Here is a 65,082-nt window from a genome sequence, read left to right on the forward strand (position 1 = left end):
TGAACCTTTTAGCTTTTGTTTATTTCAAGATTAAGTTTCAAAGCTACTTGTAGAAATCTTACTCTGAGGTTTATGAGCAGTTAATAATTGGTTTGGTTTTGGGTCTCAGCAACTTTTCAGATCTCTAAACATCTGAAAACACATTTTGGATTTGTCCAAACTATTATTATTATTATTATTATTATTATTATTATTATTATTATTATTATTATTATTATTATTATTATTATTATTAATGTGGCTACTGAGTTGTTGTAAAAATTTATGAATTGCAAAATGATTATGTTCCTGCCCCCTTTTCTCTGAAAACATTTAAATGGATAAAAATATTTTCTGAATGTAAATGTGTAGCTGAAAATTAAATATATTGGAACGGCCCCTAAAAGTTGCTTAATGAAATATACTCATGTCACCTGTCAACACATTCCACTAACCTGGACACTTCACAAAGATGCCATAAAAAAAGTCACAAAACTAACATGTACTCTATGACATAATTTTGTCTCACCGTTCTCTGAGGCTGCCCCACAAGCAGACCCAAATCATTCATAATATACTGTATTTCCATCTGCAGTTCTTTTTTTTGATTCTTGTTTTCATTTATAATTTTTTTTATACAGTTAGAATCAAATTAATTACTGGATAACATGGAAACCCAGCAGGTTGTTTCTGTGGCAGAGCAAAAGTGAAATCTGGTGCCGAGCGGAGAGATCCATAGGGGTTTTGGGTGGTTTAATGAGGGCTGAACTTAAGTGTGTGTATCTCCTTCTGCAGCCTAAGAGCACCCACATCGATCCACCACCATCCCCGGGATCTTGCCGTGAATGATTTGCTGCTTGTCATTGAAGTAAAGCATGTTAATCGGGGACATCTTGGTCGGGGTGCAGCAGGGCCCCGCGGAGCCGCGCGGGTTGGCGTGCTGCACCAGGTGGGTGTGCGGATACTTCTGCATGAACATGTACTCACACTGGCCGGAGCAGTAGTTGGCTTTGTAACGCTTGGGGGCAATGATCCAATCCCAGCCGAACGCCTCGAAGTCCACGGTCAGAGGGTAGCGGCAGCAGCGAGACTCGGTGGAGTGCTCGTCACAGTCCAACCCGAGGTTCCTCCGAGAACGCTTGGTGGTCTCAAGGACCTTCACCTCCAGGAACGGCTGCTGGAATCAGGGGGAGGGAGGCAGGGAGGGCAAAACAGACAGAATAATGGTTATAAGAGAACAACCACACAGTAAAACGCTAAAGAATGTGACACTTTTATACAGTTTGTGATCATCGTCCACTTTAGGGCTGAAGGATGTGGCTGAAACATCAGTCATATCAATAATTATTGGTTAGCTTTTGGCGCTAGAGCCACCTGATTAAACGTCCTGGAGCTCAGCTCGGGTTGTTAGGTGACGGGCAGAGCCCTCTGATTTGCGACGTTTTTGGAACCGGTCATTTTCCAGACACCAAAAAATATAAACTTATTGCCAACAAAAGTTAAATTGTTAAATGACATTTTTAACATTTAACAGTGGTAAAAATGTTAAATTGTTAAATGTTATTATTAACTGCAGTAACATTTATGGTTTTATCCACAGTTTTCTCTCCACACTGTTTCTCAACGAGATACTTAAAACCACCAACAGTTACTGACTGTAATATCCAAAGCATTATATCACCAGAGAAAATACATGGAATTACAATACAATAACTCAATAGACGTATATTTCAAGTAATTTTCATGAAATGTAGAAAAGACAGAAATATATTGTAAAAATATAAGTCCATAGAAAAATATTGTAATATTGCCAGCAGTTAATTACCCTAAAATCAACAATACTAATGGGCCAAAATGACTAATTTTGCTGATATTTATATGTACAATGTAAAACCATAAGCCAGACTGTAAAAGTAATTTTGACAAAGAACCGATTCTGGATTCTTCTTTAATAATTTCTTTTATACACCAAACTGAAATCTCAAAATTAGATCAGGGATCAAACTGGTGATCCTCCTACAGCCACCAATATTCATGAGAGACTTTAATTAAATGATGTATTTGGGATTATTAAATTTTATGCCAACCACACATTAAGAGAACTGCATGTTAGCACCTGCTGCTTGGATGAAGCTGGTAGTTTTGGAAGTATATCAACAGATCATACAGGATCTCATAACAAACAGAACAGCATGTTTTAGACTTTCCTCCGTTAAGTTCAGAACACGATTCAACAATTAGAAAGAGTCGGGGCAAGAATGGCTGCAATGTAAAGGTCAAAACAGTCCAATCCGGACACAAGGTTCATCTCACATTTACCACTAATTAATCTAAAATATTTTGGAAAAACCTTTAGAGTCTCAGTGAAACACTTAAAATCTTGCAGGACAGGAATTTAAAGCAGCACCATCACACCCAGCTCTAAAACGCTTAAAAAAAAAAAAAGGAAAGAAAAATATGTATCAGTTTGGCTTAGTCAAAGTCCAGTCATACATCTAATTGAGAAGCTGTGGCACGCTGGAAATCAAACAAAAGAAAAGAGCCAAAACTCTTTCATTTCAAACATTTGATATCAGTTGATGCTGGCGAGGAGGGAAAGACAGAAATGTTTACTTTCCTAACGTGTGTGAGAACCCAGCACAACCCTCGATTGGACCCGGCAGTGAAACTTCACACCCATAAGTGGCAAAAGCTGCAATAAAGTTCAGTCGCAGGTCAACACTGAATCACAAACAAAAATCGGTCCAATTCCACCTTCCTCATCAACATGCGCTGCAGAAAAACTCCCACCAGTAAAACGATTTCCTACAGAAAATAACTGGATTATCAATCTAAAAACAGCAGATTTACTTTTATACATGGGGATTCCTTCCCACTAAACCTTTTAAAAATGATTTAAAGAAGGTGATAACAAAACTGAAAAATGTGCGTTTATCATTGATAAAATTTCTGAAAAGTGATTCTGATTATGTTAATGAGCTCATGTGTGGATTATTTAGTGCATTATAATCCAATGTAATGTTATTTTAAGGTTGTAATAAGTGATGACTCCATCATTTTGATTGATTTAGATTATATCTTTCACTTTGCTTCTTATTCTCTTGCTTATATTTATTTATTTTTTAAACTTTAAATGTATTTTCTATTCATTGGCAAAATTAATAAAATGTATGATTTAATCTATTCATAATTATTTTTTTTGATAATCTGCTTGAGGGCTGATATAATAGAATAGAATAGAATAGAATAGAATAAAATAAAATAGAATAGATTATACTTTATTGATCCCCAAGGGGAAATTGCTTATTTGTTGAAAGCTACTCCATCTTAGGTGATAAATATAAAGTTTGTGAAAATATATACCTAAGAGTGAAAAATAAAGAGCGAATAGTTCAAAAATAACTAGACATAAAAAAATAAATAAACAAATAACAAGCAACTACATGCAATATATTAATCAATAAAAAACCGAGAAATGAGCACAGAAAAAAATTGGATCAATTAGCAGGCAGAAATGACTTTCTGTGGTACACTTTGGCAAAATGAGTCTCTGACTCGACGGGCACTGACAGAAACTGGCTTTTACCCACACTAATGGCTCACTGTGTATGCTTGAGCTGACCTCTGACCCATAAGGTCATCTGCAGGCTACCATAACCTTGACCTCTGGGAGCAGCGAGCAGATCAAATATTTTACTTCAGCATGTTTGTTTTACAAAGCCTCCTTCTGCCCTCAGTGATTCCAGCTGGGCTGCAGCAGAGCTTTCTGTGATGCATTCAGGGGAGGAAATAAGCTGCTGGGGTGAAACCGCGTCGGCTTGGCTTTTACTGTGGAAAATCACTCAGAAGATCAAGGCGTGTTTGTCTCTTCATTCTTTTCTGGGTTGTTGTGTTTGGTGATATTATCGTACACACCCTCCTGTGTTTTGGATTTAATTATTGTCTTTGGTTAAGAACAATAAAGCACTCTGCTGTGCGCTCAAAGGGCAGCAGTTTATTGGCCAAGACACCAGAGCTGACCTCTAATGTTTTCTGGAGATCTGACCCAAATAACCACTTGGTAAATATTTGGCGTTGCTTAACTAGGGTAAGTGGCCTACATAATTCAACAAAGATGTTGTATTTAACTGTCAGGTTCAGTAACTCGAACTAGATTAATGGCTCACCGATGGCTTTTGCTTAGAGGCCGAAGTTTGAACTCATTTGCGCAGGCCCATTTATCATGCCAGAACCAGAGTTTCACCATTTATAAATCAGTCTACAAAACTAAGATTGTTTTACATTATCCTTTTTCTTCATTATCTGTTTGAGAGGTAAAGCAAAAAGAAGTCTAAATGATAAAAAAGAAAAAGGGATTTAAATAGTTTTTATCCTAAACAAAGAACCTGTGATTTGTCTGGTTTACTAAGAATTTAAGAGAGACTGAAGAAATTAGAGTAATGATCTTTAAACATTTATAAAATAACTTTTATAAAATTTCTTTTTTCCAAGTCCAAGTCAAGTGTCAAATCTTTTAGCCTAATGTTTCTAACAACCAAAATAAGTGTTTTGTCATTTGATTCATGCCACTTTAACCACTTAAATTTATGTCAACACAGAAATATTCATACATTTAGGCTCTTATGAACTACTGTACTTTATTCTGAACAGCAATGTTCACTAAATTAAATTGTAGAAAAGGGTTTACCATCAATGTTTACGACTGGATTGTAGGTTATGTGACTAATGTATGACACACATGAGCCACTGCTACGTGAGACGACTGGTAAATTTACACGCTACAAACAATCATGCTAAGAATCTAAACAAATGGAAGCGATGTTTTCATATTAAATGTTGACAACCAGATATGAACGTCCGATGGTGTCACGACTCGCAGGTCAGTGAAACATTTTAATCTAAATAAAACAGCCGAGAAGCGGGAAGCAGGTCAGTATGCTCGCGTCTCTTTGACAACTTTAACGTGGACGTGTGCAACTTCAGCGTTTCTGCTTCAATAAAACACGGCGGCCCACAAACCTGCTCTGACAGATCATGAGTGTTTAAGTTAGCCAATCATGGGGCCACATCAAACAAACACCGAGCCTGAAGACGTGAAACTGAAACGTAATCTCTGCTCTGTTGGCTTGTGGAGCGGTTGTCAGCCGGTTGCCGTGGAAACGGAGTAAGGTGGTTTTCAGTCGTTCTTCATTTTCTTGTTACTTTTCACCTTCTTGTGGCACAATGAAGCCGCCGAAATTTCTGAAAGTGCAACGATGAAAGACAAAAACTGAACTGATTGCGCCGCAGGTTCGTAGATGAACGTCACGGTGTTTCATCAAAACGAACAAAACATTTCATGACGTTTTGAACAAACCCTACAACAGCAACCATGTAAGTTAAGCTAATTGTCCAGTTAAAAAGTTGAATTCATTTTTTGACAGAACTGACAGAAATTTATCTTCTAGGTACAAAATATTGTACCTAGACTTAAGCCTAGGTACAATAAGTATTTTATTTATATATTTATTTATTTATGTTCTAAGCACTTTTTATAGAAATTAGAGAAAAAATAAGGAGATGGCGATCATTTTACACACAAGCTCATCAAATGTCAATAAATAAACAATTTCCCCTTGGGATCATAAAAGTCTATTCTATTCTATTCTGTTCTGTTCTGTTATATTCTATTCTATTCTATTCTATTCTATTCTATTCTATTCTATTCTATTCTATTCTATTCTGTTCTATTCTGTTCTATTCTATTCTATTCTATTCTATTCTATTCTATTCTGTTCTATTCTATTCTATTCTATTCTATTCTATTCTATTCTATTCTATTCTGTTCTATTCTATTCTATTCTATTCTATTCTGTTCTATTCTGTTCTATTCTATTCTATTCTATTCTATTCTATTCTATTCTATTCTATTCTGTTCTATTCTGTTCTATTCTATTCTATTCTATTCTATTCTATTCTGTTCTATTCTATTCTATTCTATTCTATTCTATTCTATTCTATTCTGTTCTATTCTGTTCTATTCTATTCTATTCTATTCTATTCTATTCTATTCTATTCTATTCTATTCTATTCTATTCTATTCTATTCTATTCTATTCTATTCTATTCTATTCTATTCTATTCTATCGAGACAGGGCTTGCTCTGTTTCTGTTCCAATAAAACACGGTGACCCACAAACAGAGCAGAGATTACGTTTCAGTTTTACGTCTTCAGCCTTTATATTAATAGAGTTTAGAGTGGCCATTAAGTCAGACCTTTAAATGAATAAATCAGTGTTTCAGTGTTTTGTACTGCTGTAGTTAATACCTGTTTTCCTTTTATATGAGAATATTTAGACTGTGGCTTCATTTCACCCAGGCTGCAACTCTCTTGTCTTCAAAGCAAGACGGAAAGTCAAGTCTTGAGTCTTTGAAAAGCAAACTCGAGTCAAATCAAGTGTCTTAAAAACGAGTGAGTGCATGACTTCATGTTGTAGAGTTCCAGCTCAAGTCCAGCCCTGAGCTTTTAAAGCATGAATTAAAGACTCAGAGAATTTGGACTTAATAAAGTCTGGCGTGTTTTGAGTGTGGGTACAAATCATCCCCTGAGTCAGTATAATGCAGCTGCAGATTAATAGTCTTTAAAATCCAAGTGAAGGCTCAATTCTTCCTAATTTGAGTTTAGTCAATGAAATCCTCAGCTCTTGGCAGGAGATAATGCAAAGTGTTACCCAATTAGAAATATAAATATGATTTATAGACAAATAGTTCAAATGCTGAATTTTAGCTTTTGTAAACATTTAGTCAATCCACATCTTTAAGCTATGCACTCATTAACTGTACATTACGAGATGGAGAATTGAGCTTAATTAAACATTAAACGCTCATGTACTACATGACTTCATGTTGTACTGGTGTGAGAGAACTGAATGGTCTCTATTATGATGCTACAAATATGAATGTGGATATAAAACATGTCTGTACATCTTAAATCACACAGGATAATTCACAAGAGAATATTTGCATTTTTGTCAGCGATGCAGTCTCTTGTTTTGTTGCTTTATGGATGGACGTTTTCAGAGTGTGAATGAGTCCAACTCAAGTCTCCGTTGTTTAAAGTTAAAGTCCAAGCACACATCCAGAGCAAGTCTTGTAGATAAAAGTTTACATTTATTTTATGAATTAGACCTCACAGGGATTCAACATCTAAGTTATTTTTGAGCTTGTTTGACATTTTATCATCATAATATCAGAATTATGTCAGACTGTCCATCTGTCCTGTTTATCTCAAGATCAGGCCAGTAATTGTAAAACAATCAAATCGTTTAAGTTGTAAATTTGGATTTTCATCATTAATTGCAGTCTAGCCTCATGTGAAAACATCTGAGCTCATTAAGAATAATGGCAGTAATTTACAAGATGAATGCAAACGAGCCATTAATTAAAGCTTTATCTTAACTTCTGAGCAGGATGGAGGTATAAAAGTGAGCGGTGGCGGCAGTGAAGCCCCTCCCTCCCCGGCCCCGTCAGGCCCTGGGGACAGGTCTGAGGATCCTTACCAGCCCCTCCTCCCCGGGTCGCAGCGAGGTAACTGCCAGGTCATTGCCGCTCTCGTCAAAGGCGTTGATGTCGATTCCCCAGTTGGTGTGGGGCTGCTTGAACCAGTTCTGCAGCACATGCTTGAAGTCAATGCTCTGCCAGTGGCCGGCCCTGGAGTTGAGCTCTATCTTCAGGGAGCGGATGCGGATGTGGCGGCTGCCCTGCTCCGTGACGGGCTTCAGTCTCAGGATCTGCAAGTAGACGGTGGAGGTCTGCTGCAGCGGCCGGAGATACACCCACAGCTGAGCCTTCAGCACCTTGGTGAACATCAGCTTAGGGCTGAACTTGAAGAAGCAGCAGCTGGGCTTCCCGTTCACCTGCACCAGGGGCTCCGCTGCCAAACGAGAGAGAGACCTGTTTTAATTGGCAGACTATGATGAAACACTCAAAGTATAAATTATTGTCAAATGAGGCTTGTGCAAAATCTTATGAAAGCTGATCTGGACGTGTTGTTTGAATGATAGGAAGCATCATCCGTGTAATCTGGCAAAGAAATAGAAAGTCAATCCAAACATGAGGAGAGCATTTATCAGGAAGTCAGCCAAGAGATGGATGGTGACTCTGGAGGAGCTGCAGAGATTCACAGTTCAGCTGGACCACTACTAGCTCTGCATTTCACTAATTTTATCTTTATGGAAAACCAAAAACAGTCATCGTCACCATGTTGGGGACAAAGCAAACATGTGAGGTCAAGTTTAAACTTCTAAGCCTCCATGGATAAAGGCATGTCTGTCGGAAACACTGCTTTTAATTTAACCCCAGTCTCTCAGTGAGACCTCCTCCATGCTTTGAATTTCCTTTTCTTCTGCAAGGACAGGGAAGCTTTTCAAAATTTATGTGAAAATGGATGGAATAAAATGCAGAGAAAATGTTGTTAGAAGCAGCAGAAAACATGGGACTTTAAGGTTTACCTTCCAGTAGGACAGCAGCCAGAGCTGCAAAGTTTTGATCAAACTATGGTCCAGTCAAAGTGCAGACCTATATTACATTCAGAATCTGTAGCAAGACTTAAAACCCGATGTTTTCATATTGTCTCCATTCAGTCTCATTCAGCTTAAACTGTCTTGAAAAGGAGAATGGGTGATAATATTCATCCCTGGATGTGCAAATCAGATTCAGGGATCAGAAAATAAACACTTGACTCACTTTTTTTCTATTTTTTCTTCACAATAGTTCATTGTTTGGCCAAACAGTGCAAACCAGTACATCATTATGAAACCCAACCAGTCCATCACAGGATAACAACCAGGGGGTAAAATACATTCACAAACACACAAAACAAATTAAACTTACAACTAATTCACAACTAACCTGCTTTCATGTTCCTGAACTGTGAAAGAAAACCAGCGAACATAAAGATATACCAGATAAAAACATGGAATCCTCATCTACAAAGCTCTGCAGGAACCGCAAACAACGTTGCACTAGTGTATCTGTTTTTCACTTATAGAAGATAAACACAATGCAACCATGAGATCCTCCTCAATAACTGGAACCAAAGAAAAGACGTGCAAAAAACAACAATGTTGAAATAAACAATCTTTTGCTGAACTGGTATCATTTCACAATGAAATAGTCAAGAAATGCAACACAATATTCATCCAGAAGGGTAAAAATCGCATGTTAAGAAATGATTATTTTTTAACCAACTAATTACAAGTATTTATTATTTTATGTTTGACTTTTTAAGTTGATTAGAACATGTTTGATCTCTATCAGTGTTTCATAACCTTCCTCGAGTAAAAATGTAATGTATTACACTACAGGACACATTTTGCTCAGTCACTCTTAGAAATACGAACAAGAAGATATTAAATTGAAGCAGATTAAAATGCTGAGTTGTAACAGTAAGAATTATTATTTTTTTTTTTTTTACCCAAGCTACAACGATAGAAATAATTAAAGAGTTTAAACAATTGAAGCAGCTATTTAATTCCTGTGCTTCCTGTTGATATTCACAGTGAACAGAAAATATTACATGTGAGCTGAAAAGGTTTGGTGGACAATTTCCTCATCCTATTTTCTGTTTTACGCTTTAACAAATGCAACAAGTGTGAGATTTTAAACACTACGAACAAGGGAAAAATAGAAAGTATGAGTTTTTGCAGGTTGATATTGTAAAACAGTGATGTATATTATTGAGAACATATTTATATGAAGTGCTGCATAGTATTTCGTCTATCTGCTCACAGGTTCTATATCACAAGTACACACTGCCTTGTTCTTTGGTCCGTTCAGTCAGGGAACATTTGTGATTACTTTAAGGTTGGAAAACAACCATTTGCATATTAAAACAAGAATCAGTAATGGTGGCCAGTGGCCAGATGGTAACCTTCGATTCCCCTGGGTCAGCACTAATGAAATGGACTACCCTGAAATTACATCAAGCAGAAATAAAACATCTTAAGTTTTTTTTTTTTATCCATTTTTTTTCCCTTCAGTGCCTGCCTTTTGTTGGGAATTAATTAAGGGTGTGAATTAAGAGTTATGCTGGCGGACACTCGAAGTTCAGATTTATTCCTGTCATGATCCACGGCTGTGATTTGTGTCACATGTCAGATCTGCATATGGTTCATTTACATAGACCTCAATCTGATCTAATGTTATCCATCCGTTGAATTCAGACATTCATTTCCATGTAAAGTGTTCGTTTATTTAGGGAAATGTATTCTGTATCTATCTGGCATAATAATGTGGCAGCACAGTACAATGGGCTACTTCTTCTTCTCAGAGAACATTTGTTTTGGATCAAAACACAAAAAAAAAAAAAAAAAAAAAAACAAGAAGAAGAAAACAAAAGCAAAGCCGAGCCATTTATTTTGTAAAGTAGTTGCTTTTGATAATCCCATTAAAAAGCAAAGTGAAATCTGCGTGGATCTGTCAATCACGGTTTAATCCGAGGTTGCTCAGGCAACCTGCAAATGCTTCCTGGGTCAAAAGGTTATTTGGCACCTCAGTCTAGTTAAGAAATGGGATCAGGGGTCAAAACGGTCAGCCTCTTTACATCTCGGGGCTGCCGTGGGGGGGCAGTTCTAACAGCCAGATTGAGTTTGAAGGTCAAGGTCAACCCTATGGCGATGGTAATATGTCTTTCTTCACATTATGCCTGTTCGCTCAAAACCTTTCAAAAACTACAACATAAAAACAACAAAAAAACACCACAGTGTTATTTCATCCACGTTTTGCTGTTTTGTTTTGATAAGGGTGGAGATTCGCCAGCCAATAGTGAATTGTTTATCAGGACAGAACTCGGCATCCGGCTGTTTTTGGTTGTTGTTGTTGTTTTTTTTAGCTAAACAAGTGCTTGAAATATGGGCATGCAGTCAGGGATATGAATTCACCACTCTGCACTGAATAAGGGCCAAACCCGGGACAGACGTGGCCCTTCAGCCCCTACCTCCAAGCACAGTCATTAGTGAGTGTAAATTATACAGTGTCTCACGCTGGACAAACAATATGTCAATGTTCTCAAATGTTAGCGGGTTGCTGGGGTCGCGGCAATTAACGTGGCCGGTGTTGTGTTTGTTCATCAGGACAAAAACTGGGAATTAATGATTCTGCAGTTTGCTTTTGGTTTTATACTTTTGGGGACTGGGTCGCCTGCAGCTTTTGTCGCTTTCCCTGGGCTCATAGAGAAAAGAAAAAGGCAAACGCCAGAGAGACGGAGCGGTTCAGCTCCTCGTGAAGGAGTAACCCGAGAAAGCAGGGCCTGTTTTGTAGTAATCCAATTCAGGTCCCCGGTTATTAAACACACCTGCTCCACATATGAGCTATGTCATGTTAAACAATGCCTGCATTGATATGGAAAATCAATTTGTGCCTTTATAGATCCTGTAAACGTACAGGCTGGAGGCACAGATGAATGCCTGCAGCTTAATTACACCCCACATCTTGGCGGCGCATGCCACTCGTGGCAAAAGAGCAACGTTAGCTTGTAAAGAGAACCGAGGGAACATTTGATCCTCACGTCTGAACATGCTCTCCTTTTGCCGCAAGAACATACATCCATGGGAAAGCCAACTTTTTATGGCTTAATTTCCTGCTAAATTTGTAAAGTTCCAACTCGGTTATTTAATACTTTTATTTGGGCCATTAAGCAACATGTTCAGCACTGCCTGCTGCATCAACGTAATCTCTCTTCTGACAAGGGATATAAAATGTTAGTATCATAATTTCTGTGGGCAACAGCAACATGGTTTTGTACATATCATCAAAGTTTCGTCCAAAAGTGTCAGAAATGCCAAGACTTGTGTAAAAGGCTGAGATAATTGAGATTGAAGCCAGCACCATAACTATTAACATCATTATTATCATCATTAATTGTATTAATACCAACAAAACCACAATTTAATTAAATTTAATTAAATCATAAAATAAGACTTTTTGTGACAGAAGCAAAGCGACGAGGAGTAGCTTTTTTCTTCTTTTTAACTGATGGCAAGCACTTGCTGTACTTATTTATTTCAAATTAGCACTGAAATAAAATGAAAAGAAAAAACAATAGGGCTGAGAATGATAGTGGTCACTAAAATAAGTCAATTGTACATTTAGCACAGCCTGAAAAGGAGCGAAGGCTGACGGACACACTTACAAATGCATTTAAGCAAAGCTGTTGCTTTCTCAAGGTAGTAGCTGACTATGTTATGTGGAGACACCAAAAAGATAAAGTTTTTGGTGTCTCGTTATCACAACTTTTATATCTCGTTTTGAGAAACTCTCTTGTTTTAATAAGGTATAAAAACACCCTTGTGTTTGATTACTACTGTGATTACTACTGACTTCTCTAAACAACACTCAAACATCCTGCAGATACTGTTATGCTTGTTCAAACAAAAACAAGCAAGATATAAAACTCGTTTTAACTCGTTTTATTTTTATGCTTTTCTAGTACTTATGTTAACAGCAGCTTAACATGTTACTGGCTAAAACCCAAACATTAACATGCAAGCTATGAAAAGTGAACCTTTTCTATACCAAAGCTGTATCAGCTCCAGCACAGATATTATATGCTAACGTTTATCACTGCATATTAGCCAGCAGTGATAGCTAATGACAAGCTGGCAACATTTAAGCCAACAGTTTGCTTCTGTCCCACTTTTAATGCTTACTCTAAATGAGGCTAATGATATAAATGTAATAGTTTGATCTTTATCTAACAGTTTTCATAAACTGCAGTTTGAGCATATGACGCTGCCATGATTTAAACTCATTACTCTAAATACTAAATACAGCTATCAATGTGAACTGTTGAATTTCAACAAAGAAGGTTCTGCAAGCCATTTTGATCAACCTTAAAACATATTTTTTCCATTTCCCCTGCTTTGGTTTGCATTATCAAGGTTTGCAAGGTTTGTAGGTCAAGACGCTTTTAGAATTTGTTCAGGCAAAACTCTGGTCCATTCGGGCCAAACCAGGCATGTCAGGTACGATGCTGGGAGTTCAGAAAATCTGAGAGGATAGAAACAACTTAGAGATCAGACCAGACCTCCCTGAAGTCCACAAAGGTCCGCTTGAAACTCTCCTTACTTTGTATTAGTCGCCAATATCACACCTACATATTGCAATTTTCTTTCTACTTCTATTTTGTATCTGTCAATAAGCTATTTCATGCTCATTTGCTTACACCATACTATGTTTTTTACCTCCATAAAATGCATAAGAATGCTAAAACCTTGCATTTTGTTATCTTAAAACATTACTGGAAGCGTTATTACGACGACTCTACTCCCATTTTTTTGGCTTTGATCCTGATTTGGATCAGTTGACAATATGACAGAATGAGACCCATAAGTGATTTATTGCTGGTAAGTATCTATCAGTCACTTCTTCTTACAGTGAACCATGAAAATAATACAAAAAGATGCGAGTAACCAAAGCAGATTTTGAAACGTATCCCTGCCAGGCAATAAATGACAAACTCTCAGAAGCTACAAAAGGAACCAGAACTACAAATACAAAATGGGGAAGTAGCCATCAGCTGTGCACCAAGCAGATAATTGCTCATGCTGTTATCTTTTGAAAGGTAAAAAGATAAAAAGGACAGGAATGTTTCCAACATTCCTTCCTTGTGCAGTTAAACACAGTTTAACTTTAGTAGCTGAAATCTGTCAGTTTCACTAATTGATTGATTAAAAACCAAGACACTTTTACTACAGCAGCTGGCATTCATGTCTAAATGAAAATATAATTTAAAAACTGTAACACCAACTTCTGTAAATGCAAACTAAATCAGGCAAATCCTTACTCTTAACGACACAACATAAAATCTCAGTCAAGTCTTCCACTGACTGCTTTTCTTTCTTTTTCTGCCCAAGAAGCCGTTTTGTTTGATATTCCTCCTCAAGTGTCTGCAGCCTGCTTCATTGTTGCAGCCACTTTTTTCCCAGTGGTATAATTGCAGCATATGCAGTGCATGAATTTTACTACCAACACACGGCAGGCCTGCAGGTGGGCCTATCAAACATCTGGTTGACTCCCTGGGTACCTGCGTTCCATAGTTAGCCTCCTATACATGCATGCAAGGGGAGGCATATAGAATATAGGGGTTTTATTCACAGCACCATCTGTTCGTTTTCATACAATCGCAGCCCATTTAAATGGTTTTAGCTGTAATGTCACTGAGGCGTAGATGAGAACGGAGCCAGTTAAACTGTTAAAAACAGATGGATGGGGGAAGCTGAGTAAAACAATGAATCTGTCAGTTCTAAAAGTGATAAATTCTTTGTTAATTAACTATTAATTAGTAGTTTCTCACAAGCTTTCTCACTGGCAGGGACAAAGTCTTCTGTTTCTGTCAGTGTTGACCAAGTAAACCAACAAAAACCAAAGAGGATAATAAATTAGTGTCAGTGTGGATGATCAAGTGGTTTCTACCTCAAATATATTCACGTTTTAGGGCTGCATTTACCATGCAACTGAAGTGCAGCGCGATGCAGTTTGAGCAAAGTTTGCATGACACATGGATATGAGGGACACGCAGGGTGAAAACAATCAGCTCAGATGGTGCAGGGAGGGAAACTCTTTTGTTGATGCCCAAATGGATGACGCATAATGGCACAAACCTAGATAGGAGTTTCATTTGCATATATATTTATAATTTCTTTTCTTAATGGGAAATGCAAATGTGCCATTTTGCAGCAAATGTGTGTGTTTGGGACTCTTCGCGTTGAATAAATGTGACTCTAGGGTATCCCCACGCACCTCGGCATATTAATCATCGTGACACGTTCACGACCCTTCTAATAAGACAGGGGCCACGGCAAACCCCCTCAAACATCCCATCCAAACCCGGCCCCGCTCCCTCTTTGTCTCTCAGCCGGTCCCCAGGGAGCGGAGAGGATGGTGGGGGAGGCCGGGCTCGAGCTGAGGACGGAGGGGGCGGAGGGGGCGGAGGGGTTTGTGTTTGTGTGTGTGTGAGAGAGAGCGTGTGTGTGAAGTTAGACCCCTTCATTCAAAGGTCTCCCTTGGGACAACGGCAGGCACAAGACTCCTATTAGGACTGAGCACGGTAGCCCCCCAGGAGCAACAAAAGACACCTCCTAATGTTCCCTGTTCTAGCTCAGTGAACACGCACACATGGAACCAGGCAGTCCCACATAAACACACAACACACACGGCCTCCAAACTGCTTCAGCGGCCAACACACTCCCGGCTCATTGTTTTTAGTGTTACACATGTTTGTATTATGAGCGCGTTCGCCGGGCAGCGGGACGGGAAGAGCAGTGAAGTGCGATAAGGTGGACAGCTGGACAGCACGAGGCATGCCGGGTGTCACCGCTGCTGTTTGTGTGCATCCACACATGCATGCGAAACACAATGTGGGTCTGTCACAGCCAGAACCTCTTACATACTTTGCATATGCTAATAAATGACGAACACGTCCAAATGGTTTTAATTAAGCTGAATTTACCGACAGCATGACTGAGGAGGCCATTGGGTTATAGGAAACAGTATTTATTTTTGTCAAATTAACTTAATTTTTACATTTGCATTCAATTGAACCGATTTAATCAAGAAGTAAGCAAAAGATAAAATAGCTAAAACCAGCACAGTTGCACTTTTGTCAAGCATATATCTGACCCCTTCTGTGATGTTTGTGCTGCAGTAACAAAACGTGAATTTAATTTAGGTTTCAAACAGCTTGAATCTTAAAACTTCTGCATAATGAATCTCAATTCTGAATTTGATACAGTTGATCAAAACCGGTAAAAATGAGCAGACTGTCAACAAAGATCACACGGCGTTCCTCAAGGCTCCATGCTCAGTCCATATTTATTCATAATCTACATCCTCCGCTTGGCTCAGATCACATGTTATCCTGATTAAACACAACCTTAGATTGTTGTGTCATCATATGACCATAATAAATGACTGAGTCAGTGATTGGAATTATATTTATGAGTTTATTTGTCAAAATTTCATCCAATGTCCTGCAGAAAACACAGAAGTCATTTAATTTGTTCCCAGGAATCAGGACTCAACTACCTCAGATTATGGGTGTTAACATTGACTCTGAAATATAAACACAGTCTTAGGTCATTCAAAAAATATTATTAGAATAAACAGTTTTCTGACACACATAAACTGGTAGAGCTTTTATTTTCAAGTTAAATTACTAAAATAGTGAATATAATATAATATAATATAATATAATATAATATAATATAATATAATATAATATAATATAATATAATATGATATAATATAATATAATATAATATAATATAATAAATATAATATAATATAATATAATATAATATAATATAATATAATATAATATAATATAATATAATATAATATAATATAATAGTTCCATACCTTTCTAAAATATGTATAGAAAAGTATTTTCTTGCCATTAAAGGAATCAGGTTCATGGTTGTTGTCCTGTTTTAAGCAGGTTTCCTGTGATATTTTTGATCAATAAGTTGCTAGATTTCAATATTTAAAGGGCTCTTTGCCATCACCCTAATCTTTATATCCAGGCTGCTCCAAAATGTTAAGATTAATTGCAGTCAGAAAGGAACAATGTTGGTTAAAGTGAAAGACAGTTTTAAACCTAGATCTGTCAGGAGAATTGATCATTTCTGATGGCAAATATTCTATTTAATTGGAATGAATTTATGAAAACATCAGAAGTCTTTCTGGATTATTAAACACTGCAAATAACACAGACGCTGTTGACGTCTGTGTCATAAAGTAACTTTACTGACATTAGAAAAAGATCATTTATCCAAAACTGCACCAGACATTCAGAGATAAATGTTGTTTTAAAGTGAGTATTCTTATTTCTACACAATCTTTAATGTTACATTTTTTTTTCCTACTGGATCTGTTCAGTCATTGTTGAATAAATATTCAATAAACAGGAGATATTGTCACTGGAAATACTTTAATGACATGTTCTAATAAATAAATATACATTATCTGCTGCAACTATTGGTTTTAGGTGTTAAAATTTTGATTTTGAAAAGTTCAATTAGTTATTTTTGGAATTATGTAATTTATCTATGTTGTGATTTTATGTCAATCTATAAAATAAAAACATGAATCTTTAAATAATCTCTTAAATTTCTTCTGTTTAGCTTCTACTAGAGTAAAAACATGAATATTAAAAGTACGTTGAAGCAGCTTTACTGTTCCTTGAGTTAAATTTTTGGATTCTCTCCCCTCCTCTGGCTCCGGGACTCGTTGACCTTGTTTTTCTCCGGCTCTTTGGCAGATTTGTGTTTTGAAAGCCGCCATTAAACACAGCCGTTACGTAAGCGGTCCTGTGTGCAGCGGGGGGCCGTTTGACGGCACAGAGTCCGACCTTGTTACTGTACGGCATCATTCTGTTTTTACTGAAACTGAGAATCAACAATGGTGTCCATGGTTTTGACACTTTAATGGTCTGCTTCTGTTAAACACAAACTCTTATTTTAGAGGAACTTTACAAGCGTGTCGCTGGTTACTCAGAGAAACAAACATATAATCTGATTTGATGTTTAGCGAGTTTCTTCTTTAACTTAAACCCGACAGAGGCCCAGAGACTGTGAATTCAAGTAAACTGCTTCCATCTAACACCAATGCTATTTCTGAATATTGCAATAAAAATGTCGATTTCAATTAACCCACATTTTTTTTGACATTTGTTTTGAGTCCTGAGACTGAAACTCCAATCAGTAAAACTAAAATAATCTGCAGAATTTGCCTGCATGGAAACTAAAATATAAGATCTCTCCAAATATTATATCAAAGCTGTCAACATATAGTGGAGCTCTACCAAAAGTCATTTTAGAGTTTATCACCACATGCTCTTGCAATATCAGAGTTTAGAAAATGAGCAACAACATGATTGTGACGTCAGATTACGATGTGTTCACATAGATTAAAATCTCTCTTTTATTCTGTTTTCTGAGTTTCAGAACAAAAAAAAATATTTTCTTCTCTGTTCAAAAATAGGCCTAATTTATCAATACAACATTTTTTTTAGCAAAATATATTTAAGCATTTGTTCTTAAACTAAAGATGGTGATTTAACGTCTTAAAAAGTAACTCTGTGGTTGTTGTTTTGACTCAAATGTTGTTCATCATCAAAATGAACATTTTCTTACCATAAACTGAATGTACTTCAGTTTTAAACACTTGGTTATTACAAGGCACAAAGCAGTAAGATTACATTTATAGATATGCAGATGACATCATCACTTACTGCTATGGACTCTTAAATATATATAAATGAATATGATCCTTATCATTGCCTGTGTGAGGATTTGGGTTTTTCTCTGTGTTGATTTAGGTTTCCATCTCGTTTTCAGTTAATTTAGTCTCCATCTTGTCCTGTCTGCCCCTTGATTGTTTCCAGTTGTGTCTCGTTTCCCAGATTACCCTCTGAGTATTTAATCCCACCTGAGTTCCTGGTTCCTTGTCTAATCTGTCTTGCTGTCAAGTCGTTTGTCAGACGTTCACTGTTACCAGTTGCTACCAGTTTTGAGTCTTAGCTTTCTGTTCATTCTGTGCTGCCTGGACTTTTATTGTGCTTTTGTAATCTACTTCATCATTAAACAACCATCATTCACTCCGACTTGCGTCCTCAGCGTCGACCTCACCACCTCTTCACCGCAGCATAAGTTACAAGAATCTTTCAGATATTTAAAGTAAACATAAAAGCCATATTTTAGTGTTTTATATTTGTCTAAAATGAAAAGAGATAATTTTTCTTACCTATTACCATCTGGATAAACACGCACTGAGACGAGCACTGGTTGAAAACTAAAATATCCAACCGTCTTCTGATCAGTGAACTCACCATGCCAAAGCATTAATGGGTCAGACTGACAAAAACACTCTTTGATGTGGAAGTTGTTATTGTGGGAAGAAGACCCAGGTAATTATTTCAGTATCAGAATAATATAACTCAAGTTGAAACATTTAAATAGGGATCAAGACTTCAGTCAATAACAGGAAACCGAGGGAATTACATCACGGCTGTTCTGCTCTTGGAGAAACAGAACTGGATTAGGAAATGTTTGCAGTCTTTTGGATAACTCAAATTTAAGTCTCTAATAGCTTTATGGGGAATTTTAACAGCGACAGATGTATAATTTGTAAAGTTAATTGAGCCAAGAGCTGACACATTCCTGTTTTGGTCCTAATAAGTAGATAGTTAATGAGATTAAATCCTCTGGTCTGTTTGATACTCGCAGTACAGTTTGATATTAGTTTGTTTTCATTTGTACATATGCTGAAGTTGAACAGACCTGCTGATTTCATTGTATTTGGAGACTTATTGCAATACAAAAGAATTTCCAGGAGATTCTGAGCTAAGAAAACCTGCATTGGGTTGTCATTTCCACATGTTTCCAGATGCTTCCAGCAGTTACTGGGTATCAGAGAAGGAAGACCCTGGACTGGTTCCCAGTCCATCCCAGTAACCAAAGATAACCCACACATGAATGCACAGAACATGCTAACTCCATGCTAAAAGCATCTAGACTAGGAGGTGAACCCACAACCTTCCTGCTTAAACATAACAAGGCAACAAATATATATTATTTCAGTTTATGGAGAAAGTAGAAAAAAGGCCTTTTGTTTTAACTTATAGTTGACATAGAGAAATCTGAACCAGTTAAAACTGATGCTGTCATGATCTGCAGGTGTTTGGAGTTTAGATTAATCTCTTGTTTTGATCTTTTCTTGTTTCTTTATTCAGATCTGCTTTTATTCTTCTGTGTTTCACTTCCTGGTTTATTATTGTCTGAGCATTCCTTGTATTGATGTTTCTTTCCATTTACTCTTTATGTCAGTTTCAGTTTTTTTCATCTCATTCATGGTTTTCTGTATCTCAGGTTCTCTCTTCCTCAGTCTGCCACCATGCTTCACGTCTCCTAATGTCTCCCTGCCTGCTCTGCTTGCCTCTGATTAGTCTCTGGTTTGTATATCTACTCTAAATATCCTATCCTCATTGTTCTCCACTGCTTCCTCCACCAGTTTTCCCTGTGATCTACAATTCCATTACAAATGCATGCAAATCTTTGTCTATATTCAGCTAATATAAAAAAAAAAACAAACAAAACAAAACATAATTTTGCAATTGTAGTGTTCTGATGAAATCAGAAATTAGTTATTAAAAATCATGATAGCGACAGATGCAAACAGTTGCATGATATATATTCGGATTTCAGTCGTGGTGCTAGCGCTCGTCATCCATCAGAGGAGATGTCGGCATCTTAATCAGGCGTTGGAGCGACTAGCCTCTGATACTTGGGAGCGGCTACGTATGCAGCGTTTTGAGAGAATCGGAGTCACTGGTTTTCAGAAGAGCTATGGGTGCAACACATTCGAATGGCAGCTTTTTATGAACTGTGTGATGCCATAGAGCTCTGGTGGAACCAGCAGCAAATTGTCCAAAAACAAAACCAAAAAAAATCATCATCCTGCTGCTACTTCCTGCTGTTTTTAATGGTTTTTGCAGGTAGTTACATCCAGCTGACGACCTCATGACTCATGTTGCAGAAAGTGTTTCTATTGCAGTTTTGCAACATGCATCTGTTTTAATACGTTTAAAAAAACCCCCACCACATTCTAGAACAAAAACTTTATCGACAAACATGAGGGTTTTTTTTTTCAAAATTGAAACTTTATGATTGTAATTCCAATTCTCACCTTCCTGAGATCTTTTTAAGTTTTCTTGTTTATAATTAAACATTCACTCTTCCTGTTTGCATTTTGGCCCATCTTCAAATGTACAAAAATCTCTGATTGTTTTTCTCTGACAGCTAAAGAGAAAAGGAAAAGGATGGATGGGAATTGCTGCAACTAAAATTTAGCTGTTTGGCTTTTATTCATACTATTAGCTTTTGGTATCTCTGCCAATTTTACATTTGTCTTATTATTTTTACTAAATTTTATTTCTATTTTATCATTTACCTACCTGTGATGTGTTTGTTGTGAAGCACTTTGGTCAGCTCAGGCTGTTGTAAATGTGCTAATATCACATATTAGCCAACGTGATATTAGCACATTGGTTAATATCAAATGTGCGATATGAATAAACTTTGACTGGACTTGGCGAATCTCCACGTGGTGCCACAGAAACACAAATTACATTACATTAATTGGCCAAATTTCACAATGCACAGGAGAATAAATTACATAGATCACTGGTGTTTATATATGTAATAAAACTGAAGCAACAGCTTTGAGGCTTCCCAGTGAATAAAAAGCGAACGCTGCTTCTCCCTGGGCACTTCTTTCAAATCTCTGAGGATACAAAAGCAACATTGCTAAAGGCGCCAAAATCTGTCATGGTGCCAAATGTTTCTTTTGAAGAGAAAAATCAATAAATCACATCGTGCCAAACTTCCCTGCATTTTTCTCCTTTCTTCTCTTAGTAAAGAGAAGAAAAATTGCACACTGAACTAGTTAAAGAAAGTCTACTGTTGACGAGGAGAAACACAAACACAGGTGGTAGATGCAGCGAGGAGCTGCTCCCCCCCTGCGCCACAGAGAAGAGGCTAATTAAATTTTCATGTCAATAATCAGGAGCTAATCCACCGTTAATTGTGCTTCTTTCCGACGCAGCGGCTCCCTCGTGGGATCCGACGTTATGCCCACGCAGCGTTTCGTTTGCTTAAACGCCTCTTAGATTTAATGGACTCTTCCATAAACTCATCCTCAGCACCTCCTCACTCACGACCACACAGAAGCCTGAGCTCATCCATCAACAATAATCCCTTCAATGATCTCCATTTTATCTTTTCACCACCCTCCTCCTCCTACTTCTCACCCATGTCCCTACAAAAGGCTTAATTACTGGTGTGAAGTAATTATTTTCTTTATTAGTGAAACGTAACATCTGTTTCAGGTCTTTTTAATTGTACCTATAAAACCCGTCCATTATTTCTGTCCCTTTGGGATAGGCCTGGGCTGCTTGTTGCTCCCTGCGGACTCCCTCCGCTCCTCATTCAATTCTCTGGCTAAAGCCTGGATACGCAGAGCGCCGTCGTGAGCTTTTACGCCAACTTCAGAGGAGCTGGGCTGTTATTTCAGAAGGAGAAAACAGGGTACGTCTCCAAGCTCCCCTGAAGGCTTCAGTGTTTTTGGATTTGTCATTAAACTCTAAAGGAACATATTCCCAAAAGCAGCAGAGAGCCTAAGGGCTGCAGGGAGCGTGGGAATAGAGGAAGGAGTGAGATTCCTGAAGTTCTAGGGAAATTTTGTCCTTTTATTAATAGACTTTGGTCCCTTTGAAATTTTATTAGCCATAAAGTTGACGGTATGTTGTGCAGTTTCTACAGCCCTGCAGAGCCTCTTCGCCTTAAACAAACTGCTTATTTCTCAGAGCATCCGAGCAATTCAGCTCCAAGGTTTCTCCTAGCCCTCCGCGGAGGGCAGCGGCTACACAAGAGCAGGTGTCATCGTCAAACTGAGACCTCCGTGGAATAAATAAATCTATAAAAACCTCACATAGTCACCGACTTCCAGCAAACACTGACCAGCTAGCCGAGCACCGTCCGGCTTCTGGAGCTCTGTCCTTTTAACGCTCTCCCTCTTTATTTTTATGGTTCCTGCACCTTCAGGAAATGACCCTTTTATAGGGTCAACACTATAAAAGACTTGTTTTTTTTGGGAGTGGTTAGTGGACGAGTGTGTGTGTGGGTGTGTGTGTAGTGGGGGTATAAGTGTTGAAGTTACTACCGGTTCGTCTTTGGTGCCAAAGAAAGAGACCTGATGAGGCTAATAGTCTTCTCGTCCAATATATCACGTAGCTGTGAACCCTGTGACCTTTTTTGTCAATAGGACAACTTTTCTCTGGAGTGTGTGTGTGAGACCGGGTGGACGGGGCGCGCACGGCTATCCTTGTGTGTCCAACCAAGAGTGCACATGTGGACATCTGCACTGTCATACCTCGCCGTGTGTGTTGATGTACAAGGCAGTCCGGCCTCGCAGTGCCTCATCTCTGTTGAATGAAAAATGTTGGAAGGTTCTTCTAATAGTTTTTATTGAGGTGCATGAGCAAAATTGATAATAATCAGTTAAAAAGGATTTGTTACTGAGGTGAGAGCGCTGAATACAGGCTTGATGTCTGAACCTCCGTATTTGGTTAAAATCTTGTTTTAAACTGTTACTTACTTACTTTGTTAGTTGATTTGTGCAAATTTATTATACCACGTAACTAAATGATTATTCCTGATCAGTAGAGTTATTAAAACTGTCTACATATATTAAAAGCCCACATTTTGGACAAATTTTTAAAGGTTCAGATGCACAAAACATTGCACAAAATGTTCCCCCTTAAAACCTTCTGTCAACTGAACACTTTTTGTTACACTTCTATATTTCAGATCATCATGTAAATTTCAACATTAAAGTCATCCTGAGGTCATTCAAGCCAACAGTTTCCAATGAATATTTATAAAAGAGACACAGAGTTCACAGAGTTCACCACTGAAATGAAGATTTTGTTTACTTTCACTAGCCTCACCCAGACATGAAGTTCATGAGATGTAGAATCAATAAATTACCCAAATAGTACCTGTCTTACAACATGAAGTAGGCTGCAAGATGTCAGACAGAAACGCATCATGAAATGATGAGCAAAGTCATTGACTTCAATCAGAAAGGCTCAGTGAAGACTCTCCAAAGGCTGCACTGAACTTTATCCACAGTTATAGAAAACGTACAGCCGTGGTGAACCTATAAAAATTACAAGAGGAGAGAATCAGCAACTCATCTGGGAGCTTAGAAAAAGAAACCAGGACAACATCTGAGAGGCTGCAGACCTCAGAGAACTTAATGGCCCGTCTCTTCTCATATTCGCAAACATCTTCAAAGTTTGTTAGGAAAACATTTTGTGGATTGGAGAGACAAATATCTTTTTTTTGTTGTTGTTGAAAGGTGTGCAACCTGTTCGTCTTGTGCAACATTACGACGGCATTTCAGAACGAGAACAGTCAACATGGTGGTGGCAGTGTGATGGTCTGGGCCGATTTGTTGCTGCAGGATTACTAAATAGAGGAACCATAAACTTCAGCAGAAAATCCAGAAGGAGAACATCAGACCATCAGTCTGGCACTTTAAGCTCAATCTTAATGTTAAGTTAAAATAACGACTGTAACTGAATGGCTCAAAAAGCATTAAAGAAACTTAAAGTCCAGATTTAAACCCAGTTAAGATTCTGCGGTCAGACTTTAAAAAGATTGCTAATATCTAATAAAACTACAATGTAGCTGAACTGAAGCAATTCTGCAAAGGAGAACAGAGTGAATTCGTCTCCATTCTTCATAAAAGGCCAGAACCTCAAGTGGGATCACAAGTATTAGTTCACTTCTCCACATGGTGCCAGGTTGGTTTGCAAAGCTTCTTGTTCAGTTAATGAACATAAATAACATTTTTATTGTCTTTGTTTGGTATTGAAATTTTGTTGATGATGTGAAACATGAGAGTAAATGACAAAAAAAAAAAAAGCAAAAACAGAAGAAACGTGCTTTTTAACAGCACCGTAATTAAGTCTGGAACGTTCATATTTATCCAGAAATTTAATTTGCTGGAAAAAGATACAAAATATTCCTATTTTTCTTGACTCCAAGTTGACAACAAGAGACAATAAGCATAAGAATTTTTGTCTCCAGAATGGGAACATTTCAGGTTTATTGCTAATGTTTCCAAGCATTCCCGAGGTGTTTCAGAAAATCTCACCATAAGCGCACAAACAAAGAATGACGCACAAAACTAGGATGAGATAAACAAAGTTTTAAGACCGAGTAGGAATACGGGTTTCTCGAGAAAAACAAACTAAGCTCCAAGCCCGATTGCAAATATTTTAGACTGCATGTCAAATTGTAATAAATAGTGGCACGGTAAATAGCTTAGCGACGAGTGCCTTTTTATGCAGCACGCAAAGAATTTGTGGCAGTAAGCTGTAAAGAGGAAGATAGCGCATAAAATCCTTCACATGGTACATATAGACTCATTTTTCCATGATATTTAATTAGAAACCAGGAAGCAAGGTCCTGTTCAACCCCCACTCCAGCATCCACGTACCTTGAGTGAATACTAAGAAGCAACTCAGGCACAGGTCCAATTCAGAATGTATTGTGTGAACCCCCATGGCCCATCAAAGGCAGTGTGTACAACCATGAAAGGGTGATTGGGCTGGAGGTGCGCAGGGAATAGTGTTTGAAGTTTTCTTTCTATATCAGAGAAAGAGAAAAAGGCATTTATAATCCTGTGGGATTGCTAATCACCATGGGCTAAAAAAAAAAAGAAAAAAGAAAAAGAAAACAGGGATGCACTCGTTCTCTCTTAACTCTTCCACAAGTGCTGGAGGAAAAAGGGCAAAAAAAGAGGAATAAGGAGCTGCGGGGTACGAAGAGGGGAAGGAGGTGGGGGTGGAACGGGAGGGTGGATGCTGGAAGCTGCTGCTGAGGTAAACAGAGGAGGAAAGCAAGTGTTTTAAACATGACCGATTCATCTGGATAATCTCGGTCATTAGCCTCTCCTGCTGGCATCGTTAACGTGCAATTAGGAGGCGTCGCCACGTGCGTCGGCGAGGCACCGAATCCTTTCTAAACACGTCCTGCAAAAGGACGGAAGCAAAAACTTCCAATAAAGTCCAACGACGCCAACGTTCTCCCGTAAACATTTCGAGGTGAACGTAGCGGGAAAAATCCTGATCTGCTTTTCATCGAGCCGGAAAAGGGCACATGGAGAGATTTAGGGTACATGCAAAGCAGCTCGCATCTTGTATCTCTGACGGCTGGAGAGGGATGTCAGCGAGGAAAACTTCGGCACAGCATGATGCTGCCATCGGCACTGATTAGAGCTTGTTTTCCTGAGGAGGTGCTTTGTGTTTTGTGCTTTCCCCTGAACTCTGCAGTCACGTTCACTACATGAGGCTCACATGTCAAATCAGAACCACGTTTTGAAAAATAACAACCTCTGTTGCTTAATGTCTAATGCTCTCTACATTAAACATGATCTCGCCCTAAGTGTTTTTCATCACCTGCAAGTAAGAAAATCATCATCACTAACAGAAAAATACAAAAAAATGTAAATATCTATGTGATGCTTGTCACGTGAGTGACTGAGATAAATAAAAATAAAAGCACAAACAGGACCCCACCCCCTCCCACAGCATGATGCTGCCACCACCAGAAAACACTCTGACCTTTTAATCCTCCACTCAGAAGGACTTCAGAGCATCGAGAATGTGCTGTTCTCCTGACAGATGAGAAAAGACGTTTACATAGCCGCTCACAAAGGCAAGAATTATTATTGGAAGTGCGTGTGCGGAATATATTATGTGTGTAAATGTTGTTGAGCCCCACGATTTGCCAGGAAAAGGTCACACACTCCCCTCGACCCTAAGTGTTTCTCTCTTTGTGTACTTGAGGTTAAGAGAGAGAGAGAGAGAGAAACGGAGAGAGAGAGGGAGAGAGAGAGAGATGGAGAGAGACAGAGATAGAGAGAGAGAGAGAAAGAGAGAGAGAGAGAGAGAGAAACAGAGAGAGAGAAGGAGAGAGAGAGAGATGGAGAGAGAGAGAGATGGAGAGAGAGAGAGAAAGAGAGAGAGAGAGAAACAGAGAGAGAGAAGGAGAGAGAAAGAGATGGAGAGAGAGAGAGATGGAGAGAGAGAGAAAGAGAGAGAGAGAGAGGGAGAGAGAAAGAGAGAGAGAGAGAGAGAGAGAGAGAGAGAGAGAGAGAGAGAGAGAGAGAAAGAGAGAGAGAGAGAGAGATGGAGAGAGAGAGAGAAAGAGAGAGAGAGAGAGAGCGAAAACTGCGCCTATAAACTCCGCATTTAAAAGGCAAGTCCGGCCGATGGGGGGGCCTGCTGCATGACGGGGAACAATGGCAGCTTTTTGGACACACTTTTTCTCACTGCGATGAACAGCAGGGAAACCGGTAGAGGCTCCTATAAAAGACCGATAGAGCACAGCTGTCAGGGCTGAACGGTGATTTTATAAAATGTCTCGGAGGGGCCTGCCTGTGGATTTATGGGAAACTATAAGAGGACGAGCAAATTTCCAGGAGGCAACAACCAGAGGCTCCTTTAATGGGTGACAACTGAAGATTTTTTATTTAAAAGACAACAGGATGCAGAGAGGGCATGTCTTAATGTTTGTCTCTCTGTGCAACACAAACATGGGAACAAGGAAAAAGTTTGACCCCTGAGTGCTAAATATTCTGCCCCATCATCATAACCTCCATCAGCATCAGCATCGTAAAAACTAACGGGCCATTTAGGAGCTGTTTGCTCCTGATTGACATGGGTCCCGATTATTGATTATTCAGATTCGCACCCCATCCTTATTTGACAGCCTCCTCTGAGCAAGTGCGCTCGGCTGGTTCAATCATAAAGCTGCGAGCAGCCAGAGGGAATGTGCAAATCCGACAAAAGAACAGCAGAAGCATCTCCTCTGTCCAGGTTGTCCCAGATCCATTTTACGCGCAAGGACGCACATTTTGGAGACGCACTCGCTGGTTACTTACGCTCCGAGGCCATGGTGATCACGGACTCCGTGGTTGCGTGGTACTCGTCCTCCTCCATGAACTCGTCCTGGGCCGACGCGTCTCCCTGGAAGTCGTGGTGGTCCAGGAGCTGCTGGAGCGGGGGCGCCTTGGGCAGCAGCTGGTTGACCACCTCCCGGCTGATGTTGGGCGCCTGCTTCAGGCGCAGCTTGCTCAGGATCTGGGACTTGATGGTCTCCAGCCGCAGCACCTTGCTTTGCTCCCTCCAAACGCAGGCGGAGCACTCGTGGGAGCCGGCGCCCTCGTCCAGCAGAGACAGCCCCGCGTCCGTGGGCGGCTCGCTGGCAGGAGGCAGCAGCAGATTGGGCTCGTCGCTCCCTGACAGTCCCAGGAAGATGAGCGCCAGTAAGCACGGGAAGAAGTTGTACCTCGGCATGATGATGGAGGAAAGTTTTGTCGCTTCTTTTAGTTGGTTTATTCCTCAGTAAATCCTTTCGGGTCCTCGTCTCAGCCTAAAAAAGCCTCCGAATCATTGACATGCATCTAATCCACAATCAGCCCGAAGTGGGTTGCTTCTCTCTCTCTCTCTCTCTCTCTCTCTCTCTCTCTTTCTCTCTCTCTCTCTCTCTCCCTCTCTCTCTCTCTCTCTCTCTCTCTCTCTCTCTCTCTCTCTCTCTTCTGCAGCAGGAGGTTCTGAAATAAAGTTTTCAACGAAAAGAAAAAAAAAAAAGAAAGGTGCGTTCCAGTGTGTGACCAGCTCTTTTTGATTGAAATGTAAATTATTTGCGTGATGAATGCATAGCCCGGCTCACTCGCAGCGTATGACGGTCGCCGTGGGGTCCCCGGGTGCAATGTGGTCCATGGAGGTGCGTGCGTTGTGCAGAAGTGTCACTGAAAAAAAAATGTGCAAGTGCGGTCAAAAAGGGGCTCTTTATATGTCTCGGCGGCTCGGTGTCGTAATCCGTCTCCATTGGCTAAGATTGCAACAAAAGGCTTTTAGGTCTGTCACCGAGTCAAGAGGGACAGAGCGAAGGGAGGGAGGACGCGCCGTTATGGGAGCGTAAATGTTTTACAGTTCACAAGCAACGCGGCCACATTAGAAATATTGGCCAATTAAGGCGTCGGAACGACGAGCGGCCCGAGCGCCGCGCTTTTCTGCCTCTGAAACGGAGCGCATTGGATATGAGCTGAATGAATGGGCTTATCTCGACTTCACCACATCTCATAAATGACATGAACATTTATGGAGCATTATTAAAAAAACAAAACAAAAAAAACCCCAGAATAATTCTTCTGTTCTTCTGTCTCCAACAAGCATTTTGCACATAATGGTAATAATCATTACCATTAAATCACACACACACACACACCCCCTCCTCCCCCAAACACACATACACACACACACACGCACGCACACACACACACCACACACACACACACACACACACACACACACACACACACACACACACACACACACACACACATATATATATAGACATAGACATAGGCTATAGGAGGAAATGCTTAATATAATAATTTTAAAAAGCATTTAAATGACTAAAAACAACAATAAAACACAGTTTTTCAGCTCCAAATTATAATAGATTGCTATTACACCCAACCCTGTGAAATATGTTTAGTATTATAATTGTATATATCTCGGTGTCTGCGGGTGTTTTGGTAAAAAGTTTTTATTCCAGAAACATTTTAGCTCTTGGAACTGCGTTTCCTGACTCAACACTGACACCTGCTGGTTCAAAATGACAGCCGCAGTTTCTACGGCTTTGTTTTCAAGGCTGTCAGAATCAATATTAAGAGTGTCATCAAAAGGTGAATTTATGTTAGGTTTTTTTTAGTTACAAACGTTATATTCGTGCATGGTATAGAATCATTATTCTCAGAAGGAAATATTCCAAGGATTTTAATTATGATTAAAACACAATTCCCATTTTCAGAAAATGAAAACATCACGTAAACAATAGAAAATGCATATTTGATACAGAAAAATTAAGTTACGGCTTTTAGAGCTATAAAGAGGACTGACTTGATATATTTCACCAGACAGCCACAGAGGATCATTGCTAGAGAAGCTGGATATTCACAGAGAAAGTTGAGTGAAAGGAAAAAGTCTGAGGCACAAGCAACTATGATAACTCTCTGTTTCAGAGAAATGTGATTCACTTCCTTTGCATTTCAGCTGGAAATCAAGAAGACTGAAGGATCACAGTAATTCAAGCTGCGTTTTATTTTCTTGCTACTTTTTCTCGCTGTCAGAAATACCAAAACCTGCTTTAATGATGGTTTTAAAGCTAATCACCCTGCAAATATACCCACCCTAATCAGAAAATCTGCAGAGAATGATCTGAGAAATCTGTGCAACCATTTGCCTTTGGTTACAAAATTTGTTTAGAACCACAAAAGCAATGTGACTCTTTGAAACAAAATGAGTCGTTTTTTAATATGAAAAATTTTTAAGTGTGAAAACAACACATTTTTCTTCCTAGGTTTAGTGTTCCATAATAAAAATATTGAATATTGGAATATTGAATTCCAATGAGCATGACGTTAAACAGAGAATGCAGTTTGCAACCTGCAGACAAAACTTCATTTTAAAGTAATACTTCTTACTCCTTGTGAAAATGCACAAAGAAAACACACAAAAGAAATACTGCACAACTCAACATTTTCAAAGTTATTAAGAACCACATTGGAGAGTCTAATAAGCCACAGGTTGCAGTCCTCAGGTATAGTGGAAGAGAGAGACAATAAACCACAAAATGCAAATGAGCTCAAAGCCAGTGTTAATCTCAGGAGAACCACCAGCAGACCTCCTGCGTAATCGATGAACTGAGTAATTCATCAATTACTAAATTGATACAGTAACTCATTACTTCCTCAGAAAAGTAGCCAACAAATTATTATTAGCTGAATTAGCTGTAAATAAACTAATAAACAAACACAAAGATAAGACCTGAAACACATCGCCCAGTGTTTGTTGCTTGTTGAACAAAATGTCATAAATAAATGAACCTGTTAGCTATTTAATGCATATTTAAGGGGTCAAATTCAACGTTCACGCGGTAAACGTCGGCAATAGTTAATTTCAGCTCGTCACGTGCTCGCTTGAGCTATAAAACACATTTTAACCCCTCAGTCGTGGAGCGTGAGAGGAGGCGTGGCGTTTCGAACTGTTTGGTCCCTGCAGCTTCCTGTAGTCAACAGCCTGGGCGTCGCTGCGCTGCTGCTGCGTAGAAACTGAGCACCTCACAGCAGTCCGGGCCAGTTGGGACCGCGGGCGTCTCTTATATAAAGACAAAACTCGATCTAAAGCGAGAGGGAAATGCACTCTGCCGCGCTGGACAGCAGTGGTTCTCCGAGGAAGCGGACTGTTTCCCGGGGAATGAGCGAGGATGAGTCCCTGCGCTGCATCATAAAGGAGGTGAGGGGGGAAAATCACGGAGACGTCGTTAGCGTTTAACGGCAGAGCCAAAGCCTCTGTTCGGTTAACACAATAAAAATACGACACGCCGAGCATTACGGGCTTGTTAGGCTGGCAAAACAGCAGCTCGCTAAACAAGATACGGTGTTTGGTTTTGGCGTTAGCCGCGCGTCACTTCTCCATTGCTAGCTAATTTAGCCTGCTGTGTTTCGGCTGAATGTGATGCTAACTCCTGTGTTGGTTTCAGACGGAGAACTCCTCCAGGCGGCTGCCCCGCAGCGACAGCAGGACGGGAACCCTGCGGAGGAGGACCGACAGCCAGGTGAGAGGTCAATGCGTTGCCATGATGACTGACCTCCACCCGCCGCTTGTCATCTTTCGTCGTTGCGACACCGGGGTTGAAATCACAGAGCGTCAGCAATGTTTCGACACGTTGTAACCTATTTTGTAAAGCAATGTTTAATCCCTTTCTGCATTGTTGGCATCTTCTAAAAATATCCAAACTGTGTTTCAGGTTCAAAACAGCTTTTGAGTAGTGTTTGTTTAAAAAAAAAATCGGTACAGGATCTATTTATTTAAGTTATTAACTGTCTAGAAATAATTCAAAACGTCATTAACACTGTATAGTGTGAAGCATGTGTGCCAAACTCAAGGTTGGGGGGCCGAATCCGGCCCACTGTCGCTTTTTATGTGGCCCTACAGACACAAACAGAGCCCTCAAGAAAACAATTGTGAGCCTGCAATATTAATATTATCATTTAACCAGTGAAATCAAATGCGTTTTTATCTGTGTTCAGTCAAATTACAATTATACGAAAGGACGTTCAATATTTTGATCTTTAATGAGTCCCAAAATAAAAATGCAGTGGATGCCTTTGGTCTAAAGCAATGGTTCTCAATCCTGTGTGGCAGCAGGGAAACACCAACATGCACAGGACAGTGGGCCTTGAGTTGCAAGCTTGAGATGCACTTTGATCTAAATCCTTGAGTTCAGGCATTTTAGTCATTTCACTGAGGATTTAGGTGCTCAGTGAAGTCCAGTCTGCAAATTTCCTTGCTATGTAACATTGTCACGAATTAAATAAATGGCTTATTACAGGAATTGAGTGACATCCTGATGAGGGAAATCAGCCATTTGATGACTGCTTGTGTTGGAGAAAGGATGCATCTAAAATTTGCAGGGTAGTTCCTCCTGGGGATTGAACTTTGCCATCCCTGTTCTGCAGTAAAGTGTTAGTGGGATACAGCAAAGTGGAAGTGACTGAGAACAGCAGCAACTAAGCCACAAGTGGTTAGCCACATAAAGTCATGTAGCAGGGACAGCTGATGGTGAGGAACAAATTTTGCAGAGCTCATCAACTTTCTGTACAGGCAGATCTCCAAGCTTCATGTGGCTGCCAAACTTTATTCCACCAAGTATGTTGCAAAATGTCCTTTGTAATAACTAATATTTCCACTGTAATAACTAGTAGGTGCTTGATGAGTGAAGTGGAGGTAGTCAGTGAAGTCAGCAGGTGAAAAACAAAGCTTTTATCCTCTCACTCTGCCACCATACAGCTTATTCTGCAGTCCAGTCTGTAGGGATGCACCGATTTATCGATGTTGATTCCCCTAATTTTGGGAGATCCGTGATCGTCCAATTTTTACACGTGAAGCTAATCTTAATGACCGATTTTGTCTACCTCAGCAAAGGTGTTTAAATCTACCGTTATCTTCTTCTGCTCTGCTGAGAGAGGTTTGAGTAGCAGACCGGCCCACCAGATCCGGTCTGTGTATTTGGAGTTAACAGTAATCATCTCACTGTTGGCAACTCATGGACTTTCTTGCTACATTTAGCAACATTTTAGACAAAAACAAATTGGTATCGGCCAGAACTGGAATCGGCAGCTCAGGAATTTAATAGATCTGTAATCGGCCAGAAAACTGCAATTGTTGCATTGGTACTTCTGTGTGTTTACGTTTTAGTCTAGAGTTGGTTTGACAGACAATATGAGAATAAAAACTTGATCAATTAATTGCATAATAGATTAAAATGAGTTCAATAATTTCCATTCCGATGATTAATATTTTTTGAGGGGGAATTTTGTTTATAGAGATTTAATAATCCATTTTATTTATGGCTCAGGTTGTTGTGTTTTACTTTGGATATTTAAAATGTCCTCCAGTTCAAATGGTAAAAACGACAATGTTTATTAGTTGCATTATTGTGTCATTATCAATTCATATTTGAAAATATTCTCAAAACAGCAATATTATTGTTTGGTCTCAATAATTTCTGGGACAATTTATCATCCAGCAAAAAATTGTTGTCGCTCCAGGCCCATTTATGCAGCTGGTTTCTTTTTTCTTAATCTGTGTGAACATGTTCTGTAAACTAACAAATATTCTGTATTTGTTTCTTTCAGCAGTCCGACCAGGACCTCTTCATGGGACTCCCAGACATGGTGACTCTTATTCCTACTGTCTTAAGGAAAATGAAAGCCGCTTAAAGTAATTAACGAGTTAAAAACCTGGAGTGACTGTAAAAACATATTTCTGAACATATGGAGCAACATAAGGCCTCCCTCCTCTGGAAGGAGACCAACTGCTCCACCTCGGCGCGTCTTCTGCTGAATTCGCCCGCACTGATTTGTGATTGCTGTGTGTGTGTGTGTGTGTGTGTGTGTGCGCGCGCGTGTGTTTGTCGCAGTTGGAGCTGCAGGCCAGCTACGACGAGGCGGTCCAGGAGCTGCGTGGGATGGAGGTGGAGCGAGAGGCTCTGTTGTTTCAGGTGGACGTCCTGCAAGACTCTCTGGAGGGCGTCGAGGAGCTGCTGGCCGAAGCCCAGAGGGAAGCTGGACAGGCCAGTTTGGTGAGGCCGAGCTTTTGGGTCCTGACTGTATTTTAAAACAAGCCGTGCGTCGCCCTGTTACACTGGTTTCTCTTTTATTTGTAGGCGCTGGAACGCGAGAGAGAGGAGAAGAGGAAACTGGAGAGCCGGGTTTCCTCTCTGATGAAGGAGGTGGAGAGATTAAGAGAGGTAAAACAGGAACTGAAAGGAGAACTTGATGTAATGTCGGCGAAGTACTGCATTGACATTTGAATATTTACATAACTACTAATGATGCATACTAGTATGCATAATAATAGGATGATATTATATATTTAAGCAAACAGGTTTTTTAATAAAGATTTTGCACAGTGGATATTCTCAAAGCGTTTTTTAGCCACAATTAGGAAGAGACACTGAAGTATTGTAAATTTTCTTGAGTGAATGAATAAATAGATATGCCACTAAGTAGTTATGTGTTCTTGGAAGACTTTATTAGCAATATCTAAACACCAACTAGAAAGTCTTAGCAAAAAAAGGCAAACATTAAAAAAAATCTAAAATAAACAAACTTTTCTTAGCCTGGTGGCCCGGCAGGCTTATAATATACTGGGGGGACCCTGTTATGTTTTTTAAATCAAATTTAATTTTGTGTTTTATTATGTTGTAATTATTGTGAAGCATTTTAATCAGGTGAGGTTGTCGTAAATGTGATAGAGAAATAAACTTTGACTTGATTTGACTAAATGAAACGCTTTTTACATACCACATATCATTCATCCGTACATAAATTCTCAAATTTACCTTCTTTGGATGACAACTTATACTACGAACTTAAGATTTAAGAACATTAAATTGAAGTGACAGCTACTTACTAGAGTAATTTTTCCTCTTTTCAGGAAGCAACCAGCCACCATAAAGAAGAGAGAGACTCCCTGCTGTGCGAACCGTGCAGCACCAAGCTTGTCAATGGCGGGGTGGCGGGTCCAGAGGAAGGGGGACCGGCAGCAGGGGGCGTTCTCACAAAACCGCGACGGATGGTCAATCAGCTCCTGGCCCAGCTGCCGTCTCTCGCGCTGGACGGCGTCCTCTCCACCGACGGCGTTCTCCAGCGGCCGTACGAAAGCCACGGCCCGGACGGGCGGGATCCGTCTCCTGACAGGAACGACTCAGACAAAAGTGCCTACGAGGACGCGTCTGCCGAGACTCCGGAGCAGGACCGGACCTTTCCTGGGGACGGAGACCTGCCTCACGATTCAGAGGACAAAGAAGAATGTCCAGCTGACGACAGCCAGACCCCAAACCCCTCCAAACCGGACCCCTGTGTTTTGTCTTAAATTCATCTGAGTTTCAAGGTGAACTTTTTTTTCTTTACACGTCTGGTAAAATTCAAGAGCTATTCCTTTCTAATTATCATCAGAGAAAACTTTGATCTGAGCTGATTAATGAATCAAAAACATTTCATCATCTGCGTTTTACACTGAATGTTTACCGTTTCAGTCGCCCTTTAAGCTAGATTCCCAAACATTTCCTTAAAAGGCAAGAATGAGCTTTTTTTGTTTGTTTTTGTCGCACATCGAGTCATTCAGTCGTCATGATTTGAACTAAACGGATACTTTAGTTATTTATAATTTTGTAACCAAATCACTGTAGCACATATTCACTACAAAAAATAAAGCTCAGGTTTTGCCACGTGAAGCTCAGACTACATTTATATTAGTTGCCAAGAATAACGCTGAAAGGCCTTTTGAAAAGGATAAAGAGGGAAAACTGCTGAGTTATTTGTCATCTGGATTCATCTGTATCCAAAACTCTGTAGGAATCCAGACATGGACTGTTGCTGTTTTGGTTTTTACTGTTTCATTTCAAAATAGACCGATTCTTTTTACTTGAAGCAGATTTATGACGTTTATCTTTGCATGTTATCATAAGATGCTCGGCGCATTATCACTAGGGATTTTAAAATCATAGTTAAACACCGTCTAGATATACTCTTCAGTCTTAAGATATTTTTATACGGTCCCTTTGGTATGTTTTGCTCTGAAAGTTTTTAAAAATATGGTTGCATTTGCACTTTTTTTAAGGTCAGAGGTTTGTCAGACTACAACAGCAGCAACATTCATTTCACAACCGAACGCGTCCGTTTGAAATAATCCTGTGAAGCGCAGGAGGATAAATAAATACTGTCTGTCTACATGGAGACAATTATGTTTGCACTTTTCTGTGGAACTTGCTGAAGTGTCTGTTTGGACGTCTCTTATTGCTGTAAACTATTTTTACGTCACATTTCTCTTCAGTACTTAAGGCAACTGTAAACCGGTTTGTGTCTTTTGTGATGCATGAACACAAACATAATCACTATTTTATAAACTGCAAATGAAATGATTCCTGTACTTTTGCACAAAGTACTTCAATACATATTATCTAACATGTCGCTTAGTGCATCACTTGTTTCATGTTTTTCTTTCCAGATCAAGGACCGATTATGAAAGTTTGAGACATATCATGCTAGGTTAACGTAAAAATACTAATGAATTCATGGATATCTGCAGTGCATTCTGCTGCATTTACCAGTCATGTTGTTGTCAAGCTGCAAAGTATTTGCCTTTATAATGTTTATTCTTCACCCAAATGCTGGCTCACACACTGATACTTGACTGTTTATCGTTCTGGATGCTAAGACACACAAGATAATCTGATGCCTTGATGAGGTTTGTCCTTAAAAACGTGTGTAAGTCTTGTCAGAAACAATCGGGTTCTATCAAATAAACCATAAAATAAACCATTCTCTGGTTTTGGACATTGTTTATAAATGGATCCTTTAAATGGTGCCAGCACTGGTCAGCAGACTTTGTGTTCTGCACAGTTTTAAAAAAACTCTTTTGTTTGTTGTTTGATTTCAATACAGTGCAAAAAAAAAAAACACACACACAAGTCCTTACTGTATCTTAATTTCTTTTTTGGGTTTTAATATTTTTGTCATTTTCTTAGCTTTTAAATGTTTTGCTGTCAAAATAAAGAATGATTTATATGAAAGTAACGTGCTGTTTGTGTTTATATTTATTCAATATTAGGAATCGAAAGCTTCATCAGGGAACATGAAACTTGAGTGAAGCTTGAAGCCGAAAAAGGAAACTAAATACGCTGTGTGGATAAGCATTTAGTTAACTTGGCATAAATAATATGAACGATACTGAAAGTAATCCTGTGCAGACTGGTGAGTAATGCAAAATGAGCAAGAAATAAGAAAACATTCTCATGAAGATGCCGACAGAATAAATAAACTTCCAGTAAAACATGTTGTTTCAGCACTTATCCAACAACTTATCTGACTCCTGACAAAGAAAAATCAGCTTCTTCGCTCTCCGGTTTAATTTAAATAAATAAATCTTGCTGCCTCGATAGAAACACTTTTCTCCCATTTTGAGAGTTTAATTGAAAGTTTCTTGTCTGATATATTTCATTGGCATCCCTGTTGAAAACACATACAAATGCCTAAATTAAAATTGTAATCTGAGGCAAAATCTAACTTAAACATAAAAATAATTGTATTTATTTGTAAATTTTAAAGTTAGTTGTTATAAATATTAGATTTTCGCCTAGACTGCACAAGTTTAACTTTCAAAGGACAAATAGTAAGTGGAAAAAAATTCAGTCCTGATTAAGTTTTATTCCTATTTGGACATCAGAGCAGAAGCATAAAACATTTACAGCATTCCAGGAAACAAACCTCGTCGCAACAACCCGTAAAGCACGGAGGTGGAAGTGTCATGATCTAGGAAGAGTTTGCTGCAGCAGGACACGTCTACCTCTGAAGGGACTGGTGCATGCTGCATCCCTGAAGGGTTAAAATGAGCCCTTATGAAAAAGTCCTAATCTTTTCCCAACAGCTAAAAAGTGTGTTTGTTTTTTTGTTTAATGACTAAAACAAAGTTGAATTTAGATGTTTACCTGTGATTATATCACTTTATTTTCTAAAGATAAAAAGTTACATTAGACTTCTAAGCATTTTCCAACAAAAAAATTATATTTATCTGACTTATCTTAATTTTGTTAACGTGGCTATGCAATCAGAAAATGACAAATAAAACCAATGAAAAGTTTTAACTCTTAATTTTGCCACCAAACACAGTCAGGAGAGGGAAAATATCCACAGCTGTTAGAAATGCTGCACATTTTTAACAAGGGTGCCAATAATTATGGAGCAAACTGCATTCAGAGAACACAACAATATCGTGTGTGAATTTAGCAATAGTCTTTCCTTAAAAAAGTAGGATTGAAATATAGTAAAAACGATTCACCATCAAAAGAAAATCAAATCTGATTTTTAAATTAATAAGGGGTAGAAAACCTCTTGAACACAAAGGCTTTGATCAAAACAAGCCTTTCTCTTTCTTCAGTTTCAGCTGCCTCCACTGCGGAAGGCTCACAAAGTCGTCTTTGCTCAAACCAAATACGCTGCTGAAGTCGGCGTCAGACAGGTGCTTCTAAAAAAGCAAAACGAGACAAAAACAAAACTGGCCGTTAAAGGTCTGCTCTTTGAAGAAACGGCAAATGATGAGCATGAGTAAAACTCCAAAGCAAAAAATGTTGAATATGATCCAGAGTTAATTCAGAGGGATTCATAATAGGAGGAGAGTGAAGCTGTTTTGGCAGCATGTTGAACCTGGTTGTTTTCCTCCACCAAACTTTACTGGCTGAGAAGCACCAGCGAACTCACACACCTCTTTCTCGGACGGGTCCACGCCTTCAGGCAGCTCGTCAGGTTGCTTGTTAACCAACATGTCGGGCGGGAAAGGCTGAAAGGTTTTCTCCGTCTCAGCTTTTTCCTCCTGGAAAATAACAGCGTGCTCAGACTGTGAATCACGATTAGCTCACATCATCAGGGAAATGCATTTTCTTTTTCCTGTGCAGCAGAAAGGAAGATGAATTGCTGTTCAGTCTTGACTCATGCTTCTGGCAGCTTGCTAAGCTTCCCTTCTGCTGGACTTTTTCTCATTTCATCACCTTATAGCCACAAACTTCAGTGGGATTTTATCGCAGCATGTAAAAATGCTGCCGTTACAAGGAGTGAGTCTGTCAGCTTTTCACAGCTGCAAGCTGCGTTTCCTGCCAGTTTGGTTTTGCTGCTGCGCTCAAGCCCAGCCAGAACGAATGGAAAAACATCTGTGAACTGCTCTATTTAAGTTTGACTAGGCCATTCTAACACCTGCATACATTTTAATCGAAGCTGTGCCATTGTAGCTCTGGCTCAGTTGTTGTTGTCAGTGTCCTGCTAGAAAGTGAGCCTACGCCTATAAGTTATGCGATCAATTCTGTTCTCGTCCCTGCACAGCATGATGCTGCCACTACCGTATTTTATAGTGAAGAGCAGTGTCATTTTCTCATAATTTAACATGTAGGCCAAAAAGAACTTATCAGGACGCCTTCTTCTACAATTATCACAAAACGAGCAAAAGCTCAAGAAATACAAATACAATTACTGGTTGCCATATCATCAATATATTTTGCCACATAATCAATACATTCAGGTCTAGATAAAGAAGACTAAATGTCAGCCTTGTCCAAATATATTGAATGTTGGCAATAAAAAACAAATTATCAGTATTTTTATTATGAGGAATGCATAATGAACTTAAAAAAAGAGATGTTCTCGTTTTCGCTGCTCATTCAGTGTAGCTATTGTCATAAATGCAGCTGCTACTTCTCTGTTGCACATAAAGTTTTAGAGAAATGGATTAACATACAGTTTGTAGAACAATAGGTGTCAGATCTTCTCCCAGCTCTTTCTTCAGTTCTTCATAGCTCTTCCCTTCCTAAGATGCAGAAGAAGATTTTTATATATTTAGGTGCGGCTCTACAGTCCGGAAAATACTGTAAATGTCATGTCAGTCGGGCTGCATGTGAGAGACTCACGCTCCACTTCGAGGGATCCCAGGCACCGAACCACCCGGTGAAGGTGGGCGGCTCGAAGCCCTGCTTGATCAGGACGATGGGCGTGTCCGGGTCTCTGTCTCCAGGGTGAGTCCGCAGATACTCCTGGCTCGTCACCACGGCTTCTTTACGCTCCACCTCGTTCGCCTCTTTGCCAATCCACAGAAACAGCTACAGGAAAAGAGGAAATCCGGGTCAACAGAGGTCGGAGGAGTGGACGGCTTGTTCGTTAGATGTACTGCGTCCCACCTGGTCCCAGGTGTCCAGCAGCATGACGTCGTCCTGGCTGAGGTCGTCCTGTGTGAACTGAGCCACCTCACTGACGATGAAGCGCCCCGTTTTGTTGGAGCACTCAAACAGGCGTGGCTCATGGTCTAAAACCACCTGCTGTAATCTGCAGCAAAACAACGCTTACAATATGTAACTTTTACAAAAACTATGAATCCTACATTTATCTTGAAATACCCTTTTTTTGACAGTACAGAATGATCTGTGGAAAAAAAAAACAGCATTTTTCCTGTTCTGTCAGTGTTGCTTCTTGATCAGAAACAACCGATCAGAGCCAGGAGGAGGGTCCTGATGCTGTCAATCAAGCGTGTGTATGCTGCTCGCACACTACCCCTTTCTCTCAGCTTCTCCCCATCAACAGAGGCTGTCATGACTGTTCAGGGCAGCCGGCATCACCACCAATGCCAGTGGTGGACAAAAGGTTTTTCTGTAAAGGTAAGTTGTTTTTTTTTATCAGAACATTGAGCAGCATGTACATGAGCTTGATTAACAATGCCAAAACCTTCTTGGCTCTAATTGGGTGCTTTTGGTTGGAAGTTGTGCATTTCTTCAGATTGCAATAACTGCTCAGGGTGGAGGTGCAGGGGGTTGATTTTTCATAACAAATATGTAACAAAACAGAACATTTTCAATAAAAGTTCCATCCCCCAGTTGTAAATTTAACTGAAGAGCTTCAGATATGCTCCTCCTAATGGAAATACCGTCAACATTTGTCTCATTTTTACCTTTTGTCGTTTGCATAAGGAGCTTTGCCGCCCAGCAGCTCCCAGAACTCAGCAGGTTCTTGACCCTCGGCCACAATCTCTTCAAAACCTCCCTCTGAGCCGAGGCCGACCACCGAGCTCACCTCCTTCGCCATGGCTCTCTCGTCTCCGCTTGAGCCCTGAAAACACCAAAAGAAACTCTGGTGAGACTCTTGGCTCCCGGCGCCGTCCTCAGTCAGCCGAACCGCCGCTGCGTCTCTCTCACCTTCCCGCACCACAGGTAGATTCCTGTTTGGCTCTTCAGCAGAAACACGTCGTTGGAGTTCAGAGAGGTGGCCAGGGCCGGAACCTCGATGGTTTTTGTGTTGAACGGGTCAAAACCACGAACCTGGAATAGCCTTACTGGAGGCTCGGGATCCGAATTCCCATTTCTGGATGTGCCTCCCTGGAAGAAAAGAAAAGTACTGAGTGTAATGATTGGTAGTCGAGTAGATTTTATCACAGTACTAAAAATGCCATTATGTGTGTTTTGGTTTTTGGTCACTAGGTGGGGCTGTGGCCTCCAGTATCTGAGCCAACAGGTGACAGGTGTTGAACCTGGAAGGGCATACAAGTTTTTGACCAAGTTTTTGTTTACACTGTTGCCGTGTGTCTTGAAATAAATGGACTTTGTTCACAAATGGTTTCATCTGGCTGGAATAAATTCAAAGCAGCATCGGCTCAACCAGTGCAATATTAAACTGGCCGGTGCGACTGTCTCACCTCGAAGATGACCATTTTTCCTTTGAACATGGCCATGAAGTGCCTCGGTTCCTTTCCCATGGTCACTCTCACTTGAACTGGCTCGTCGTTGTACTTCTGGTCCAGGTTCACGGCCTGAAACGCCGAAGCGGCCAGCTCATCCTGTGTGGCGTGGCGCCCCTAGAAAACACAAAACATAAACCACTGCGAAGCGGCTGAATGCTTCCTCATCCTGAAGTCAGGTTATCATGCTCTTACCTGCCAGATGTACAGCAGATAACACTTTCTGTTGTTGACTAAGTAAGTGTACAGGATCAGGTAGCAGTCTCCTCCGTAAAAGTATCCGTGCCCCTTGGGGTCGACCTTGGCAAGCTCCAGGTTCTCCACGCGCCATACCTGAGTAGGTCAGAGGTGAAAGAAATACAACACAGAGTGAGATCCTCTCTTCTCAAAGTTCCTCCACTCAGGATGTACACAAGCAAAAAAGCATTAAATATGTGACACATTTCCAAGTGAGTGCTACCTCATCGGTATTTGAGCATTGCTAGCATGACAAATTTTAATTGAATTTCAATCTCTGGCATCACATTGTGCCCTTGGAGCGTATCAACGCTACTGACGCATGTATATGATGTTCTGAAGATGAATTATGAACTGATCCTCAGTTAAAAATGTATATTTTGTCACATAATTCTGATTTGAACATCTGTCTGAGTGAATTGGGGAAACTGCTTTTGTATTCAGGTGCTTAGTCAGAGAAACGCCTTACTTCAACCTGACCTCCACCATTGTCCACCATTCGCTCCTGAGCAGCGACCTCTGGCATGGAGTGCATCAGGGAGGCGTCGAATTTCTCTTGTGTGATGTGAGCTTAAACAAGCAAAAGAAAAATCACTCCAATGACGAAAGCTCATGTCTCTTTCTTCATTCCAAATGATTTCCCCCTCTTGTTAAAATACCAATTTTGCCCCTTGTGTTTGCCTTTCCGAGGCCTTGCGTCTGGTCTTTCACCGTCCACTTCTGGAAGAGCTGCTTGAAGAGAGCGGACTCCGCCCCGTCGTTCACTGACTCTACGTTGGTGGTCATTGGGTAGCTTTTCGCTTTGATGAAGTCCTGCAATAGGATGTCAAACAGAACACTGTGAACAAAATGGTGGATAATCTAATCCCAGGCTGATGATGTGATGTCACTCACCAAAGCTCTGGACATGGCAGTCTGTCTCTCAGCTTTGTTTGCCTTTTTCCCTTTCCAGACGAAGATCTTACTGCCTCCCTGATCCAGGATGAAACAATCCTACAGGACATTCAGATGATGATTATTTCCAAAGTATGTAAATAACTGGAACAGATCTGTAGGCAAGCAGGAAGCAGATGGTGAAATCAGACAAACTGACTCAAGTAATTCAAGGTTCAGATTTTATAACGATAATCAGACAGAAACCAATTTATTAGCTGATGATTTAGCAAAGAGTCATTTGAAAGATGTTTCCAATGTAGTTTTTAAATGTAGGGGTGCTGATCTGGCAACATGTGATTCAAAGTTTTGAAGAATGTTGTTTTTCTTCCTTTTTGAGTCTCAGTGATTGTTTTGCTTTTGTATTGTTTTCTGTTTGCATTATAAACCTTATATATACTATCTCCTATGGCCCACCTACAATGAACATAGCACATTTGCTCGGGCTGCACACAGAAACACTTAACCAAAACTTCATGCTTGAGTAAGTCATTGGATTGGGGTTGCATTGACTCACATCATGGTTGAGCAGATCCTGAACCAGAGGGTTTGTGGCGATCTCCGCTACTTTCATCTGACCATCTGCATCTGACACTCTGAAATCAGAGGGATGAACACATAAATAATAACCAAAAAGGGTTTGAGCACAAATAAAATCAGAGATGGAGAGCAGCTCACCGGTAAAGCGTGAGCTTTCCCTTCGTTTCCTGGTCAGCAGTTTCATCAGGCGTCCCGTCTGGCAGGTCGGAGGGTCTGTCGCCCAGAACGTTCTTGATGACCTCCATGTTCTGAGGAGAGCTGCTCTCCGCGTCGCCCTCGATCACTCTGATCTCCGCCCGGCCTCCCCTCTCTCTGTCCCGGATGTCTTTGGCCAGCAACATGCCCTGAGAAAGTGAAGATACAACAAATATTTACAACCGTAGTTTTTTTTTTTTAAAGGCAAACTGTTATCAATGTTATGCTATTGTAATTTTGTTTTTGTTTTTTTGTTTTTTTTTCTTGTCTAAGCTGCTGTATCAGCAGAAATTAGTCACACATTTGGTCTGGCAGACTCTGGGGAAACATTATTTCAATTAAATGGACTTTAAATGAACTGAAATCACTGCCAAATAACTTTTTCTGGTGTTGTGTCTTTCCATAAAGCTGCAGTCTTTATTGGAGCTTTTGCCTCACAGAGCTCCGCTGCCCCACGCTTTCCCTGCTCAGCTCCATCAGACTAGCAGCAGCAATTAGCAAACACCTTGTTGAGCTGCACGTCTGAGTTCATCCTACAAATTACTTCAAAATTACTCAGGCTGCTAACGGCATGATTGTCATGACAACTGAAGGTGGAGAGTCAGAGTAGGAGTTTCTTAAAGGGACAGTGGCCCAATTTCAAGGCGTTAATTTGCTAAAAGTTTAATATATGTCATTTTTATAACAACCAAAGGCAACACAGCTACTTGATTGTGCTATGAAATCCCTCAAAAATACATAATGCCTCCCCTTTTAACATTTTCTTGGTGTTTGTCACCAAACATCAAAACACCACAAAGAAAATACAAAAGACAAACTTATGGCTCAAACTGAATAACTAAATGTGTTATGTTGCATTCATTTTTCTTTCCTGCCTGTTTTGCATTCCTGGTCAGCATCCTGGTACTAAAATGAATAAAAGCAACTCGTTATTTGCATTTATCTGTATTTTGGAGTTCTGGCTGTAAAAACAGGAAGAATTTGCACAAACCCCAAGTTTCCCTGCATTAGAAAACAGAAGTCCTTAGCTGTGCAGTTTGACACCTCTCTTAGTGTAATTTAGCTGCATTGCCTGGATAGAGACTGATGTGGATGTGCAGCCATGCAGCAATGCAAATGTTTACAGTACCTATTAGAATGAATTGGAGATGCGAGCAGTGTTTAGTTAGTGGGGCAATGATTATAAAATAGGGTGTGGGTTTGTTTCTCTATGAACTGCATTCATGGTGTATCTGATTTACAATATATTTATGAGTCCAGTATGTCTGATGTAGGGACTTATTCAGTCAGAAAGCCTCACCTTCAGTCTTTCCTGAGTGTTGCTCTTTGGACCGTTCCACTGGACGATGGTCTTACCAAGGTCCAACAAAAACACATCTCCAAGGTTGAAGCTCTTCCAGCTCATCTCCACCTAACGCACAAAGAAAATAATGAAACTACTGTTTTTACACGAAATAACTCTTGCATTAGTGTTGATAGCCCTTAATTGTTTCCACATTTTGCAAACACGATTCAACGTACTGTACTGGAATTGTGTGCGACAGACCAGCGGAAAGCAGAAATTACAGCACCGTTCACAAATTTGGCCCTCGTGGAAGAGTGGCAAAAAAAAAGGTCTTGTGGAAAAAAGCTAGAAATACTTTCCCACATGCAGGAAACTTGGAGGAAAAGGCATTCTGGTCAGATGAGACCTGAATTTAACCTTTTGGCCCAGATGCAAAGCACTGTGTGTTGAGGAAGTTTAGCTTTACTCATTATCTTAAACAAATTATCTGCGGAGTGAAGCATAAGGGTGGGAACTTTGTGCTGTGATGATGCTTGTAGTTTTAACAGAGACAGGGAAGCTGTTCAAATAAGGTCGATGGGGCTAAATGCATCCCATCTCACAGATTTTCTTCATGCATGCTGCATTAAGAAAAATATGACTTTGTGATGATCGTTACATAACATCCCTGAGGTCTAAGGCTCTAATGTGAGAAAATGTGAGAAAACGTTTCAGGGGATTGGAATATTTTTGCATCTGTGCGACTGGAAAACATGGCTCACCTCCTTGGCAATGATTCTTTTCTTTCCTTTCACATGAAGCAGCCTCTGAATCTCATACGCGTTGGTCTCAGTATGCCGCATGCCACTTGCAACGCCCCCTTTCTTATAGCTAAACAAAACAGAAAAATACAATTTACAGCGTACTTCACTTAAAGGGTCACTGTACAAACATCTTTCGCTCACATTATTCCACTTTTGAAGTATCCCTTGAACGTATCCGACTCGTTGTGCTGAACCTCTCTGTACTGAATTGGAGAGGAGCCTAAGAAATCATCCAGCTGTATGGTGTAAACAGCAGCTGCACCCTGTTCATCCTGGCTGGACTCTGAGCCGATCCAGAAGTGGATGTTGTAACTTAAAGAGCTGCTCAGCTTCTGCGTCTGGAGAAAGACAAAAGTGCAGAGTCTGTGTGTGCATCAGCACAGATGGAGAAGGAATGGCTCGAAGGACGATGCGGCCGGTTTATCAAAAACTTTTGATAATTTTTATGCTTAAATGAGGAATGATTCTCCATCTGAGACTTACAAACAGAAGGACATAGCAGTCACCCTCAAAAAAGTTCCCAAAGGACTTCTCAGGAACTTGAACCAGCTCCATTTTCTGTTGCATAGAAAGAAATTAAAACTTTTACTTTTGGGTTCATCACTAAATCTACCTCTAAGAAAAAGTGACATAAAATCCAATCACCTCAACCCTCCAGATTATAATCCCCGGGCTGCGAGTTACTGCTCTGAAGGTGTACTCCATGTTGCTTCAGCTCTCAGCTTTGCTTTTCTGGAGAAAAAAAAAAGGAGAAAAGAACAGAAGCAAAATTACTTAACATACAAATTCTTATTGGCAGTTTTTGATACTGGAAGTCAACAAACACGACGTGCCGTGAAAACTTGAATGAAGAGGAGATTGTCGTGTCTTCATCTGATCATCTCAGGGATGATTTCCTGTCTGATCACAAGAGAGCCACAGTTGTCACTCATACATTTCTTGTGATAGATTTGCCTACTTTTGCATTTTTGGGCCCATCATGGCTCTCTGCCCAATCACAGAGAGAGATACGAACTCCTGTAGGCAAATGTGCTGGACAGGAAAAAGCACTGACTCATACTCAAAGGCACCCATAGTAGAACGTATTAACCACATTATGTCTCTTTGAACCATGAGAACCACATTTACTGCATTTAGTTAGAAAACAATAATCATAACCATATTAATGGAAATATGACTGACCTAAATACAGGCCAATACTTGGAGAAAACCTGACCCAGGCTCCAAGAGTCTTGGCATGTAATGATGTTAGACCAGCCCACTCAAATCACATAAAATCCCAATAAAAACATTGAAGGACGTGGCTGAAATGCAACAAACTGTGGAAAAATAAGCATTTTGCAGGACACCAAGGCTTACACACAACCAAAGCAAACGGGTCATTTGGAAGTACGTTTGTATGTTTATGTAAATTCAATATTTAGATCCTGCTAAGCAAATGAAAGAAAGATAAGGTAAAGGACTCATCTCGTGTCGACAGTGCATGTTGTGTGTTGAGTGACAAGGAAGGTTTGAAACACAAAAAGCAGCCTAGAGAGAGGGACCGAAGCTTTCCGGAAACACCATGACCGTGACACAAAAATGTATGTTGTGTAATTTTACAATTCTCCCCGTTGTTCCTCAGTTAATAAAAAATAAATATTGTAAAGTTATTTCTATTATTCTCTGATTGTTTGATTGTTCCAGTCAGCTGCTAAAACAAGTCCTTCTGCTGAATGTGACTAGCATAGATAAACTTGTAGAAGGAAGGATTGTTTGGTGAAAGCAGTTCATATGATCTGTAGATGTCAGCAGGTGTTTTGCGCTGACTCTCTGGAAAACAAAAGAGAAAAAAACACTTCAAGAGGAAGGATGTACTTATTGGCTGAACTTTATGCTAACAAACAGCTACTGCTTGGACAACAATAGTGCACACAGCATAACCTGTGCTGGCTTTCTTCCAGTCTATAAAAGGATAAATAAAACATGTCTCCCCTTTGGCTTCAGCGTTAAGGTATTGGTATAATTTTAGGTCAGAGAAATTTTTGTTTGATGAGTCTATATCCAAAAGATATTTATTCTTCTTACTTAAAGCAACCTTAGATTCAACATTTTCACATTGGTTCATTAGAATGCCACCTTATGAACTGCTACACCACTTTTGTTTTTGCATTAGATGGTTATTCAAATATAAAGACGTTGTCATTAACACTGAGGGACAATCAGTTGGTCTTGGAAATAAGTTGGGGAGGGGGATCATTTCTGGAGGCAAAGTGATACGAAAGTTAGAGACATTTTGTGTACATCCTGGATATTGGGAAACGAGAGCAACCCGCGCTCATCACGGCTCTGCATAAGTACAGTGGTGGTTCACCAGCCTTTCGTTATTCCCCATGAAGTGGCAGCTACTGCTTGCTACAGCAACCCACTGGAACCAGCTAAGTTGGGTTTTGTTTTGTTTTTTCTAACTCTAATGATGTGAGACCCTAAAAGCTCCGGGCCTGAAGGAGAGGACAAATATTTAGAACAGGAGCGTAGAGGACGATAAAGACAAGCAGCGAGGACACAACACACATAAAAATAGTTATAAAAAATAAATACATAGCGCCTTGATGTTATCTCTATGCATTTGTCAGAATTGTTTGCATACTGAGCGTAGAACTGGAGTACCTGAATAAATGTCTGTGATTTTTGTATTGTGCACTGAGACGTTTCTCCTCTGTTACATGCAGATGTAATATGAACCAGTTTCCCAGCTCTTTGGTGCATTTATTGAAGCTACACACCAAGAATGCAACTTCCTGTTCTGCAGCTGTACAGCTGAATTGACTGGGGTGTATTTTCTGGGTGTGGCTGATAGCTAAAAGTCTGTTGTCATTTCTTTTTGGAAAACGGATTAGCAGAAAAAAAAAAGAAGTATTTTGTGCAATAACTAAAAAAAAAAACAGCATCAAAACAGCGTTTGCACTCAAGTGGATTGCATTGGTTCTCTTCACAGAAGCATGCAAAGTAATTCCTTTGTAGTTCAAGTGTAATGACAAGAAGCCTGCTTTGCTTTGCAAAATCCAGTCACCACCTCTGAAATACGGGGCGTGGTTGGAGTTTGGTTTTGTGAACAACAACCTTTTGTGGTGTTCATCCTTCACCTCCTCTCTCTACGTCAGAATAAAAGCTGCTGCATCTCCTTTTATGGATCTAACCTGGAAGCCGCGCAATATATTTAAAACATCCCGGATCCTGTAAGCAGCACATGTGCAGATGCTCCGTGGACACAAGAACACAAGGACAACAGAGTGAATGAAACCTTTTGGAAAATGATTGTTTAGTGATATAACCTGGCTCTTGTTTGGGAACGTGAGCCTGTAATTACAGAGAAGATCAGAGCCTGTTTTGAAGATCTATTTTCTATTCCTCCTTCAGCTGTTGAGTCTGCTTCACTGAGAGCAGCTGAGATTTTCAATGGCATTACAAGTAAATTAAAGCCTTTGATTCAGTCTGGTGTTAAGTTTTATAGATATTTCTCAGGGTTTATTATTTTAATTTTAGTTATTTGTTTTAGCAAGGATGGTCCTGTGTTTATGATTTGAGCTATTCATGATTTTGGTACATAAAACAAGAAAATATCTGAATTACCAGCAGACCTGTGAACAACCAGCCTAATTTGTCAATTCGTACTTTTGTCTTGATTCTGGAGGAAATTAGCTTTTAATCTTTCCACAAGCTGAACAAAACTACAGTTGATCTAAATGTGTTTGTATCTCAAAATACATTACAGACATAGCTGGAAAAACTCAACATGCGCAGAGAAATAAAAATGTTTATAATTTTATTCAAATTTAGACATTAGTAAATAAATTGAATTCCTTATCCAAATATGATATATTTATCCTGGATACTTATCTGAAAAACAATAAAGTCTGTCAGGAGGAACATATTAGAAATCAACATTGCTCGGTTCCATAAGTGTGCAGATTGTTAAACTAACACTCTGTTAAACTATCTATACTAGATTTACCATATTATAAAATATAGTAAATCTGATCAAACATGAACACAGTCCCAGCTGTGGTAAGTATTTTCTGACAATTACATCTTTAAGCTAATTAAATATCATGCAGAAAGATTACGAAGGATTAAAACAATGTATAGCATAAGCATAAGGGTATTCACCTTGAGAACAGAATTAAAAAACTATGTACATCATGTCACATGATTAAAGACATGGGAATTTCAAAATTGATGAAAAGTTAAGAAGACATCAACAAAAACATCCAGGTCATGTGTTTTAGTAAAGCAGAACAGAAACGCTGCACATCATTGAAAAAAACATTATACTTATAGTGAAACATGGGTGTGGCTGCATCATGCTAAGGGGGTTACTTTTATTTTTCAGAGGAAATGATGCTTTTGTGAAGTGGGATAAAGTTGTGGACAGTCCTGAGTACCAGCCACTTTTGACCCAAACCTTCATAAGTCTGCTGGAAAACTGAAAGTGAAGATGGTTTGAAACAACATGATGCATTCAGAAGAGGAAAATCCACGATGTGAAGTAGCCATGAAAGAGTTCCCAGTAATATCTGACAGAAAACCTGAACGTTTACCTGGAGACGACTGTCTTCACAATCTGATGGATTTGGAGAGATTACAGAGGTCAAATATGTCTCAGTGAGGACGGTGCATAAAAATTAGAAGACAGTTAAATCAAAAAAGGTGTTCAACACTGTATCAAAGTGTGCATGTGTATGCAAATAGCTTTCTGCACCTTTCAGCTTTTTTTTAGCAAAAAACTGTTGATTTATTAGGGCCTCATGCTTTTACATCCAAAATAACAAGAGTTTTAAGAGGGTGGTTTACATGTTTCTGAACCAGTGCTAGCCTGCTAGCATGTCCTCACAAATATTCTGACATTAACTAAATAGCAACACATCTGAGGATCTTATAATCAAGACACAACATTCAATTGAATTAATCGACAACCAGAAAATTGCTAATAATTAAGGGCTGATGGAGCTAAAGCTACATGTTTTCTTTGCAATTAAAGAAAACTGTCTGCTAACAGCCTGTGGTTTGTATTACTTTAATAAAGTTATGAATAAAAAATTAATTTGATCACTTTGGGAATCATATTTAGGAAAGATGTATTGAAGTTGGTGATGAGTATTGCACATTTTTAAATTATGGGTTAAAACTACTGAGAATTGGTTTAATAATCATCTAAATGTGACACGCTAACAGCGCGTCACATTTAGCCACAAACTGGCTCTTTTTCTAAAAATAAATTGCAAGAAGAGTTTAGTTAGAAATTTCCAAATTATCTGCATTTACATACTAATGCATACAAAATGATAGCAATGCACATAATGTGGGAAGTGTTTATTGTGAAAGCTCAGCAAAGCTTGAGTTGTGTTTTGCATCTCAGTCAAAGATTTGTCAGAGCCTGAAAACATAACAAGTAACATTAATGACAATAATATGCAGAATTTTACAGATTACAAAATTCACTTCAGATAACCTGAAAACGCAAACAGACGCTGCAAATATTTGACCTAATCAACGATCTTTGGTCAGATATGACTCGCATGAACCCTTTCGAAGGCACTGGGCTACTTCACTCGGCTCAGATTTCCAGCTTCTTCTTCATGGAAAGCTTGTAGAGGATTTGGTAGCCATCATCCCAGGCGTAGAGCAGCTGCTCCTGAGGATTGTACTTCAGGCTGGCATGGAAGCCGTAGCGCTTTGGAAAGTAAACTAGGGGCGCCTCCTCGTTAGTCACCAGGTCATTCACGTCAAACACGCACTGCACTCGTGAGCGGCCAGGCTGCTTGGTGTTATACACCACATACAGGGTGCCGCAGATGATGAAGGCTGTCTCTGCGTTCTCTCTTGGGCAGTTCGTGTCCCACATCTGCTCGACGTCCAGGGAGTTGCTGTCCATCTTAGCCATAGAGATGTGCCTCTCGTTTTGCCTCGTGGCGTAGATGGCCCACAGGCCCTCCTCGTCCACGGCCAGGTCCATCACCGTCTCAGGGTTCAGGCCGTACACAGGAACATGATCCTGTACTGGAAAGACCACGCTGTCTGTGATGGACTTATTTTTAGTGTCGAATTTGACCACCCTTATCTCCTCTTCCTGATTTACGTAATACACGTGGTTGTTGTAGACCACATGTCCGGTTCCCTTCCAGGTTGAGGGAATCTTCACGTCGGTGGACAGAGAAAAGCCCGCAGAGCGAGTGAAGTCTTGAACCGTGGCAAACTCGTTGATGGTGTCCTCAGCCGTCCCGTTGAAGATGTAGACCTTCCCAGATGCTCCACCTGTGTCTTTGGTCCACATTCCCTTGGGCCCTCCGACCCTCTTCAGGATCTTCATGGCTTTAATGCTGGAGATCATATCACTGCAGTCTGTAAAAGACATGAGGGACAGCCTTCACACAATTAGCTATCGCTTTCTAACGCTTTCACTTTTTTAAACTCTGTAAAAATTTGTTGTAGTTTTCTTGTCCTGCCTTCCTGTAGCTCTTCAATTAACCAGGAACCTTTGTCGGGATCGTCTGTGTGGACTTCTCTTTTACTTTCAACACCATCCACAGGAAGATGAGTGTTGGAAAGGGACATCAAGTCAACATTTCACCATGCCTCAGTAATATCATCCATAACTTTCTGATCAATAGACCACAAGCTTTGTAGGTGGACACAACCATTTCAGCAGTGCTCTCCACCGGCACTGGAGCACCACAAAGGTGTGTACTAAGCACCTTTCTTTATACATACTGCACAAACAGCTGTATTAGTCCTTCACCAGCCATCTTATTCCTCAAATACTCCAGTGACGTTGTCGTTCACAACATGGTTTAAAGCCTCTTATCTCAACCTTAATACCAGTAAAACAAAGGAAATTATCGCTGGCCCTCTGTCGTTTAAACAGCTTTACAATGGAGAGTTTATTATTACAATAAACTCACCTGTAAACAACACATCAACAACTTCAAAAAGAGAAGCCAACAAACACTTCTTGCTACCACACATATACTCAAATGACTGTATATCATCACCAAAACATCATCCAGGCCATTCTGCTTTATCGTTCACGATGTAATTTGGTTTTTTTATTCTATTGTGCTCCGGACATCCCTAAAAAGTGTTTAATTCACCCAATAATCACTTATTTCTATCTATAAATACAGTTACATTTGTTGGTTTTATTATCAGAGATTTCTGTCAAACTGCCTCCAAACTCTCTAATATAATGTGGATTAATTTTATGCTAATGTTTGGATTTTGAAAGGTAATTTCTATCAGCAAAGCGTCTGCAAAAACACAGAATAAAAATCTGAAAATCCATCGCTTCGTGGGAGAAAGTGAGGCTGGTTTCTCGCTCACACACCTGCTGGTCAGAACCAGGAGTCACCATGGCAAACAGGCCGTTTGGGCCAACAGCAAAAGAGCTCAAGGTTACTCTTCAAAATAAGGATAGGATTTAAAAAAAGCAAAACAAAATACAACAAATGCTCTTTGTAATAACAGACTTATTATTAGTAATAGTAGAATATAATTGTTTTTCTCATTGTCCTCAACCAAGAACAAAGTTCACAAATACTTTTCAACATAAAAGCCCCAATATTTAGTCACATTGTTAATGAAACAAAACCAATGACAAGTGCATATTTGGTCTTTCAAATCGAATGACATGATGACAGAAGTGCATTATTCATCTGAAGTTTGATGAAAAAAGGTATTCATCTTTGCCAGTTTATCGGTTCTCCATACCAGCACATCTCACCTGTGAGTTTGAAGTATTTCGCCTTCTGCTTCTCCTTAACCAGAGTCACCTGCTGCTCTATCAGCTTGTCGTCCACGTCCACGCACGGCTGGGCCCCGTTCTGCGTCTCCAGGTAGTCCAGTTCCCGTTCGACCCGGTCCACCCTCGTCCCCACTCCGTCCAGAGTCGTCCTGAGGGTTTCTTTCTCTTTGTCAAGACTCTCCAGCTGAGAAACCATCTGCTGCTTCAGCTCCCGCAGCTCGGACGCATAGCGTGTGGTCTGCTCTTGCCACAGAGAGATCCTGTCCTGTTGTAAACAAAGCTGATTAGAGCAGCTTCTAACCACAGCTTCTGAAGATGTTTATTTTATACTGCAACTAAAATAAGGATTTGCTATAAATTACTCAAGCCCACAATTTTCCGTGGCCTTAGAGGCATCCTTTAATCAGGAAGGACCCACACACAGCAAGCACCCACCCTGCCTGACTGTCTTCCAGGAAAATGGTCTGAGATCTCTTTGTTGCAGATATTCTGTAAAAAATATTTTGTGAAAAATCGTTTTTCCCAACAACGACAGAATCTGCTGTGTGGAAACTGAGGACAAATTTTGTCTCGTCCTTCTTTGCAAAATTGTTTTAATTCAGCCACTTCGGAGGATAAGCACAACCTGTTCAGAGTCAGGACAAAGCATCTGAGTCAGCTTCAAGTCCAGACTTTGACTAGGCCACTCCAAAAACTCCTTATCTCTCAGACCTGATGACGAGCTTAAGGTCACAAACTTTTGAGGATTTTCTGGGAGAGAGAAAAACTCAATCAATTACAGCAGGCAGGAAAAGTCCATCATGTTTGACTCATCTGAAATTACTGGGTTAGCTATACAACTCAAGCACACACACACACACACACACACACACACACACACACACACACACACACACACACACACACACACACACACACACACACACACACACACACGCGTGCACACACTCCTTTCAAAAAGTTCCCCTTTAGTTAAGTGAAAAAGTTAACATTGTGAGACAATCAACATGTTTTCTTTTTGAATAGCAGCTTTCTCACAGTTAAATCATGAACACTGACCTTGACTGAGCCAAGCGATGCCTTCAGAGTTCAGGACGTTGATCTGTTTCTATTTAAGACCTCCTGGATGAGTCAACAATGTACTTTTGTAGTAATTTTAATAGGCGGACCACTCCTTGGAGGGTTCACCACTGTTTCATTTGTAGGTCTCAAAATGAGGCTTGTTAGTCTTACATCTATAGCAGTGGATGATTAACTCTTTCCTGACTGATTTATTTCTCCTGTGTTCATGAATTCCTTTGGTTTTAAAGCTCTTGCAGCCGAATAAAGTAGCTGAATAGATTCCTCTAGTGTCAGGGAGACACTTGAAATTGAACTCTGCTTGCCAGAAGAATCAGAGTATGTAATCAAGTGTCGTGGATACTTTTTTACTTGAATTAAATGATAATTTGATGACTGCTTTTCTGCCTTTAATCAGGTATATTTGTTAGATTTAAAAATAAATATTACTTGAAACAAAATCTGCAAAAACCTTTGTATCGCACTAGAGCTGTTCACTGTGATGAAAAACTGGATGCATTTAGAACTTCATTGGTCTAAATGTATTTGTTCAGAATTATGTAATTTATAGAAACTTATTTTTTTTGTCATCACATTGTCTGCAGCTAGAGCTGCAGGCTCAGACTAAAGGAGCTCACGGTTCACATCAGGGTAACTGATCTGTATTCCCAACGTTTTCCCCAGGATTTTGCCCACATCTGCATTCCATTGCATCAGTTCCCGAAATTTTCCTCTGCGGGAAACTCTGGCACTGCGGACTCAGCAGGAGGAGAAAAAAAAACTTACCTCAATTGCAAGAAGCCTCCGTTCCAAGTAGTCAATAAGAGCTTGGTGCTGAGCAGCAGCAGAGTAAACCAAAGCAAGCAACAGTACGAATCCTCTCATTTTGCTGCAGCTCAGGAACCTTTGGGCTACAGTGAAAACCTGACTGGATGTCAGAGAGTGTGAGGGAACCAGCAGAGTCCCAGAGGTGGGCTGGAATGTTTTACTTAGCTGCCTGGGAGGAGCCACAGCCATATGGTGGTGGAGGCACTGGACAATACTCCTCACTCCACAGTCCTATCTTGTTTGGTGATCTTGGAAGAAACCCACAGTGGAGCATTTTTAAATGACCTTGGCGTTTGGCTTTATAGGTGTTGGACCCTTCTGTCTGAAACGTTCGGTTTTAAAGACACTCAAAGCCAGAAGTTACGTGAAGAAACAAAGGAAAAAATGTGAGGTGCTCTCCTCTGTTTAGACAAAAGACACTAGAGGCTGGAAATTCAATTTAGAAGGAAATGCATGTCATATTGTAATGTCTTTAGCAAACTATCTGCACACACAGCACCTTAACATTTTTCCCAGTCAAGATATTTCAAATGAGGCTTTGGACACAGAATCAACGCTAAATTTGGAATACACATACAGAGAAACTAAAAACAATAAGTCCATAAATTATGTGTGGTAAAGTGGATTAACTGTTGAACACAATTATTGAGACTGATTAGCAGAAAAGCCTTAATTGCTCATCAACTTCATGACGTCTCCAGACTGGAGAAACTAGCTGCATGTAGCTCAGGTGTGACTTTTGGTACATTTCATAACCCAAAGGTCTGACGAGTTGCTGGTTCACTACAGCCGTTTCATTTTCTCTGATCCCAAACTGAGCATCCCCGCAGCGCAATACTGCCACTGCTGTGTTCCCATACGGGGACGGTGTGAGAAATGTACGAGCGTTTTGCATTTTATTTTAGACTAATTTAACTGGGACAAATTAGTTTCCCATGTTTTCTATATTTCCTACATGCTTTGTGGAAAACTTGTTATCTGAACAAGTTTATTTTTTCACTCTTTAGGTCTTTCTCTCACTCTTCCAGAGGTCAAACTTGAGGATTGTTTAATCCATGACTGTCCTGCCAACAGATCCTCCCACCTGGTTGAGTATCTCTGCAGCTCTTGGCTGTTTCTCTATTCTCTAACCTCTGGTGCCTTCAACTAACAGCTGCATTTATACTGAGACAAACTACAAATATGGAGGAGCCCACTTTCTACTCAGGTGATTTCCAACAGCAAGTATTTGATTGGATATAATTTAACGATATGAGAGTAAAGTGGGATGAATACAAAGGATCACACTTTTCACATTTTTATTTTTGCAGTTGTAATGTGACAAAGTTAAACAATATTAAGAGTTAATACTTTTGGAAGGCACTATTAGAATATCTTGTACATAGCTGTACAAACTTGGTGAATAGCAAACCTTTTATTTTAATATCCTTCTAGTGTCAGTAAAATTGCTCAAGTTTGTTTCTGCTTATGGAAGTGAATGTAAAAATTATTTGTTTTAACAAGATGTAGCTTATTGCATTTGTCAGATTTATCATATGCATATTTAACAGCTCCAATGTCTCCGACACAACCAGCAGTTATCTGAACAAGTTTATTTTTTCAGCTGTATATAAACAATATGTATAAAATTTGTGCATTAGGCTTGAATAAAATCTAAAGAACAATGCAACACCAAGTTTAATTCTGTAAAATATGACAGTGAACTACCGTGAATCAGAACTTCAATCTCAAACGAAGAGCTTTAAAACCACTTCAAGATCGTTTGCATGGAACTGCAAGAAAAGAAAAGTCGAGCCGGAGGGCAGCTGGTGCAACTCGGTGTTTATCTAGCACCAGATTATTGTGCTGAGAGCCATCTCTCTGTCTCTCTCTCTCAAGGTTACAGAGAATGCAGATTGCTTTATTTGCACAATCCCACAAATTCCTCAAATGAATTTTGACTCTAATCAACAAACTAAACTCAAACATCCAAAAGCTACTTACATTTAAATGGGGAAGCTCGAGAGCAGTCGCTGTTCTGGCCGGAACATTATCAAAGAACACTTTGAATCATTGACAACAAATCAAATATGGCAGCTGTGCATATAAACATGCACAGTAAAATGAGAAATGACGGGTAAACAGTTGGAACCATAACAGAAGGACCTCCATCCGGCTACATAAAGGCTGCGTTTAGATACTGAGGGACCCTTCGCCTCCTGAAGTGTCCAGGTTCTGTCCGTTGCAGGCAGGGCAGGCGGTCCTTATTGCTTCGATGTAACTTCGATTCTAACCAGCCTAATGCTTTACACAAATCACAGTCTGAGATGAGGAACTGGCATGGAGACGTCCCGGAAGAACCGGTGCACAAGTGCATTTTTGGCAGAAATCCTCTTGTTTGGGTCATAGGTCAGCATTTCCTAAAGAAAAGATAAGTCCATCATGTATCAGTATTTCTCTTTCTGCCACAGGCTAACATTGCTGTTTTTAAACAAGTGGAAATGTTCTCACTGCCAGCAGCTCTCTCCCGTCCTCATCGAGAAGAGGCACCACCTTGGCTAAGTCCTGTCGAGCCCACTTAGGGAAGGAGGGCTTGTAGTCGGGCATTGATGTGACTCCAGGCCACACGGCTTCATCTGGCGTTCCCAGCGTACGGAAGATTCTGAACAACTGGTCTATCTCCGAGTCACCGGGGAACAGCGCCCTCCTGGTGACCTGAGGACGACCGTGCTGCCGATTAGAGACCACTCCTGCTTTGTTGAATATTTATTGTGGGAAACACTCAAGTTACCATTTCAGCAAAGATGCACCCCAGGCTCCAGATGTCCACCGCCGTGGAGTAATATTTGCAGCCCAGGAGGATTTCTGGTGCTCTGTACCAAAGTGTGACGACCTGGAAAAAGTGGAAAACAATTTCTTCCAGTAAGAGACCAGTTAGAGATGCACTGAATGGAATAATGGGAATATTTTCCAGGTTTCACACAACTTTTTTTTTTTGTAGATTTTTCTTTCTGAGCAACATCATAAAAAGAAATCAGAAAAGCATTTAGAGCATTTTTGTAGCCTTCCTGTCAGTCATTTTTTATTTACATGTAAGCCTGTCACAATAAACAATAAATAAATGAATCGCATGATAAATTAAAAGAAACTCAATCACTTGCTTAATTTATTGTTTTTCTTTTTTCTTCCTCTTTTTACCAAAAACTGAATGATTAAAATCTTCAGTCTGGTGCTTTAGACTTCATAATTCATTTTATTTGTTGTTTTCTTTACTCATTTTGGATATTTAAAATGTCCTCCGGTTCCTGTGTTTGAATGCTCATTACAATTTGAAGTTTCTTGATCTTTGCGAATGTGTTCTTGCATTATCAAGCCATTATTACTATTATAAATTGGCCTCAAGACAACAAGATTACTGTTTATCAAAATATTTTCTTGGACAATTTATTGTTATTATGACAGGCCTGTTCACATATATTAGGAGCAGAAGTGAAGAACGGAAATATCAGGAAAATTTCAGATGCAGTAGCAGTAAAGTGATGGGCAATAACAACACAGACTCACACAAGGAGAAAACAATTATAAAAACAGAATAAAGACTAAAATACTGCACAATAAATGCAAAACCTCAACATAAATATCATGTAGTTCGAAAAATGCTCCAGTCCAGAGGACTGACGATGTTTGTCTTCATCAAAAACAAGATTTTACTTTAATAAAACACACAAATTAAATTTATTTAAAAAAAAAAAGAAAACAACAAAAAAGAAACATGTCTTTTGCATCCTGTGGCAGCAATTAATGTGAATACTAAGACATAAATATTCCCCAAGAGAATGTATATTCTACTTACTCTACTTTTCTGATTTACGAAATCCATCATGTTTCACTGCGGAGGTTAAAAACCTCAATAAGATAAATCAGAGCAACTTAGTTGTACTCTGTTCGGCCTTCCTGTTATCTGCTGAAACTCTTTCACTCTTCTGCAGGCTGAATGAATAGCAAATGTGTCTCAACATACCATAGAAAAATATTTCTTTCTAAACAGCCTCTTAAATCTTTATGCTTACTCTGATACTGTCAACACTTTATCAGGGAACTCGGAGAAACTTGTGGTTTGTTCAAAGGCTAGATGTAAGAAAAAAAGAATAAAACAAAGACTGCTACCATCTTACCTCGTGTGTGTAAGTGCGAACGGGAACGCCGAAGGCCCTTGCGAGGCCGAAGTCTGCCAGCTTGATCTCTCCTTGGGCGTTGATAAGGAGGTTCTGGGGCTTCAGGTCTCGGTGCAAAACTCTGTGAGAGTGGCAGAAGGCCAGGCCTTGCAGCAGCTGGAAGAGATAGCTCTAAAACAGAGAGACAACCATAACAAACTCACAAAACTATTATTCACACCACTAGGAAAGTATTAAGATCAACATCAAGCTATAATTACCTTAACCAAAGGCAGCGGTATGCCAGTGACCGACGAGGAGTCCATAAACTTTTTCAGATCTTGATGGAGGAACTCAAAAACGAGGTAAAGTTTGTTCTCGGTGTGAATCACATCTCGCAGCCTAAAAGAGCATAAGAGGTTGGCTATAAATCCAAAAAGGCAAACAGCATCACCAGAACACGAGTTCTGCTCAAATGTTACTAAAACTTACTTGACAATATTTGGATGGCTGAGTTCTTTAAGAAGGGAAATTTCTCGGATGGCTGTGCTGGGAACGCCCTCCGTTTCCCTGGATACACAGAAAAGAAGAGTTATCGCCCGCTTGCTCTCTTCACTCGTTCACAGCACATAGGATAATGATTAAAAAACAGCTAAACATACACCTAGGACACACAGAGACACACAGAGACACCCCAGGCCAACTCCATAAACTGACTTTCTCCATTACACATATTTTTATTTGGCTACTTATCAGAAACAGTCAAGATTTCAATTTGTCATTATTCTGCTTTATGGAGATGCAAGTTTAATGAAAGACCTGCAATATAAAAAATATATCTACAGTGTACTATTGTCAGTCAAGTGAGGGAGAGAGAGATTGTCTATCCATGAAAAAAAATCTACCTGAACAAACGGTTGCTCTCTGGTTGTCCTAAAATCAGCTGATTTAATAATCTCACAGTACAATAAGCATACCTAAAATAATTGATAGTATTAGAAAAAATTCTGCAATTAAAAAAATATATAATTTCAGAACACAAACAGCATAATGCATATATCAGTAGTCTTGATTATTACAGTTTTAACATATTTATATAATATTAAACGCTGATTTTAGTTAAAGCCTCAGAATGAAAACCTGCTGTAATTAATTAGGATTTTTAAGCTTGTTTTAAGAATATCAGTCATTTCTGCCACAACACTGATAACAGCTGGGTAATTAAGTCAGGCTAATGGTGATGTAATCAGCCTGCAGCTCATCAAAAGTAGGTTTAAAACATTGTTATGTTGATGAAGGTGACTTTAAGCACTTCATTCTAATCTGGCCTTGACCTGTTACATGGATTTATTTTAAAATACTGAGCATCAGTGCTTGTTTCCCAATGGTAAGTATCAGCTTGCTGATATTGCTGGGGTATGTGGCATTTCCTGATAGATGCTGATTTTGGACAATAAAACTCAATGGACCACCATCAGCTCCCCAAATTATAAGAGACATTGGAAAATTCACACTGGACCTCAGGCAGTTTGGATCCTGTTACATATTCTACACCCTTGGACTTCCAAATGAAATCAAACCTGATTTTCATCTTAAAATAAGAAGATTTTGGACTGGTGAGCGACAGTCCAATCCTTCTTCTGATTAGCCCTGATTAGACGCTTCTGATGTGTGTGGATGACAGTGCTTCTGAAGCTCTGATTACAGCCACAGTCCCAAATGACTAATCTCCCCCAATGTCTTGAATGGGCCTCCAGGTCCAGGTAATCCCTGTTCTTTGAGCAGGTTTTTCCCAGTCACAGGTTTTCCTGATTTACAGCATCAACAGAAAGTACTTGTCAGATGAACACGTGAAAAAAAAAACTTACTTTGTAATTAATCAACATAATACTTGACTGATGCTTTAGTGACATTTTTGTTAAATGAGAGATAATGTAAGCTTTATAAGACAAAAAGTGATTAAGTTTCAGGAATGAGTGTGTTCGTATAGCATTATTTTTGACGCATTATATTTTCCTTGGGTTTTTGTTTGTTTACTATTAGTTTATGGAGGAGTGGATATAAAAGCTAAGGTACTGAAACTCCTGAGGTCATTTTAAAGAGTTAGCCGATGCCATTATTCCACGAGGTGAAAACACCCAAACAAAAGCTGAGGTTGTGTCAAAGAGGTAAACATTTGTTCCATTAGCTCACAACCAGCAGAGAGCCGACTTACGTGTCCAGTCTGATTTTCTTCAGAGCAACAGTTTCTCCTGTCACTTTGTTCTTGGCCTTGTAAACCACTCCGTACGTCCCTTCTCCTATTTTCTCCACCTTTTGAAACGTGTCCATGTCGAAGGTGAAACCCGGCGGAGCTTTGTTGTGGGGTTAGCAGCCTCGCGCGGCCGCTCTCTTTGTGTCGGAGCTAACGGCTACAGGGACAGACGTTAGGGGACAACGCGGGGACCGACCGGCTGCTGCCGTCATTCACGCTTCGACGGGAAGAGGGGGTCGAGAAGAGAGTCTGTCGGGTGCGAGCACAGCTAACGAAAACGAAAGAGACTAACATGTGAACTCTCCGTTGGTGAGCGGGGGAAAAGCGTAAATCTGAGTGTTGGCGCGGCGGTTGCACCTGAGTTGGAAACCACTACCGAACCAACACAACAGCGTTTCCCGCGTTGTGCCGGGTGCGTTCGATTATGTGTCCGGGGCACACCGGATGTTTCAGACGAGCGACATCCTCGCGGTTATTTCACGACTTTTTCCACAGCACGCTTTCTTCGAAACGTTACCAATGACGTTGTCGATTTCTAGTCTGTTAAATACAACGTACAATTATTTGAAACGCGGCTTAAATACGTCTTGTTCCAAATAACAATCCGAGCGGGTAAACTCAGGTATGCGCGGCGAACAGACCTCGAAAGTCACATGGTAAAAACTCGGCGACGTTGTTCATGACGTAGTTAATATGGGAGGAGAAAGTCTCTATCACACAAATTAATAGTAATAATAATCACAATAAGTATATATGATCATAATTTTATGATATAACATAACATATCAATGTAGAATATATTAATAATAATACTTATTATTATTATTATTATTATTATTATTATTATTATTATTATTATTATTATTATATTATTATTATTATTATTATTATTATTATTATTATTAACGTTACTGTGAAATTATATATTGAAGTGAAGTGTGTCAGTAGCTCCAACAAAAGAGAATTCATAGAAAGAGTCAATAACGCCCTCTACTGGTATTTAGCTGGTTGGCATGCAATTTTGTTTTCAGTGAGTGTTTTGTCTTTAATGAAGTGAACATATCATCAGTGGAAAACTAAAGTTTCACACAATGGCTTCCTGTGATCATGTGAGCTTCTGGTGCTCATCCAACCCAGTGGGTGGATTAAACCTTGAAAAAGCTTTGGTCAAAAGAAAAAGAAAAAAAAAAATGAATGGGTGCATCCTGTTGCACGCTTGAGCTTAAAAACCGGATGCACCAGTTCACCAAACTAAACATGCAACAGAGCAACCTGACAGATACCAAATCAGGGAAAACGTTGACATTAGTCTTTTGCTCTCATTCTTTCATCTCTCCACTGTAGTGAGAAAAATTTCACTCTGAAGACACAAACAGCTTTGTTTTCTATTATAAAGCTTAGTGGCAGCATTAAGAGCTTTGTTTAAGGTCAACAAAAAAATTAATCAGCCTACGAGACTGAAAGTGTAAAAAAGGATGATAATAGCCACTGTGTCTCCTCTGAAATACATTGATTTAACCTGTGAAACCATGTAATTTTTTTAAACTTTATTTTTATTATTTTAGTAGTTTTTCCAAGAACACATACAGACATTGAACAGTTAGACCCCCTCTAACAAACATTTACAGAGCAACTAGTTTGACAGGAAGTAGTTGAGTGATATACAACCAGTACATGTAATTTAAGGCATTCTTTGGTCCACAAGGAATTTGCTTCTGTCTGTTCACACATAGAAAGCATTCACAACAATGCTGCACATGATCAAAGGCCAGAGGCTTAACACAAGCAAACTGAACAGCTGAAAAGGTTGTTCCAGAGCAGCTATCCTTAAACTGTTTCATTTTCCTTCTGATTCCACATGCTTCAGTGGTGTTGATCTCAAAGAAAACTTTAATATGATCACAATGCTTTGAAAAAAGTATTAGCACTCCTTGAACCGTTTTTCCCATTTAGAATAGTCACAACCACAAAGTCTTTTTATTGGTGCCGTGACAGAAAGTAGCTCTCTATAGCAAAATAGAAAGTAAACGGCACTGATGGCAGGATTTCAGTGTTTTGATGTACTGATTTAAGGTTCTGAATACACATAAATTTTTCAAAACATTTCAACTTTGTGTATATATATTTTTATGTGTTTGCTTGTTACATAAAATCCAACTAAACGTCTGGAAACTTTGTGACTATTTGATAGAATAGTAAAAAGTTCATGGAGTATGAACTCTTCTGTAAGATACCAAATATGTAATCCAGAGAAATGATGTGATGAACCAACAGAGGTTTGAATTTCTTCATTCGTTTTCCACAGAGCCAGTTTTCTTGTGCTGTTCTTGGTGAAATATTTAGAAATCTTGAGTTGTTGTGAAAAATGACATCCCACCTGGTGTGTAAAACCCAGAGAAAATGAAGCATGAATTCTGCAGAGCCTGTGAGCCGATGGGCCTTAATGGTTCTGCCCAGACAGCTTTATCGATCAGGGGTCAGACAGCAGTCCTACATTTCCTTTCACTCGTTTTCACTGTCAATGAAAAGCCTGGTCTGAACTGCAGGTTTTCCTCCATTTTCATCAAAACTTTCACTGAACAACAAAATCATCTTGCTTCATATAAACCTGTGAAATAAACCAAATAAACCTGTGAAACTGACGCTGGAACCGCCTTCTGCTTTGAGTTTTTCTTTTCACAAAATTTGTGAAATATCATTGCTTAGATAATAAAATCTTGGATAATAAAAAGAAAAGGAACTAAAGGTTGACTCTTTGTGGTATGTTGAGTCAGGTGCTCTTTGGGGCGGGGGGATTTATTTCCTCTCAAACTCAGTTGTGAGCACATGAGGGGTCACATGCAGTGCAGCCCGAACAGTCTCAGAGGCATGAGACATCACTGGGAAAACCACTAGCAACTGGGATAAAACAACTTAGAGTAACTGGCCTTCTAAACCAAGAGCTGGGATACTTCCTACTGTTATTTTTGATTTGACAAAAAGAAATTAGTTCATTGAAACTTTCTGAGTATCCATGATGTGACTCAACATTTATGTTTTATTTTCCTTTGGAAAAAATTTACTGATTCTAGGATTATGCTAGGATAAAGTAATTTATTAAAAATTAAAAAATATGCTAATAATGAAAATAAATGTGGGTTTTAATTAAGTGACATACACTTTGCCTCTTAATCAATCAGAAAAAGACAGGTTTGGGGTATTTGCCGCAGCGGGTCTTGGATTGTTATCTGTACAATACCACAGTGTTGCATCCACTTGGCAGCTACCAAAGCTATAACACCATTAGAAAGTAACAGGTTGCATAACTAAAAGCACAACAAATAGAGCGAACCAATGCTGCAGTCACCCTCCGTAAATACTTAAAAACTTACGTAATTGTTAAAATGTTACATTGTGTCAGGAGGAAATTCTAATCAATCATTCGTCCATTGAATTTAACATTACAAATCACTGGTTGTTTTCTACCTGAGTCTTTGACCTTTATTGTGACTCCATTGTTTTTGAAAATACTTCACCAGCAGCAAATGTTTCTGCACTATATAAAAAAA

The 65,082-nt window shown here is 39.6% G+C and overlaps 5 protein-coding genes across 7 annotated transcripts; 1 reads left to right on the plus strand and 4 right to left on the minus strand.

The window, feature by feature from the left end:
* Nucleotides 1-231: 231 nt before the first annotated feature.
* Nucleotides 232-28,217, minus strand: gdf11 (growth differentiation factor 11). Of its 2 annotated transcripts, none has more exons than XM_055026294.1 (3): nt 27,528-28,217; nt 7,517-7,890; nt 232-1,153 (listed from the first exon to the last, which is right to left on the minus strand). In XM_055026294.1, the coding sequence occupies exons 1-3, from the start codon at nt 27,940-27,942 to the stop codon at nt 776-778; spliced, it is 1,167 nt and encodes a 388-aa protein (XP_054882269.1). In that variant the 5' UTR covers nt 27,943-28,217; the 3' UTR covers nt 232-775. The 2 variants fall into 2 exon arrangements, with proteins under 2 accessions (XP_054882269.1, XP_054882264.1); XM_055026289.1 differs by having other exon boundaries at nt 232-1,156.
* Nucleotides 28,218-30,732: 2,515 nt separating this feature from the next.
* On the plus strand, nt 30,733-36,797 carry si:ch1073-456m8.1 (leucine-rich repeat flightless-interacting protein 2). 2 transcript variants are annotated; one of them, XM_055026330.1, is made up of 6 exons: nt 30,733-30,948; nt 31,196-31,270; nt 33,354-33,392; nt 33,638-33,799; nt 33,884-33,967; nt 34,657-36,797. In XM_055026330.1, the coding sequence occupies exons 1-6, from the start codon at nt 30,850-30,852 to the stop codon at nt 35,092-35,094; spliced, it is 897 nt and encodes a 298-aa protein (XP_054882305.1). In that variant the 5' UTR covers nt 30,733-30,849; the 3' UTR covers nt 35,095-36,797. The 2 variants fall into 2 exon arrangements, with proteins under 2 accessions (XP_054882305.1, XP_054882308.1); XM_055026333.1 differs by having other exon boundaries at nt 33,357-33,392.
* An 893-nt stretch (nt 36,798-37,690) lies between these two features.
* On the minus strand, nt 37,691-46,396 carry avil (advillin). The gene is made up of 20 exons (XM_055026243.1): nt 46,314-46,396; nt 46,126-46,212; nt 45,964-46,038; nt 45,622-45,818; nt 45,439-45,547; nt 44,693-44,803; nt 43,336-43,541; nt 43,175-43,253; nt 42,619-42,717; nt 42,384-42,537; nt 42,194-42,294; nt 41,683-41,820; nt 41,446-41,604; nt 40,949-41,128; nt 40,705-40,862; nt 39,941-40,085; nt 39,674-39,862; nt 39,505-39,573; nt 38,482-38,589; nt 37,691-38,244 (listed from the first exon to the last, which is right to left on the minus strand). Exons 2-20 carry the CDS (start codon nt 46,183-46,185, stop codon nt 38,131-38,133), a joined length of 2,451 nt encoding a protein of 816 aa, XP_054882218.1. The 5' UTR covers nt 46,186-46,212; nt 46,314-46,396; the 3' UTR covers nt 37,691-38,130.
* A 2,872-nt stretch (nt 46,397-49,268) lies between these two features.
* On the minus strand, nt 49,269-55,336 carry olfml3b (olfactomedin-like 3b). The gene is made up of 3 exons (XM_055026283.1): nt 55,106-55,336; nt 53,240-53,525; nt 49,269-51,861 (listed from the first exon to the last, which is right to left on the minus strand). The coding sequence occupies exons 1-3, from the start codon at nt 55,334-55,336 to the stop codon at nt 51,077-51,079; spliced, it is 1,302 nt and encodes a 433-aa protein (XP_054882258.1). The 3' UTR covers nt 49,269-51,076.
* Nucleotides 55,337-56,462: 1,126 nt separating this feature from the next.
* cdk2 (cyclin-dependent kinase 2) lies at nt 56,463-62,161 on the minus strand. The gene is made up of 7 exons (XM_055026321.1): nt 61,496-62,161; nt 59,773-59,850; nt 59,562-59,682; nt 59,302-59,472; nt 57,918-58,019; nt 57,638-57,841; nt 56,463-57,546 (listed from the first exon to the last, which is right to left on the minus strand). The coding sequence occupies exons 1-7, from the start codon at nt 61,609-61,611 to the stop codon at nt 57,442-57,444; spliced, it is 897 nt and encodes a 298-aa protein (XP_054882296.1). The 5' UTR covers nt 61,612-62,161; the 3' UTR covers nt 56,463-57,441.
* Between the last annotated feature and the right edge of the window lie 2,921 nt (nt 62,162-65,082).

The sequence above is a fragment of the Poeciliopsis prolifica genome, unplaced genomic scaffold, assembly GCF_027474105.1.
Source record: "Poeciliopsis prolifica strain line A6 unplaced genomic scaffold, Auburn_PproV2 SCAFFOLD003, whole genome shotgun sequence".
NCBI classification, from domain to species: Eukaryota; Metazoa; Chordata; class Actinopteri; order Cyprinodontiformes; family Poeciliidae; genus Poeciliopsis; species Poeciliopsis prolifica.

Excerpts from the sequence above, each read along its gene's own strand:
- olfml3b (XM_055026283.1), bottom strand. The coding sequence starts at position 55,336 with ATGGCTGTGGCTCCTCCCAGGCAGCTAAGTAAAACATTCCAGCCCACC. Across the intron at positions 53,526-55,105 it reads GGAGGCTTCTTGCAATTGAG|GACAGGATCTCTCTGTGGCA; the intron begins GTAAGTTTTTTT and ends TGTTTACAACAG. Across the intron at positions 51,862-53,239 it reads GAAATACTTCAAACTCACAG|ACTGCAGTGATATGATCTCC; the intron begins GTGAGATGTGCT and ends TGTCTTTTACAG.
- si:ch1073-456m8.1 (XM_055026330.1), top strand. The coding sequence starts at position 30,850 with ATGCACTCTGCCGCGCTGGACAGCAGTGGTTCTCCGAGGAAGCGGACT. Across the intron at positions 33,393-33,637 it reads TCATGGGACTCCCAGACATG|TTGGAGCTGCAGGCCAGCTA; the intron begins GTGACTCTTATT and ends TGTTTGTCGCAG. Across the intron at positions 33,800-33,883 it reads AAGCTGGACAGGCCAGTTTG|GCGCTGGAACGCGAGAGAGA; the intron begins GTGAGGCCGAGC and ends TTTTATTTGTAG.
- cdk2 (XM_055026321.1), bottom strand. The coding sequence starts at position 61,611 with ATGGACACGTTTCAAAAGGTGGAGAAAATAGGAGAAGGGACGTACGGA. Across the intron at positions 59,683-59,772 it reads AGCCATCCAAATATTGTCAA|GCTGCGAGATGTGATTCACA; the intron begins GTAAGTTTTAGT and ends ATGCTCTTTTAG. Across the intron at positions 57,842-57,917 it reads GGTGCATCTTTGCTGAAATG|GTCACCAGGAGGGCGCTGTT; the intron begins GTAACTTGAGTG and ends GGTCGTCCTCAG.
- gdf11 (XM_055026289.1), bottom strand. The coding sequence starts at position 27,942 with ATGCCGAGGTACAACTTCTTCCCGTGCTTACTGGCGCTCATCTTCCTG. Across the intron at positions 7,891-27,527 it reads GATCACCATGGCCTCGGAGC|CGGAGCCCCTGGTGCAGGTG; the intron begins GTAAGTAACCAG and ends CTCGTTTGGCAG. Across the intron at positions 1,157-7,516 it reads GACCCGGGGAGGAGGGGCTG|CAGCCGTTCCTGGAGGTGAA; the intron begins GTAAGGATCCTC and ends CCCTGATTCCAG.
- avil (XM_055026243.1), bottom strand. The coding sequence starts at position 46,185 with ATGGAGTACACCTTCAGAGCAGTAACTCGCAGCCCGGGGATTATAATC. Across the intron at positions 39,863-39,940 it reads TGCTGGACACCTGGGACCAG|CTGTTTCTGTGGATTGGCAA; the intron begins GTGGGACGCAGT and ends CTTTTCCTGTAG. Across the intron at positions 39,574-39,673 it reads GGGATCCCTCGAAGTGGAGC|GAAGGGAAGAGCTATGAAGA; the intron begins GTGAGTCTCTCA and ends TCTGCATCTTAG.